This window comes from Gymnogyps californianus, chromosome 1, assembly GCF_018139145.2.
Source record: "Gymnogyps californianus isolate 813 chromosome 1, ASM1813914v2, whole genome shotgun sequence".
Classification (NCBI taxonomy): domain Eukaryota; kingdom Metazoa; phylum Chordata; class Aves; order Accipitriformes; family Cathartidae; genus Gymnogyps; species Gymnogyps californianus.
This window is the reverse complement of record NC_059471.1, coordinates 135,345,643-135,406,788: the sequence shown is the minus strand read 5'-3', so window position 1 is coordinate 135,406,788 and position 61,146 is coordinate 135,345,643. Positions and strand designations below refer to the sequence as shown.

Below are 61,146 nucleotides of genomic sequence, written 5' to 3'. Positions count from 1 at the left end.
CAGAAAGATCTAGCCCTCAGATATCATCACTGGTTTCACATTCCTGTGCAGAAACAAGTAGATCCATCAGATACAGGTAGCATCCTCATCTCTGTGCTGTAAAAGGACAAACTTCAAAATGTTGAGGAGAATCCTCTGACTCCTGCTCTGCTTGAGCCACTCGCAGACAGGTAACGGCGCAGACTCATAGAGAAAAGAAACACTGAGTGATCAATTTACTCAATTGAAAAGCCCAAACCATGCATCACGTTTTGTTTCTGTATGATGTGGTGTAATTTTTTAACCACATTTGCCAAGAAAATGAAGTGGCTGCTTTCTTGTCTGTCTCTGCACATTGGTCTGCTTATCTTCCAGTTGGTGTTCTCTTCCCCTGTTAGCTCTTCAACTTAACAGATATTAGCTGAGGTAGGCAGAGGAACAGTGTTCTCAAAAGTATTTGCTTCTGTATGCTGCAGTTGACAGAGCAGTGAGACTCTATTAGTGTTACCAGTGAGGGAAAGGCAGGAGAATGTGGTTATGGTCAGTTCTGCTGTCCCACTGAGCAGCATGAGAGCGCTGGCTGCCCAGGGAGCACATGCACATTTCTGCATCACTGTGAGGATATGCTGTCCCTTGACCACGAGCTGGGCCAAACGAAAGCCATTAGGGAATGTGGGACATAGAAAGAACTGGGTATTTTACAGCAGAGATAACTGATTTGGGATGTAAGGCTAGAAGGGGCATCATGGTATGGAGAAGTGCTGGGAAATCATGTCATTGTGTTGAAGAGAAGTTGCAGAAACCAGCACTGTTGCAACAGTGGGTATTTACAGGATGTCAGACACAAATCTTTAGGAAGTCAAGCTGTGAGAACACAAAGGCTCAATGAACAAGCTGTTATACCTGTTCTGTCTTTGAAACCTCATTAAGAAGTTGTTGTTTGTAAAAAAATAATGATTATGCATGCTCCTAGCCCTGCTGCCTTTCTGGAATTGAATGCATTTTGCAATAATTGCACTTGACCACCCCTCCTAGGAGGCTGCCTAAGTATAATTGCTATAAGTCAAAGGCACAGTCCTTGCCAGAGCCCAGATCAGACCATGGGGATTCTAACTTTAAGTCTCTAAGTCTTCCTCGTGCTGGATCCTGAAGTTAGTTCTTTTATTCAGGCTCGACAAAGATACCATCTGCAACCACCTTGAAACACCACAATCCCAATTCACCTAACGCAGAGGTGCAGCTGGTCATGAGGTGTTGCCTGAAGGCTGGTTTTGGATCCTTCACTAATGTTTCAATGCCATCTAGTGTCACTACAGGTTGCCTGTATTGAATTTTGAATGCATTGCTAATGGCTCTTCTTTAATGCCCCCCCCCAAAAAAGAGTAATAAGTCCACCAAATACATCTCATAGAACAATGTACGACAGTGGTGAGGTCCCTGTTTATATCCAGAACATTGTATCTCTACCTGGGAACAGAGTGTTTCAGGGTTATAGCTCAACCCAAATAACAAAAAAAGGCACCCTATGTTATATAAGGGTAGAGTTGAGCCATGAGAGTACAGCAGTATGTCTGTACTACGCTGAAAAAGAGAATGAGTTTAGCAATTAATTCACTGAATTAATGCCGCTAAGAAGCTCTCAGAAGAAAGTACAAGAAATCTAAAGCAGAGATTTTGCAGCTTGCTCCCCCTTGCCCTTGTTTTGCATTGTTTTGATTTCACGATGCATGGTGTACACATAACACACTGTGACTCCTGTAACATCTGTGTGAATAAGCAGGGATCATCTACCCTGGGGCAAGATGCTCACCAGGAGTATAAATTATTTGTAATGTTGGCTTTTATCTATTTATCAAACCTTTAATGTTTGTCAGCCTGGACAGATTAAAACCATTTGAATTTTTCAGTCTGCAGAGAGACTTGACAGAGAAACTGAGAGATTGGTCACATTATTTCCAGATATTTCTCTTTAAAGCAGAATTGTCATAGTAAAATCATTGGTAGGCCCAACGAATTGAAGAATTACAGTAATTTGCGATAGGGAAAATCTAGGAAGATTCAAGCTCTTAGAATTAAATTTTTCCCAGTTGTCAGCTCTGTGACCTTGTGCTCTAAGGATATTACTTGCACGCTGTGAGAACCAATCACATGTTTAACAGGGGTATTGAATAGACAAAGCACTAAGAATTATTTCCAACGAAACACCCAGTCTTGTCTTTTACTTGATTGGAGCTTTTTTGTATCAGCACCAGTATTCACATGGCACTGCACTGTATGGGGTGGACATAATGCAGATTATACACAGGGAACTAGATTGCACAATTAAAAAAAAAGACATTACAGTCATTCTTATCATTTAAGCACATTAAAACTGCTATTTCTTCACATTCAAAAGGTTGACCATTGACTAAATTGTTGCTTCTGGTAGGAAGCAACAAGCCATAATAATTGAGAGTTTCTTTAGTGGGATCCTGTGTGTTTGTATGGGGGGTAGATGGGTTCCTGCTTCCTGGGGCACGGCTGGAGTTGCACGGCAGGGGACACTTTTCATTCTCACCATTCCATGCCTATTTCCAGACAACGCACTGCTCAAACAACCTCTTTGCTTCTTCTCATGATCCTTCTGCTAGAAATGAATCTCTGGTTTTGCTGCCTGCCCAGGTCTGTGACCTCCACAAGTAGAGACCCTCCTGATTACTCCTGGTCTACAGTGCAAGGGTTTATCAGCAGACATAAATTTCTGTGGCTATAGGTGTGCATGTGCCCTCCTATTTGTTATGTGAGATAGCAAAAGTCAATTTGTCAGCCTGGGAACTGGCCATCTTTGACCCTCTATCCTTCCCAGCGCTCTTAGCTTTCAAATGACAAGTCTGTCAGCAAAATGAGTATGTATGTAGTGACTCTATTGTTTATATCCATTCCAAAAGACCTGTATCCATAACCCACGATGCCCCTGCCTTCAGCAGTACTTTTGTCACCCCTTTGAAGCTTGGGAAGGGAAAGGGGGCAAAAGAACTACAGTCCTACAATTCCCCCTTCCCTAAATATCCCTCACATGCTCTTTTACTGTCTCTTTCCCTCCTAGCCCACTTTGCAAATTACTTAATACAAAGAGAACGATCACCTCTCTATCCTCAGATTTTTGTTCAGGGCATCCAGGATTTTCAGCCTGTGAAGAAAGAGAGGGCTTTTCACAGCTGCAGTGGGACAACTGCAGGAAAAGCAGTATTTGTGCAACACTGCAATGGAAAAACAAGCCAACAGCAGTGAAACAGCTGAGAAATGATGTTAAGCAAAGGTGAAGTCCTTTCACAAGGCAGCTCATAAAAAAATCTCCCCTATGCTAGCACCTTTCCTTCAGGATTGCATGCTTTACTCAGTAAGGAGCCTGTATCTCCTCTGCTTCTTGCTATGGGCTCCCCATATGATTTGGTAGAAGCAGTCCTGCAGATGTGTGGCAAAAGGTAAGTCAGCTTGGCACCATCTTTGACAAAGTCTACAGTTTTTTGAAACCTAGAGGCTCTGGGATGGATCCAAACATGGAAAAGGAGAGCTGTCAAAGAAGTGCAGCAATGTGTGGTGCTGAATGCAAAGATATTTTTAGCCTAGTTACCAAAGGTTCAAGTTATCACTCTGTTAGAGTTTCTGTCTGGGTATCAGTCTCCAGTCATTTTTAAACCTGTTGGTTAATTTTACTCCAAATAGTGAGCATAATATGATAACATATCATACAACGTCTTGTAAGGGAGTATCACCCATCTCAGTAGGATATAGTACTGTGCACCACATTGCAAAGCATAGCAATCATCTAAACTGCAGCAGCTCATAGTGCGATATAATGCAACATAATGCATTTCCCAAATGAAAGTAGTCCTGCATTGTCTTAAGGCCTTCTAGAGGACACAGTCATTGGGAAGGATGGCGATGGGGAGGGACAAGAAGTATTTGTCATACTTGAAACCTGACCTGCTGAGAATTGGGAAACAAAGTTAGTAAATTCTCTAATGCAGCCTTGCTTCTTCCCTTTTCAGCAGATAAGCTTATACACCACTAATCTACACACTCGCACCGTACCGATATGCCTTGTTCAGAGAACAGGAAACGTTGTAATTATTGCAAGCACCGTAACAAGTTCTATTAAGCAAACCTTGTTCTGGGCATGAGGCACAGAATTGAGCTACCTGCACTTACTCTAGTCTTGAAAACTTTGATTCCCCCACTGACATCCCCTGCTTCTTGCCAATGCTTACAACCCATTCATTTTCACCCAGGGCATTCCCTTTGCCACTGTCCTTTCACTTGCCTTTCATTAACATCCTCCTTTTATGTTCTCTTGGGTAATACACCTAAGACCTTTTAAAGGAGGGTGACGAATCAATGCCAAAATAGCAGATATTCTGTTGACTGTGTATTGACTTGAGATACAGGATTCAGCTTCAAGCCTTGCTCCAAATATCACAACACATGGTCCAGAAGCTGGATATCAACCTACCAAATGTCCTTTCTCATTAGCTCATTTGGGCAGTTGTTTCTTTTTCTCTTTTTTTCAGTCCCTAATTCCAGGTGGAACTGAAAGCCTTCCCTGACAAACTGTTGGCAGTATGGTAAGTCTATGTGAAAACCTGTGGTTTCAGTAAGTCCACATTTTTTGAGAAAAATATTTCATTTGAAAAATAAGTGACTAACTCTACTGCTTTTACTATTGTTCCCTTTACTGTCTAACAGGCAGTGGTCTTCTCACCATTTTGCTCTAAACCAAAATATAGCATATTTCCATAATTTCCAGATTTCCCCCCCCCGCCAAATAAACACAAAAAGTAAAGAAAAAGGTAGATTTTAATCTTAGTCTGAGCATAGCTGCAGAGCAGTAGTGCTTAACACCTTGATAAAATGAAGGATAAAGTCAGAAAATGGCAACTTAAACCATTAAACAGCAATACATAGTTTTCTTCCTCTCACCCACCACAGCAGAAGTGTCAACATTATTAGAGGTAGGCTCCTTCAACTATCCTTACACATGAACACTGGCAGAAGTAGCTGTTTTTAAAATACTGCCTTTCTCCCTCATTAATCCCTCATTTTGAGGAGATGTAAATCTGTTGTCCAGGCTTTTTAGTGTCACTGCAGGCATGAATCTCTTGTCTTAACATATGCATAAATAGCTATTGTAGATGGCCTAGTGACTGAAGATATCCACACAGAGCTGACAGAGATGAGACAGGTATGGCAGGAAACTCGTGCCCTCCTGGAGCAGCAGGTGAGGCCAGGTGAAATATAAGTAGGCAGATCAAATGGCACTAGACACCTATGTGCGGGCAACTGAATTAGGTCTCCTAATTCAGGGCTCCACTGACAGCTTATGAATAGGGATGCACCTGTATATGTTTAGACCTCTATATATCTAGGCATGTTACTCTCAAATGAAATCCTTCCCTAAAAGTCTCATACCTACTCTTCAGCAAGATTTTGAGGTTTTTGACACTAAGTTTGAGTTTGGGCAGATTAGAACTGAATGTATCGAAATGAGTGATTAGCTTCATACTAAAAAAATGAGAAGAAATTTAAAGGGTATAGAAATGCTGCATTTTGGATTCATTCCATGTCACTTAAGTAATTTAAAAAATAGTTGTTTGGTCTAAGTTAGTCTAGGGTCACTCTGCCACTATCATGAAGGCAACCTAAATAAATCCCTTTGACTGGATATCCGATTTTGACAGCTTGTGGTCTTTGAGGTAAAGGTTGCATTTCTTTCCACATTTCCAAAACAAGATTTTGTGACTTCTTTTTTTTTTTTTTGTAAAATTTAGTATTTTGTTTAAAATAGGCCTAAAAGAACAAGCAAAGGTGTTAAATAAGCTCAACAGAAGGTCAAATATTGTGAAATGAAATACTGACATTGCTTCAAATGGTTATAACAGGAATCCTATGCTTCCTACCCTGCACTGCAACAGGGAGTTGTTGAGCTGGGGAGACATGGGTGTTGGAGTTGGGGGGCTGTGCGTCAGGGACGTGTGTGCTGCCAGCAAAGGGTTTCAGCAGTGGAGCCTTCAGGGTCATTTCAAGAGAGTACTGGGCATAGCATTTTCATTCTTCTTCATCTCCTGAGTTTGTTGTACAAAGTTGTAATCCCCAAAGAGAAAACTCAGTGAAACATCACTGCTTTCCTCTTCTCTCTATGTGTCTCTGTCTGCTGCCTGAGGCAGATCTCAGAGGTGCCGTTGCACCCTGTGGTTCTGACTCTCCTCTTTCTTTTCACACTTGGCTCCTGTATGAGCACTTAGTTTTTTAAAGGAAGCAGTTTTTATCTTCCTTCCTCTACTCAGGTTGTCTATAACTTTATAATCTTCTTTGGCATGTTGCTCACTGCCAATCTGTGGTATCTTCCTGTTCCTGGATATCTCTCCCACGCCCCTCAGCAGTGGCATGCAAACACCATATCCTGCTCCATCAAAGAAACCATGCAATTCTAATCTCTGTCACACAGCTAAACCATTCCTCCTTGTAATCTTGGGATAGTCATGTCTTCCAGCAGTGTCTCAATTGCATCCGCTAATCTCATGCTCCCCTCCATGTGAGAAAGGGATTTTCTGCTTAAAAGAGTGGAGAACTAGCAACGGTGAAAATGTCTCACACCAGCAGCTCTGCAAAGCACCCTAATGCAGCCATGCAGATTCCCTTCCCTTTTTCCCTCCCCCTTTCATCATTAACTCTGTCTTTGGTTCTCCCCACAGAGGGGCTGAAGACCTTCAGTTTTGATATCCCTGTGCTGTCCTAGCCTTGAAACACTCACTTTGCATTACCATATCCCTCAGCGCTGCCTAGTTCCCCCAGAACAGTGTCTTGGGCCTCTCTAGAGCAGAAAAAATTTAAAATGTTGGCATTGTATTACATAATTCACAAAAGAAACCACAAATATACTTGCTGTCTACAGCAGGACTGCCAACAACGTAACCTGGGATTGAAGCAATCTGTATGCAACTTGATCTGTTTAAGCCCTGTCCCCAAAGATCAGAGTAGATATCTCTCCTTCTCTGTTACTCATCTGTTCTGCGAGCACTTGTCTCAGCAGATTAATACAAACGGGCTTTTCTAGGCTTTCCTAGCAAGTAAATAGGAATAAACTACGACGTCCTTCAAAATCCACAGACCCAGGCTATGCTTTGTAGTGGATTATGCAACTGGGCAAATTGGAGATGAGATGCACGAGGCACAAGGCACTTCCTGGCAGAACCGGTTGGAAACCAGCTGAGGCTCTTTGTTTTTCATGTCATTACGCTGAAAGGTCTTAGGCAGGGCAACAGATGATGCCCTTTTCTCCTTCCACTCACTCCCACCAAGGTATAGTGCATGAAGCAAAGGCATTTTTCTTATTCTATTATTCACTACAGTCCAGATTGCTACCACAGGAGCCCTTTTTATGTGCCACAGCAGCTTCCTCTGATAAGCCATGGCAGTAAGACTCACCAGCCCATTTCCAACAAACTTGCCAATAATCATCACACCAGACAATAGGGTGGCGTACTCAGTGCTCATTTCAGCATTTGCAACAGAAAGGCAAGTTAGTCAGAAGAGCCCCTTTTCCTTGGTGAGAAGAGCCAGCATTTACCCACCCTGAGGAGTACTGTGTAGGAGATAAACACTTTGCTGCTTTTTTTGGTTGTGTAGTACAAAACAGCTATTAAAAACGTTTTAAGATGTATATGGGATGGCTTAGTATGGTTTCACTGAGGCAGGGTGCCAGGGCATATTATGTAAAGTGTTGATCTTTCCTACATACTAAATTGGATATAGAACAGTCAGTTTCCACTCCTCCTTTCTGGCAACAGGCCCAGCCTCATGCATTTGCATATAAACTGGGCCCCTCGTAGCAGAATAGCTGCCCAAGGTATCAGCAAGACTCAGAAACTGCAGTGGTCCTGTTGATGATGGCAGTTCTCTTCTCAAGAATCAAGGGTATGCTCTTTCTCTTGTTCCTCCCATGCTTTTGTTCTGGTCAGCCTGCATGTCCACTGCTGCGTTTCTCCATCTTCCTGGATCCTTCAAACATGGTCTACCTCCGCTGGGACCATGATGAACAGGAGCTGATGACATTTGAGCTGCAGGTCCATACAACTGGCTGGGTGGCATTTGGATTCAGCCCTCATGGAGAGTTGCCTGGATCTGACATTGTGATAGGAGGTGTCTTCCCAAATGGCAGCATCTACTTCTCTGTAAGTTGAAAAGACTTCCTCTGCATCCCCCTTTGCCAAGGGTCATGCTCCAAGTATATTGGCTTGAAAGCATATGGGCTCAACTGGCTAAAGACAGATGTCCGAGGCCATTTGAGATCCTTAGTTGGCATGGCCTCTGACTGACGGTCCAGAAGAGCCCAGGTCTTCTGCAGGTCCTGTGTCATGCCTGCTAGCCTGCTAGCCCCATGCAGTGTCCTGAGATACCCTATGGTATCCCAGATGGCACTAGATGATGTTGTTTAGGCAAATAAGCTGATCCCATCTGCAAGTCAAAACCACAGCCAGAACCAATTAGATATGGCTGAAGCAATCACTTGCCATGAAGCTAGAAGAGGCTGCTGGGAGTATAACTTCTGATTCATCCAAACAGAGGTCAGTTCAGACTGCAGTCAGATGCAAAACTCCCATGTTTTCTCTCACTGAAGCTCTTCAAAGGTTAATTTATTTCCTCTGCAGTAAGTGGAGACATGTGTTCACCTCCAAAGGTTGCTTCTTCCTGACGGTCTTAAATGTCTCCCTTAGCAATAGGATAGGACATCCTTGGGACTTGCTGTTTTTCCCATTATCTGTAAAGGCAACCACTAAGGACAGATGCCTGATGTTAAAACAGCTGGAGTTTAGAGGAACAAAATGCCACTGAGGGTGCTAAATAAAAAAACAGGGTGTTTTTTTGTTTTGTTTTGATTGTGAAAGAGAAACAGGCAGTTTAATGTTATCCAGATACAGAAAGAAAAAGTTTACACTGATGAAGTGTTTGCCAGTCACAGTGGTTTTATTTTGTTCAGCTGTTTTCAGTTCCCTTTTCATACAAATGTGTTTTGCATGAAATATGTCTTGGTGCTTGTCTAAAATGGGTGAACTTTGGAGGGGGTGAGGTAGCTAGCCTTACTTATGGTCATTAGTTGGTTGCAAAACCATTCCTGTGATACCCAGTTTTGAAATCTTTTTGTGATTGTGACACAGACAGGGAACTTCTGGCTGTGAATGACTACGGGGAAAAAAATTATGATTAATTTAGAAGAAACACTTGTTCTTTATTCTTTAATGATGATCTTTTAAAAATGATTTTTTAAATAGTGATTTGGAGTAAAACCAAAGTATTTAATTTCTCCTAAAAGAACATCCTGAAAGGGAGAATTGAAGTGTTTGGTTTCAAAAATATTAAAAATTCCATTATTTTCAGAAGAGATATTTAACATTTTCGATGTTTTTCTGCATTGGTAGCTGAAACTCTTTGTTTATGTTAGAAAATAATTTTGGTCCCACAAAAGTTTTAGGTTTTTTCAACTCTTTTACGTATCAGAAAATATCTGCCAATTATTTAGGTCTAGAGACATTCCAGTAAGCAAGCACATTAATGACCACAAAAATCCACATTTGCTCAGTAGGCTGTAAAGCATATCCACTGAACCTGTGGAACAGTTTGAAGGAAAAATATGCTAGTTACTGTAAATGGAGTTTAAGTGGGGTTTTCCATTTACATTCTTCCTTCTAACCCTCTATCTCTCACATCCCTGTTTTTTGTTTTCATTTTCCTCTTTACTACAACTGTAACAAAGTCATTATCTGAGTAATGTCCAATGGGTGAAAAACTAGCCAAAAAGGATTGTTTTCACAAAGGTGGGGGTTTTTTTTAGCTGTTTACTGCCTTCCTCTTTCATAAGATATATTTAATTTTAAATATTTTATTTATTTCAAAATAGCTTATTTGCAGACTACTTATCTTTGAATTTGGATCTTTTAATGAAAGAGTGCAACAGGTATTTCAAAACAGTAGGAAAACAAAAGCTGTATTTTCAAACTATGATGTGTCCCTCTGTAAATTGAGCATTTGAGTAAGAGAAAAATTGCTTAGAGTATTCTGAAAGTCCAAATTCATGGATAAATTCAAGAAGATGAAAGAATATTGGAGGAGATACTGGGAAATTTAGCAAAAGCTGTAAGGAGGTTTTGAAATAATCACTTAAAGGAACAGAGATGGGAGGAAAAAATACCAGGAAGGATTTCACATAAAAATATTCTTCCTTGACCAGACTGTGTCTGGTAAAATTTTTCTCTTCTCTTTTATCCCTCCAAAGTTGAGTACTGTAGCAAAACTTTTCAATGTAGCACTTAACAGCTGTACATTAGGGAGACATTTGCTTTATCATGTTTCAGGTTTCTCTTGGAGAGATTTTCATCCCATCTGCAGCCACTGCCTTCTCATTTCTGGTCATTTGAACTCCTTTGCCACAAAAATATTATGTGATCTCAGTCAGTCAGCTTGGAGCTTTACTCCTTTTTATCCTTCTTCCCTTTCTGCAGCTGTGTGTACAGTCCCACCTTTTCACCTCATATTTTCATAGCAGCAGTTGTTGTGGCTCATTCTGTTCCCAGTGAGATTTCTACAGGAACTAGACATTTAGATGCTTTTGAAACTCTGCCTCATGTTTCTGTGCCTTTTTACTGAGTAACGATTGCATTGGATGATCTCAGTCATGCATTATTTGTCTTTTTGACTATGCCTATGCCGCTAAAGCCATTGGTTAGCTTGTACTTTCTAAGAGAGCTTAGCATCCACAACCAGGCCCAGGTTCCAGGTGGTATGGAAAACCTAAGAGTTAAAGTAGAAGCTTTGGTATGCCTACAATTTTTTACTTTTGAACTACCTCTGTTTTTCAACAGGGCGTATTTTACTTCCCACCCTGTGTGGTTGAGCCAGATGTGCTAAAATGCCCCAGTGTGCAGCAGGTCACTCACTCAGGGAGCAGGGAGGATCCTCTAGTTTCCATCCTATCCAGGCCATCCTCTGGGTGATGGGACCCAGGGGCTGCTCTTTCCTTGAGCAGCTGGATATAGCAGGGACTGGGTGTGAGTTCTCTTCAATTGGTTTGTGGAAATCACCAGTGAAAGCAGAGGAGCTTTTTGGAGAATGAAATCCTTTGATAATTACTCAGGCCCTACCAGTGGTACTTGGAAGTATGACTTCTTGGGGTGCAGGAAGCTCTTCTCTTCTGTCTATTGCTTTGACCACTGTTCCTTTTCCAGGATTGTCATGTGGTAGATGAGGCAACCCTTGAGGAAGATGAGAGCCAAGACTACCAACTGCTGTCAGTGACAGAGAATGAGACCTCCACCACCATGCTGTTCAAACGCCACCTCCGGACATGTGACCCAAATGACCTGGATATCACAGTAAGAAAGGGGGTTGCTCAAGCAATGTCCCAAACAAACCTGCTCTGATGTCCCACTGTATTCCCAGATCCCCCAGATCAGATCTGAGAATGACAGGTTTTTCTCACAACAGTACAATAACAGGAATATAAAGAAAAATATGGAACCATACAGCCACATTTATAATGCCCATTTCAAAGGCACTATCTTGATGTCATTGATGTTTTCTTATAATGTTTTCCGTCAAAGAATTGTGAAGATATAAATCTCAACATTTTCATAAGCTTGAACACAGGTCTTCAAAATCCTGTTCATTTCTCTTTCTCCTGTTTGCCACATACTAAAAAACAATCTAGTGTGGGAGATAAAATTTTTATTTGCCTAATATAAGGCAGTATTTTGGTAAGAATTGTGTTTAGCAAATTCAGAACATTTTTATAATCTCAGTCCTTCTCTCCTGGAATAACTTCATATCGGTATTGACTGACATTAAAAGCTTAGCCAACCCAAATCAGTATTTTAAGTCAGAGATTTTTCAAAAATGTGTTTTGCCAAGGTTCACAAGCATACAAATGCACACAGTTTCAGAACTCTGCATATATAGACACTGTTTACCCTGTTTCACCTTTACTTGAGGGACCTCTGGATAAATCAGCATTATCCAAGGCTTAGCCCACTCAGAAATGTTTGTCCAGAATTAGGTGTACATTCACCATTTTTCTGCAGTTCAAATACATGTGCAAATGACCGGTTAGATGTCTTTGTAGTCACAAACCTTAATGACCTTTACTAATTGAAAGAAATATAATCCCATTCTGAATGGGAAGAACCTACAGAATTCCATGGCTGCTTCTGTCCTTACATGATGGGGCAGATCCAGGCGGATCATTGAGCGGATTCGTGCTCAACAGTAGCTGCTAATGGGGAATCAGGGGACTACAGTTTTGTTAGCTTTTTGTGTAAGTCCCTTAGTAATTCTTTGTAAAAATTGCCCAAAGCACATTAACAGTATATACAGATAAAAGAACTGCATCTGCTTGCTCCAGGATATGCAAAGATCTGAAAATCTGATCTTTAGCACCATTGTGCAGCTCCCACAGCTAGAACAGTATCCAGACACTCAGTATCTGAACATTTAAACACAAAGTGATGCAGGTTCTGAAATCTTTATCAAATCCCTCACAGCCTTTTTTTCAGCTTTCTTTCATTTCACATACCAGCACTTTAAATCCATATGTGCTTCAATAATGTGTGTGAAATGACAGTGGGTACTGCTTTCCTTGTGTCTTTTCTAGCCAGCACCCTCTTTTTGGGAAAAAACACATTATGTCTCTGTCTGGACAAGACAAATCTTGTGTGTTACACTTCTTGCTTTCTGTTGTGTGTTCTGACATATTGTCTGAGTGTCTGGGTATGTACCAAATATGCACAGTTATGTTACTTTAGGTGACTTCTAATTGCACATTGTTAGTATGTGGATTGCATTTTAACACGTGTGCAGTGGTATAAGGCATGTGCTGTAGGGTGAATACATGTGTGTGTGGTTGATGGGAAGGAATGAAGGAGATTTTCCAGTGAAACACTCCCATTACAGGTGGACACAGCACGCCTCGTTACTGCATTTGGCACTGATGACACAGTCCAATTCTTTAAAGGCCAAAGATTCTCCAAATCTCTCTTCTTGATGAGGTACAGAGGCCCATGTGACTCCACTGACCCCAAAATATTCTTCACCTATGACCTGAGGCTGGACAATGTAAGTATTGGACAAGAACTTTATTTGGCATGTTAAAAATTTCCCCTTCTTCTGCCTTTCTTTGCAAAGTTGATTATGCCCATGCTGGAGGTTTGGATTCCACATGTCAAAAGATGGACATGCCTGATCTTGGAAACATGCAAATAGAGCTGGCAAGAGTAGGAATGAAGTGGGAATGGAAGGCTTGCTGTGTGGAGGGTAGAGGGCTTATTTGTTAGGAAAATGCTGTAAGATGTTGCCTGTTCCCTTGACTAGAGCTTAGGGAGCCAAACACAGACTGTGGTGCTACTGAATTGTAATATAATTATTAACTCAGGCATATATGTATACAGGTCTATTGTCCCATCCATACAGAGCCATATAAAAATATCTATAATATACTGAAGATATTTACTGCTTCCCATCTTAGTTTCGTGGGAAATACACAATATCACAGAGAAGAGAAATAACGGGTATACATTTAAATGCTCTGTGACAAATCTGGCTAAGAGTTCAGAAAACACAATACTACTGTGTGCGCTGCCTCCAGTATTAACTTATGCAGCATCTCAGTGTCAGATACAAGGATTTACCAGGAGAGCTGCAGCCCCCCATTGGCATCACCTCGTGGTACATGCGCCATCCTTGTCAAATGGAGTTCAAAAGTACCAACTCAGTGTGGTATTGCATTAACACCTTCCTTCTTTAAACAGCATCAGCCCACACAGTCAGCACTCACTCAAGATGCAGCAGAATCTGCTGATCAGCGTGGGCAATATTCCATAGTAAAGAGGGGCACTATTTTTATGTAAAGATTTGTGGGATTAGTGCTATCATGTGTTGTGCTTGTGACTCCAGAAAACCAGCAACTAAAAATGTTGATTGAACTGGATGGATGTTTCCTACGCTCAGTTCATGTCACAATAGGCAAATTAGTAATGCAATTCCCTTTTGGAATAAAACAGAAAAAATCTGAAAGAAAAAGAATTTAAGACCTGGTAGAGCTGACAAATGTGTTTGCCCTTCACCAGAATACAGTTTCATCTTCTTGACCCTTTAATCCTCTCAGTCATTGCAACCAAAAACCAAGCAGTCGCTTGCTAAATGCATTATCCTTCCTGCCCCCTCCAGTTCTGGGTCTCATTCTGCTTGCATTACCTCCCTTTGGCTTCTCCAATTCTGTACGCACATTATTGAGTTGCCAGGGGAACCTTCAGGTGACTTGTGTGCGTTTCTTTTCCAGTTTGCTGTTCCAGTTGAAGAAACCAAGTATGCCTGTACCTTTATCCCACTGCCCATGGTCAAGCAGAAACACCATATCTACAAGGTAAACTTGCAGGCTGCCTTACTGGGGAAAAACAGGACAGGAGAGACTTGCTCCTTCAATCATGTGTACAAGTCTGTCTTTTACAGTATTTTAGTATAAATTTGGGAGCATTCCATCTGTCCTTCACTGCCATTGGGATGAGCCAGCTAATTTGTCTGGCTTGTGTGGAGATAAGCTCTGTCTTGTTTCTAGCTTTGGAAGTACCTTTGTCTTATGTTCATCACACCTGAAGAAACCTTGCTACAAGTCTGATGTCTCAGTGTAGTGAGCTCAGGCCATGTTACCTATTGGTATCTTTGAAAGCAAAGGGATCCTCCAGAATTTTCTGTATTGAAAGGACTTTAGCTTTTGTCCTTGGAAATCGCTAAGAATATTTGTATAAAAGGCAAACCTAACATTTTTGCCATCCTGTTTTCAAGACTGAATATGCAAAAATGAAGAGCAAAGAAAAGAAACGGGAACTTTCCAAAGCAAGCTTAGCTTACTTCTCAAATTAAGATAACTTTGCTTCAAGGTCAAGCAACCCTTCTTAGTTTTGTGGGTTTTGAAGGTTTAAAAACAGATGTTCCACTGCAATGGCATAAGGCAAAATTTCATAAAGAAGACTTTGCATGGACTGGAACAAAGTATTTAACAGGTAATCCTACAGAACAAACTCAGGAGTTTTAGTCAGTTCTTGTCGTAACATCAGGATTTTGAGGCCTGATCTCATCAGTGCTGGTAAAAAGTTCAGTGATTAATGAATAGATACAAGTTACTTGCAGAGTTTATTTTAAACTATTTTGATTATAGTACTTTTGGCACAACGGAGCAGTGAATTATAGTGAACCTGAGATCAAGGTCCCTTATCTTGCTTTGCAGCCAAGAAAATGGTGTATGAGGTAAACTATCTACATTTCTAGTCTGGAACCACACTGCCCAGCATAACAGGTCAAATAGAAACCCCTGTGATTCTGATTAAGGGGAGGCGCTTTAAAGGAAGATGCAAATCCTTTCTGGAAAAATGGACTCTGCTGGGTGCATACCGAAATGAGTAGATAAACCATCATCCAGTTTACCATCCATTTTGACTAAGATATGGTTAACTGCTCTTTCTGGTTCCCTGGGAAAGAAGTATTTGAGGGTTGACAATAACTTTTTCTGATTCTTTCTCTTGGTTACAGTTCGAACCTGTAATAACACCCCACAACATAACCTTGGTTCATCATATTCTTATTTATGCCTGTGGCAACGCTAGTGTGTTACCCAGTGGCATAGATGATTGCTATGGAGCCAATCCAGATTTTTCCCTGTGCTCTCAAGTGCTTGTGGGCTGGGCTGTTGGAGGAAAGGTGAGTTGGCAGGGCCCATTCCCTTCCCCATTTCTTGTTATGAACAGTAGTACCCTTGTTGTCAGCTTGTCCAGTAAGACCCCACAGTCCTGCAGGACCAACCAAACTGGAGAAGTTTCCTCATACTGTCCCCACTCCAGTCTACTTCTGCTGCATCAGGTGATGCTGGTGATTTCTATGTAGTTGTCGATACTCTGTGTATGTGTATATGTTATTACCATATCTGCATTAAACAAGTATTATATGTCACATACTAAGGCTTTCATTCTGACCTTTTGTAATGTTGCCATTAATTTCACAAAATTCTTCTCATGCTAGTCTTGTGTAGCAGAAAGAAGTGTACCTACTTACTGCTTTTTTTTCCTACTGGCTCTGCCTCTTTTTCAGTAGAGTAAAATTAAAAGTTCAGTGAAATTGGTGCTTCTGACTGAGTGGCCTAGTTAGAAGTCAGTGCTGCACAAATTTTAGCATCTATATCTTGTGCATTTCAGAGCAAAAGGTATCTTGTATTTCTATAGTATGCATGTACATGAGGATGGAGAGAGAAAGGAGATAAGTTTTAGACAAAACCCTTATAGGAATTTTATTCAGATTTTATATTATGCAGTGCCAATACTGACATGAAATTTGCTGCAAGAGTGTACACATACTATAACCATTTCCTATTAAATATAGTAAAAAAATAAAAATGAAACCTATCAAAAGGATAAATGAAAAATAAATTTTGAAAATTCTTCCATGTTCCGATTCAGAAGGAAAAGAAATGGAACTGGCAGAATTTCCCACAACATTTTGATTTCTAACAATGTCTAAATAAATATTCAGAGATGCAAGAAAATAAAAACTTTCTTTTTGTAAGTTTTCAATCAAGAAACAACAGAGAAGAGTTAAAAACTAACTACTTCATATAAGTTTACTCCTCCTCTTCCTCTTTCCACAAGTCTTATCAATTTCCAGATGAAGCTGCAGTTTCCATAGGGACACCTTGGGACCCTCAGTACATCCGACTAGAAATCCATTACAGCAATTTTGACTTGTTACCAGGTGGGTAATGCTGGGCAGTTCTCTGACAAAGAACAGCCTCAGGATGGAAGCCTCAGACCTTGCCTACAAGCCTATTAGAAACCAGCTTCTGCATGAAACACTTCCATATGTTGCTCAGTACAACCTTCAGGACAGTAAGAAGAAACTGGACTGGGCTCCCATTCAGGAAGAACTTAAACTAACTTTAGAAATATAAATAGTTATGTCTGCTTAGATTAGACACATCTTACCATCAAAAAAGCTGAGCACATCTTTCTGCTATGATACTAGTGGGAGTGTTAGGGAAAACGTTAGGGAAATGGGGCATCAAGGGAAAAAGGAGCAGAGTGGGAAGGGACAGAGTGGCTGTGGGAGAAATAGGTGTACCAAGGGTCAGGATGAAGTCCTGAGAGCCTGATAATACCACCTCAGTCTTCTATCATGACCTCCAGCACTCAATCCCTATGGCAGGTGGTGAAGAATGCCACCACGGTATTTGCTATCATTTTACAGAGGGGGAAACAAAAGTGTGGAGTGATTTTATGGGAATCATCTGAGACTATAAGCAGGGCTGGATCCAGATGCACTATGAGTGAAGATCTGTGCAACCGTGCACCTTGCATGACTTCAAGGCTGTACATTACAGTGGACCATACCACTGGGGGTAGGGTGGGGGGCTTAGGCCTTCCTGTTAATCTATGCCTGCTCCCAGCCTGTGATTGGGAAAGGGACACTATATGTGTTGTTGCTTCAGGCCCCACTTCTGATGCTTCTGGAGTCATTGCTGAAGGAGTGGTCATTTTTCTTTTACAGGCTTGATCGACAGCTCAGGGGTACGAATCTACTATACTCCAGAGCTACGGAAATATGATGTGGGGGTTCTGCAAACAGGCATCTTCACTTTCCCTGTGCATTTCATTCCTCCTGGAGCAGAATCCTACAGATCTTACGGCCTTTGCAATTCCAGCCAGTTTGATGAAGTGAGTGTGGGGAAAGCCATAAAAAATCCTTCTTCATCTTTCTCGCTTTGGGCTTTCATGTTGCCCTAGACATGTCCAAAAGCCGTTTGGTGCAGGGTACTATCTTAGCCTCCATTTCTGCATGTTGCAAAATGAATATCTTTTCCAATAACACTGCTCAGCAGATACCCAAGATTTGGCCCAAGAGCATTAACAGAGCTGTGTAAGCATGTCAGAACCATGGCTCGAATACCCATTCACCCAGTGAAAGGGAAACACAACCCAAAGGATGTAGTGACTTCCCAAGAGCCCCAAGGGAGTCTGCTCCACCACATCCAAGAGGCCTTTGTCCTACCATAGGTGTGTGGTACTGGTGCAGGAAGGCAGGTACTAGGCTGAGAGGATGTGGTGCTCTCTCTCAGGTCAAGAAGGTACCTCTAGAGCGGAGATCCCTCAAAACACAGCCAAGAGGCTGCTAACAATAATCAGCTCCAGTGGCCTGTGGGATCCAGGGGATTCACAGGTCCCTCCAGGGCTGCTAGATGTGAGGTTGCCACTTTCGCCTTTCCCAGGCCCAGCTGGTGCTGAGGCTGGGGGCAAACTCCAAAGATATAGACACCCTCCACCCAAACACATATGCCCAGAGAGCAGACTCAGCTGGCCACAAACAGATCAACATGGACAGGAGTACAGTACCTTTACAGGCACCACACAGACATGAACAACACCCACATGAGCATGGAGAACACAAATGAACCAATCCTCTTCCTCCTCTCTGGCTAATCAGGCTTAAAGTTCACTAGAGGAACATAACCATATGCTCACTCACTCAGCTCCCATGTGTAATCACATTTATGGGTCTCTCCGATTTCTGGTCCAGACCATAAGTCCTTTCAGCATCCGTGCCCAGATCCAGGGCCCTTTTACGCACTCTCTGGCCTGGACCTTAGATCTTTCCAGCTTGAAGTTCCCTAGTGGATCATCCCACCCCAAAACCACAGGCACACACATATACACAGTATAGAGAGCACACTCACAGAGAAAACAGTTAGGAACAGAGTTTAGTAAGATAGTCTAGATTGCAGCAATCAGGTACCAGGTTTGGTCAGACAAACATACTGACCAGCAGTCTGCTTAAGTACAACTGGACTCTCCTCTTCTTCTCTCCATTTTCCCATGTTTGTTCCTCTCTTTCCGTAAATTTGACCTCTTCCCTAAGCGTCCAATAACAAATTTTGCACATTCCCACAATCCACTTAGAGTATCCCATAGATTTTACACAGTCCCACAATCCCCTGTGAACAACCCATAGGTTTGCTCCCTCTTATGAGACCTGCGGTAATCTTGTTTTTCTTCTTTTCATCAGTTTTCAAAGATTTTCTTTGAACCTTTTAAGGTTTACATTTTGATGGTTCTTTTAATGGCCCATTGATCAGTGTCTTACAATTTCTGCTTTTACTCTATTATCTGCTCTTTCTTAGAGTTCATGTACCTGCATGTTTAACTTATTACCTCTCCCGTATCTTGTCTTTGTTTTTTGCATAGCTGATAGCAAGATATGCTTACAGTACCCAGCATGAGATATCACAGACTCAGACAACTATGCCAGAGTACCTAAAGCCAGAAGAGCAATTTTCAGAAAGGCTCAAGAGAGCAACCTTTCAATAAGTAGTGACCTACATGAGGAAATGGTCTTAAACCTTCTTTTTAAAAAAAGTGTTAAGCTGACATTTACATGAGTTCCATCAAGCTTTTGACTTGATGGGCAGGCCTAAAATGTGGTACTATGCTCTGACTGCCAGGCTCTGACCTACTTCATTTTGAACTGCAGATGAATGGGATGCTGGTTCCAGATCTGCATGTCTTTGCCTACTTGCTTCACACCCACCTGTCTGGCAGAGGAGTGAAAGCTGCTCAATACCGGTAAGAGAAGGAAACTCACAGTATTGCTGCCCATGCCACGGGATCAGTCCCTGCCTCTTGGGCTAGAGTGGATGAGAATGATGTTCCCAGGTCAGGCTCCGTCTGTCTGTCAGTGCAGGAGCCTGCAGTATCTGAATTGTAGTACAAAGAACTAGCTCCTAGGGAAAGAAGGGTCAGCTCAGCAGAGAGTAAGAGACTGGGACTGTGCCTCCTGTTAAATAAAACAGGTCCAGACAATGAGCTCAAGCACTGGACTGCTGCTCATCCACACTAGTCAGCTGCTAGACGGTGCCCTTGCGTAGCTTGGTCCTGCTACCCACACTCACCCTGAGGCTACACAGGCACTGTTCTGGGGATTGCGTGCACCAGTTCCCATGGGCTGCATGGGCAAAACTACACTGGGTTTGGTTTCCTCCACCATCCTCCCACACTAAAAACTTCAGCACCCCTATGCGCTCTCTGAACATGCCACAACCCATGAAGCATGAATTCTCAGTTTCAAGCTATGAAAATAGCCAATCATGGTCTGCAGCATAGCATTTGAACACTTCTTCAGCTGCTTAGAATTTGAAAACAAAACAAAACCCAGAACTAAAAATTAATTGTGCTTTAGGCCAAAGAGGCATCACAGAGGTCTAAGTGCTTGGTAGTATAGGTATAATGCCTATCTCCTCCTTAGGTTTCTAATTTCAGAATAACCCAACATGAGCCAAGTATCATGCTGCAGACAGTTACAGGGAGGCAGACACTTAGCCTGTGCCAGTGAGCCAGAGAACAATCTGCTATCCTATGATATTTAGCACTATGGGTGTAGCCCGAGATGTCACAGCGACACTCTAATTTTAGAGTGCTCACTGTGACACCTTCAAGATCAAGTTCCCTGCCTGTCTACATGGCATTGCTGGTGCATGCTCTGGGGTGTGATGTGAGTTCCATCTGGAACGGCAAGGGGAAACTTTGGCATTGACTGGTCCTTAGATGGCTGTGCTCTCACACCAAATCCCTAGACCCCTGCACTGTCTCACATACTGCCTCACATGCTGATTCACTCTGCAGAAACTCCACACATACTGAGTTGATCATGTAGGTATGCAGGGAACCTGAACTGCACTGTGGGCAAGCTGTGGAAGACAGGAGAGTGCCTGGCCCACCACAACCAATGCAAAGCTGAGTTATGAGCAGGGCAGATGTTGTCTAGTTTGGCTTCTAAGCACACATATGAAATATAATTCAGAAGAATCTAGGTTGTTCCAAAATGGCACATCTGCCCTTGAAGATGGCCTTCCGCAGTTATCCTTAAACATCAGTGGCACTGTTCAATCAAATATGGTTTAAACACCCTGGCCCTGCGCCTCTCTACCCACTCCCCAGCATGCCAAGGAATGGGGACAAGTGACTAGAAGCTCCTTCAAAGGCAACCTCAGAAAAGTGGGACTAACACAATTGTCTGATGGGTATTTTCCCCTCTCTGGCCAGTGGTATCTGCAAAATACTCACCTAGCAGCCTCTGCAGCCTGACTGTGACATGGCAAAAGCAGGGGAAAACTTTTTAAGAACCTTAGGAAACAAACTTGGTCTGCTATAACTAGACTAAATAAATGGGGATTTTGTACTTGAAAGGTGCATTGTGAATATGTCTGCTCCCCAATTATGCCTGTCTGTGTCTCTCAGGAGTAGCACATTAAAGCTGGCAAACGTGCTTGTCTCTCGGAAAAGGAGCAAAGGAGACATCAATAAAACCTATTGGCATCAAAGCCATCCCTCAGTTTCAATGCTAGTGATCTCCAGCCCAAACTGGCCTGACACTTGGATTGCTATGCTAGACAGCAAGAGAAGAGGAGTGAGCCTCCCTCCATCTTACTAGCTAGCACCTTACAAGTGCGTGCTCCAAGTAGCAGGCAGTGATATAATCAGGAGAGTTTTCCTTAGGCTTCAGAAGAAAATGGAAGGTTCTGTCTCTTTGCTAGGAATCACTTGAGGTCAGCCTAGAGAGGACTAAGGCAACAGTTCAATTTACTTAGGATGAGCATATATCTGAGAAAGGACCTTTACAGACATTACCATGCTAGAACCATGTCCTGAAGCCATCTCAAGCACAGGCTCCAGAGCAGAAGGTCAAGTGTTTGAAACACCTTCTGAACAGCGATGATTCAGGCACAGTGAGCAGTTGGAATTACTTTTTTTTTTCTGGGATTTGCCATGTAATACATAGAATAACTATGTTGTTCTTAGTCACTTGTTCAATTAGTGGAGACCCCAAACTCTTTGGAGCTTGACCTTGGCAGAACATAGCAGATTGTGATTGTTGATAGTGATTTAGGGGCAGGCCTGTCTCCTTTTTAGGTGTTAATTCCAGAATACACCAGCATAGGCCAAAAGTCACACATAGCCAGTATGAGTGACTTAGCCAGAGCTATTTTGTTCCAGACAATAGCAATAGTTTGGGGCTCCTGCTCTTTATGCAAGTCGCATGGTATACATAAACCATGTGTCACGTGACAGAGCATCTTCTTTCTTGACTTGAACTTTTGTGAAGCCTGGCCTCCGAGCCAGGTTCCTCCCTCCTGAACCCATTTTTCTATAAGGTATAGCTGGACAGTGGCATGAGCCTACCAGTTCACCTGCTCAGAGCTGCCAGCAGTCACAAAGCGGGCCTACAACAAGCAAGCAGGGTGTGCGACAGCTGCTGGGACAGCCTGGCCACGAGCGCCGCCAGGATTTGTGGGCTGGATGCCTTGATGCACCTTGCAGTGTGCACTGTGGATGTATTTAGCAAGATCTAAGGACCTGTAATGTGGATGGAGAAGCAGCGCTCAAGCACAGCAGAGACCACCTAAGAAGCAATATCACAAAGCACTGTAGAAATAGCAAGGAAGAATTCACATGTGATACTCCTGCATCTGCAAGGGAGGTCCTAAACAGCCTGCCAACTCTATTCTGCTAGGGTCAGAGAGTCTTTTTATTTAGGACAGTTTTTTGTAATGCAAGTGTTGGAGTTCTTACTTCTGGGATCCCAGACTGTCATCTGAAAGGTGAAAGTTTCAAGGCACAACAATTACTGACATGTAAAAAGTCCATATTTGGACTCCAGACCAAAGAGGGTTGGGTGAGAAATTTCAAGTGTATGTTTGGGACTGGCTGTCGCTGAAAATACATTCTGTGAGTTATAGTACAAAAGACATCAGGGATGATTTCTGGAGGGGATTTTTCTCGGCTCTGTTTATTTCATCCAGGAATCTGTGTTTCCACACCCCTCCCTGGCAACATTTTAGCTTTCTCCCCTTGTTTGTCTTCCCCAGGAATGGTGAGCAGCTGAGGATCATCTGTGAGGACAATAAGTATGATTTCAGACTGCAGGAGGTTCGGGACATGAAGGAAATCCTCATAATCAAACCAGTACGATTCTCCCCTGGGATGTAGCTGTGGACAGGCAGGCTGGGGAGGTGGCGAGCACCAGAGATGTCAGAGCACGTCGACATATTCTGTCCTTCATTCCACCTCAGGCTGCGGCCCGTTGTTTTCACACAGTTTCCTGGTTCCCCATATTGCGAGCGGTTGCTTTGCATACTTTGCCGGTACCGCTCTGACAGTGTGACCTACTGTGTTCCCTAGGGGGATGAGATCCTGGTCGAATGCAACTTTCAGACACTGGATCGGTCAGGGATTACTTTTGTAAGTTTGTTTTTCTACCTACAAATCTTCCCTTGCTTTTAAAATTAGTTTATCAATCACCATTAAAATCTTTTGGGCAGACATCTCTCTCTTCCCCAAGCAAATAAGGCCCTGGCAAAAGCTTCTTGTGTCAGATGCAATATCATAGACACACTGAGGCATGCCTTGCACAGTCGCTCCATGGCTGGAGAGTAGCTTTCCAGCAAGACCCTCCTACTATAGGTTTATGAACAGATCCCAAAGCTATCTTGCATCTAATACCATACAAGCTAACTCTTGTCCAAAATGTCAAGTGCAAGTAGCGAAACTTGCAGCTGAGTTGGTTTTCAATCATTGAACACTTGGATTTAGCGGACAGGCAGAAGTCAAATGCAGAAACTGACGTAATATGGCAGCTGGATCTGATGTGGACTTCTCAAAATATGAAGACATTCTTTTTAGTTCTTCTTATTCAGACCAGACATCAGTTTTGCAGAACTTCACATGTAAACAGTTATTGTCATACTCAAGCTTCAGAACTTATTTTAGAGCATATGCCATGCAGAGGAGTTAATGATGTTATTGCACTTAGAAATGTGCATAAGAAACTGAGATTCGACCTAAAGAGGATTACAGAGTTTGTATTCACAGAGAGCAACACTGTTTGATTTTGTTGGGCCCATTCCAAAAGTAGGGATAAACTGAAAAATTCTGATCTGGATGTCACACTCAGTTAATTCCCTGAATGTTTTAGTTGAACTTTCCAGAGTTTCAGATTTTGGGATCTTGTAGATTGAAATAAAAATACAGTAGTTTTCCTGAAGGAAAGAATAAGTAGATTTAAGTTATAAAACCACAGAGCAACCTATTTATCAGACTCTTGTGAGGATACTTTGATTCTCTGTTTCTAACTCTCAGACAAACAAATTAATTATTTTTTTCTCACCAGACACGATCTGCATGAGCTGTGAACAACAGTGTTTTCCTGAGGAGAAACAGTCTCCTCGTTGTGTCTCAGCAGACCTCTGAGTCATCCTTGTGTCTTTGCAGGGTGGACCAAGCACCATGAATGAGATGTGTCTCATGTTCCTCTTCTACTACCCTCGTAACAACATCTCCAGTTGTATGGGCTACCCTGACATTTTGTACATTGCGCATGTACTCAAGCAGGAGGCCTCAGAGTGAGTCCTGAGTCAACATATTTCTGGAAGTAGCAGAGCAAAATGTAGCTACGAAGAATGGCAAATGGAAAAGATAATGAAAATGAAATGTTGCTGATAGGGAAGAAAGAGCCATGTACCTGGATCTGACAAGTTGAACTCCCTTGTTGTACGAATCTATCAACTGTGATACTTTAACAATCTCTTCTCCTTTATCTTTCCCCCCCCTTCCTTTTTTTTCCGCCTCCTTCCTTATCTTCTCATTGTTTGTCTTCACCTCCCCATTGCCCCTTACTCTTTCCCCAGTGCAGTGGAAGGAATGATGGCCATGGACTTTGTTGACTGGGACAATGATACTGTCAAAATTGCAGAGAAAGCAGCCAAGGAGGCAGACCAAGTAGTCATGATTAAAACTATTAATGTAAGTAAGTCCCCCTTCTGAGCAATTTGTGGGTGGGGAAATGGACTTGGCTCTGACATTCCGAGAGTAAAGCACAGCTGAGAGATAAAGCCAACGCATAGCACCTTGGGTAACACCAGCTGTTCATGGCTGTAGGAACTGAAAGGGATTACCTGAATTATGAAGTCCTGTCTCTTAGGCTGCAGTTGCAAGTAACTGTCCAAGACTTATTTAGTCATCACTTAACTTTGAACTAAAAAAGCTAAAAATTCTTCTCCAAAGAGAAAAAACACTCTTGCATCTTGGTAATATAACAGTGCCTAGGGAGTGATGCCATGGCAGGGCATTTTTGACAGAATGAGCAATAAAATAGTGCTGAAGGTCCCTCAGACAACGTGCATACCAAGGGAGTTAGGATGATCCAGAAAATCCACATACATGGAGCATAGCTTCCTGGCTCTTACTTATCTGACTGCATTTCAGTGCATCAGTCTGGTACCTACTTAGAGGTAAATTAAGGAAAAAATCTCTTAAATTGAGAAAGGATCAAAATTCTGTCTTCTTCTCCTCTCTCAGAGAGCTTCTCTGCTGTCAGAGGGGAGACCCATGTCGTGACTTTCTCTCAGATGGCTAGTTATGCATCCAGACGGCAAGAAAACTGACTAAAACACATCCAAATCTTGCAGTGTTATGCTAGAGTCTTGTGGCTCCCAACTTAAAAGCAGATCGTGTAATTTTATTTTTCCCTCTTTCCTTCCATCCCCAGGAACTCCAGAGAAACAAGAGTGGTCTAATCCGAGACATGAGTATTCCAGAGCGGGCTGCCTGTCACAATATTTCTGCACACCTCTCACTGTCACGTCTGAGGGCCACTGCAAACCTTCGTTTGACCGCAGTATGCACTTCTGAGTCATCAACCACCGAAGAAACTGCTTCACTTCCTCTTCTTTCTCTCACGCAGCTGGTGTTTCCTTGGCTTATCTTGGCCTCTGAGTATGGGAAGTGAGGGGCAGAATACCAGAACAGATCATGGGCCCGCTGAAGAAGTCTCTGTAATTACCACCTGGTAGCAGGGTATTCCAGATCTGATGGCCCTGAAAATGAGAGGATACTTACATAATAGAAAATTGTCTCCCTTTGGAAGAAATAGGTTAAATGGGCATTGGCATTTATTTTATTTTCATAAAAAATACTTTCTAGTATAGTTTGTTCTAAATCAGAAAAGCAATGTACTATAATGCAGTAAAGACAGGAATACAGTCATCTCTTCAATAGCTGCTGCTTAATTATTAAATCCAGAGCTTTCATAGGTGGGCTACTGTATGTATTTTCTCACTGGCATTTCAGTAAGCATTGTCTAGTCTCAAGCTATCTACATACTCCTGTACTTAGGTCAGTATAGAAAACTAGGCTCCTTAGTTATTAAATAATATGATTGATTCTAAAACTAGTCCTGCCATATCCATCAATGACCGCATGGCAGGGAATTTACCTGCTGATTGCCAGGTAATGATGAGGCAATGACTTGGTGTTTACTGAAAAATAGACCTTATACACTGTCATATAGCAAACCTATGAATTCCAATTTTACAAAAGCTAAACCATTTGCTGTTCTCTTTTCTTATATTTTTCCCCAATGTATACATAAGAATTAGAAAAGCAAATCTGATGATAGTTATGTTTTTTGTCACCATACTGACTTTTCCAAATTTCAAATTTCATACTGGTACTTTTCAACAAATTCTTTCCCCACATGCCCCAAGGTAGAGTCTCTGCTTATTCTGACAATAATTAATACACCAGGTAAAAACACCCTCAGACTTTAAAAGCAAGCATCACAAAACAGAATGATTAGGAGGGCAACTAACCACGCAGAGTAGATTCCTTCCTCATTGGGCTGATGAACATTTATTAGCTAGTAATTATCTTGGCTAAAACTGAAGCATGGACAGAAAAAAAATAGTATTTGCCTTGAAGGCAAGCTCATGAAGAGAATCCATGAGGTTCCAAGAGAATCATCCAGACACTCAGGGCTGTGTCCCAAAGAAAACATACATTACTGAGATCACTCTGCTGTGTGTAGTAACATGACCTTAATTCTCACTAAACGTTTTCCCCTTCAAATTCCTATGGGAATATATCACATTCCTTCTCACTCACAGTGTAGCCAAGTCACAGCAAGGCTGGTAGTACTGAGACATTCATCCTCCCTTGTATTTAATTAGGGCAAGAGGCTTTAGAATAGAATAGAATAGAATAGAATAGAATAGAATAGAATAGAATAGTTCCAGTTGGAAGGGACTTACAACAATCACTTAGTCCAACTGCCTGAGCACCTCAGGGCTGACCAAAAGTTAAAGCATGCTATTAAGGGCATTGTCCAAATGCTTCTTAAACACTGACAGGCATGGGGCATCAATCACCTCTCTAGGAAGCCTATTCCAGTATCTGACGACCCTCTCGGTAAAGAAATGTTTCCTAACGTCCAGCCTAAGCCTGCCTTGGCACAGCTTTGAACCATTCCCACGCGTCCTATCACTGGATCCCAGGGAGAAGAGATCAGCACCTCCCTCTCCACTTCCCCTCCTCAGGAAGCTGTAGAGAGCAATGAGGTCGCCCCTCAGCCTCCTTCTCTTCAAACTAGACAAACCCAGAGTCCTTGGCTGCTCCTCAGAGGACATGCCTTCCAGCCTTCCACCAGCTTTGTTGCTCTCCTCTGGACGCATTCAAGGACCTTAACACCCTTCTTAAATTGTGGGGCCCTGGGCTGATTCTGGCTGGGATAGAGTTAATTTTCTTCAAAGTAGCTAGTATGGGGCTATGTTTTGGATTTGTGTTGAAAACAGTGTTGATAACACAGGGATGTTTTAGTTATTGCTCACACAGAGTCAAGGCCTTTTCTGCTTCTCACACCACCCCACCAGCGATTAGGCTGGGGGTGTACAAGAAGCTGGGAGGGGACACAGCCGGGACAGCTGACCCCAACTGACCAAAGGGATATTCCATACCATATGACACCATGCTCAGCATATAAAGCTGAAGGAAGAAGAAGGAAGGGGGGGACGTTCGGAGTGATGGCATTTGTCTTCCCAAGTAACTGTTACACGTGATGGAGCCCTGCTTTCCTGGAGATGGCTGAACACCTGCCTGCCGACGGGAAGTGGTGAATGAATTCCTTGTTTTGCTTTGCTTGTGTGTGCGTCTTTTCCTTTATCTATTAAACTGTCTTTATCTCAACCCATGAGTTGTCTCACTTTTACTCTTCCGATTCTCTCCCCCATCCCACTGGGTGGGGGGAGTGAGCGAGCGGCTGTGTGGGGCTTAGTTGCCAGCTGGGGTTAAACCACGACAGGCCCACAACGGCACACAGTGCTCAAGGTGAGGCCGCACCACCACTGAATACAGCGGGATAATCACCTCTTTTGACCAGCTGGTTATACTGTGTTTGATGCACCCCAGGATGCGGTTTGCCCTCTTGGCTGCCAGGGCACACTGCTATCTCATATTGAGCCTGCTGTCAACCAGCAGATCAGGCCAGGTGATTGGACATGTCCTGCCAGATTACATCTGCCATCAGCGCAAAAACTAAATCAGACATTTTCAATTAATAAATGCTGCTTTGAGCTAGGATATTTCCTCTAATAATGATTCACAGCACAAGATCCACATAGCTGCCACCTCCTGCTCTATGAAAGCATTAGTCATACGGGAATTAAAAACCTGTAAAGCCTAGGGCTTGTCTTGTTTAGACTAACCTATTCTAGTTGCTGCCTTTGCATATTAAGCACCCTTTGCCCTTCCCAAAACAGGCTGGACCAAGGCCACTTTATGAATCCCCATTTGCCATCAGAAGTTACCTGCAGAGGGGGAGAACATGTTTCTGAGCTGCACAAAACCCACATTCCTCAGGACACAGCAAGTCAGCTTGGTTCTGGTTTAGAAGAGCTGCAGACACATGACAAAGCCCTGAAGTGTGGCAGGGTCCTGCTTCAGCAGCATTGAGTACATTTCTCTATGGATCAGGGGCAAATGTATCATGCTTTCAGATGTCTGCTTTTGAGAGCGCTGCTGTCTGGACTCTGCAGGGCTGCTCCCTGTGATGTGCTGTGGGTCCACCCCGAGAGCTTCACTCTGCTTCCTGGGGCTGACTTCCAAATGTCCATACTTTTCTTCTCCTTTCCATTTCATGTAATAAAGCTTGTCTTTTCAAAATACAAAGGGGCGGGGGGGGGGGGCGGGGGGGGGGGGGGGAGGCAGGGGGTCAAGATTTGGAAACTCAAAATGCCAGAACCACTTCCCAACAAAGGCGACCACATCAAGGCCATGACCTTACATTTAACATGCTACTATCAGAAGATCAATTAGAAGTAGGCTGCCCTTTGCATTACAAGTTTCTGTATGACAGGAAGAGGAAAGAACTTCCTCCTGAAGGTTAGAGAGGGGAAGGAACTATAAGTCGTCCTCAGTCCAGAGTACCATTTTAAAAACAGCAGTGAGAGAAAAAAAGGAGAAAGGGGAGCAAGAATGTCAGAAAATCTCATTTACGTTGATTTGAACTTGGCTGAATCAACCAGGCCCAGGCTACAGAAGGTCACTGATGCCCAAGGTAGGTCAATCGGTCTGCACTGAGCTTTCTTTGTATTCTTCAGCCTCCCTCCCACATATTTTGAGAGAGTGCTGTGGAGCACCAAAGCCCCGAAGAGGACAAAGGAAGTGTGAGGGCCAGTGCTGTGAAAAATGCGCAGGTGAAGTGTCCATGTAGTTTTTTTACCAAAAAAAAGGGAAATGTTATAAGGTCTACTTTTCATTTGTTAAGGTGCAAGTGTGAGGGAGTTTCTTGTGTGATATTAAGAGTAGTTTCTATCAATTTAGGACATTATTCCACAGCTGAATGTCAACTGGTCCTGAACCAGGCGTGTTCTCACGCAGCAGACTGATTCCTGCAGCAAACCAATCAGGAGATTGAGTGCCTAATGCTTCTGTTTGAAGCAGTCTCACACGTAGCCTGTTTCTGCTTGCTGAGCATAGTAGGCATTGCTTTGGGGTTTTTTCCTCCTGGCTTTGTCCATACAAACTACTTGTTTAATAAATCAAGCATAAAACGTTTCATGGACTGATTTAGTTTGATTTAGTATAAATGACTTTTTGCAAAATTCTAACCTAAAATTTATCTTTCTTTAATGTACGAAGAAATATTGCATAAACTTTTGGACTGGTTTTGCTACATCTGCATAAAATTACATCCTAAAATAACAGACTTCATACACTTTGTCTCTGTGTTCATTTTCTTTTTCCTTCCCTTTATTTTTAACCTTACTTTCTCTTTGACAGGAATAATAGTTTCTATTTCTTGCCATCCTGTGCTTGTCTTTTGCATAAAGTTTGATCCCTTGGCATCAATTTTCAGGTGGCTGGAGTTTCTAATGTTCCAAGAAACCCTGTTTCTGTCACCTCTTTCAACACGGCTAAATTGACAGGCACCCACAATAGATGCCACCTGATTAAAAGTCACATTTTCCTTATAATTTAATCCATGTACTCCTATTTACAGTTTTTATACAGTTTTAATAGCATTTTTATGTTTCTCTGCTTGTGCCTTTCTGGAAAACCCCTATCAACTCTTTTCTTCCACGTGTTCACTTAATTTATGCACAGTATTTCCCAGTGTTTACGCGTATCTTACAGAGAAGAGCTCAAACACTGGCTTCTGGCTTCTTTTCTTTTTCCTCCAGTTTGCTATTTTCTCTTTGATAGTGGATTCCCTGGTTCAAAGGCAGTGTTCACAAAGGAATGAAATTAATTCCATAAGCCAGAAGAATGCACTTAAACTCATAGAAGACATTAACTCTGTATGGTGATAGAAACAAAGGGGCTCAGTGCTGTACATCAGGATGACTTTGAATGTTTTATAAAACTGCAACATCATATTTCTTACTTTCTACCCCCTTATGTGTCCCTGCCCTTCCTTCCTTCCCCACATGCTTTCTTCCATACTCATTTGTATTTATCATCTGCAGATGTTAGAATAGTTTTCACTTCTCTCACTGTCTTATCATTAACTAGTAACCCCTTCAAATTTAGCATGATCCACAGTTTTCAGGTTTGCTTCGACGTTGTAGCCATTCTCACCACTCACATATGGATGTGAATTGAATAAGACAATCAGACAACCTTAGACATTTTTCTCCACTTCTGTTTAGATTTAAAATGCGTGTGCATGTGCCCATGTCTCCTCTGTTATTGTCTGCACTGAAGATAAACCAGATCTGTTTCTGCTTATAGCAAGTCCTCTAAGATGTGAATGCAACGGACAAAAATATTATTCAGGCATAGTTAAAAACAGTCACATAAATCAGTTGCTGTCATGTGTTCAGCATTTCTCATCATTTCAGTCATTTTTGTTCCATTTAAGTTGTTTCTCAACTTTCTGTGTTCTCTATTGTTTTTGTCTGGGTTTAGGTTCTATATATGCAGAAGTGAAAGTGCAGTCCCTAGACACAAATGCTGCAGCTAGCTACACATCACCCGGTAAGTTTTTAGCTGTCTGCTAAACTGATATGAATTTAAACAATAAGAGGAGAGGAGGCCGTTCCTTATTTTCCAAAAATGCATGATATAAAACCGTATGGGAGACAGGAAGATACAGTTGTCTGCTTTACATAGCCAGAGCAGGGGGCAGTTGATGCACTATATGCAACTAAACACTTGTTGGCTTCACTGGTATAGGAACATAAGGATATTTTGGGCCAGTCCAAGAAACCACCTAGCCCAACTGCCTGTCTCCAACAGCGGGCATAAGTGAATGTCCTGGTTTCAGCTAGGACAGAGTTAATTTTCTTCCTAGTAGCTGGTATAGTGCTGTGTTTTGGATTTAGTAGGAAAATAATGTTGATAACACACTGATGTTTTTAGTTGTAGCTAAGTAGTGTTTATACTAAGTCAAGGATTTTTCAGCTTCTCATGCTCAGCCAGCAAGAAGTTGGGAGGGGACACAGCCAGGACAGCTGACCCAAACTGGCCAAAGAGCTATTCCATACCATATGACATCATGCCCAGTATATAAACTGGGGGGCTGGCTGGGAGGGGAGGATTGTGGCTTGGGAACTAACTGGGCATCGGTCAATGAGTGGTGAGCAATTGCATTGTGCACCACTTGCTTTGTATAGTTTAATTCTTTTAGTATTACTATTGTCATATTATTATTATCATTATCATTGTTTTTCACTCCTTTCTGTCCTATTAAACTGTCTTTATCTCAACTCACGAGGTTTTTTTCCTGATTCTCTCCCCCATCCCAGGGGTGGGGGGGAGTGAGTGAGCGAGCGGCTGTGTGGTGCTTAGCTGCCAGCTGGGGTTAAACCACGACAGTGAACAACTAGAGATTAACAAGAAGAGGGTAGGCATATGTGATACCTTCCTGTAATACTTTCACATGCATGCATCTACTCAGGGACTTCCTGAGACAGATGTGTTTCTATTTACACACCCTCAGTGGATTTCTCTTCTACAAACTTGCCCAATCTCTCCTTGGTTCTATACACAGCCCTGATTTCTATAACGTCCTTTGATGAGGGGATCCACAGTTCTTTTTAACATCACACAAAGAACCAGCTGCATTTTATTTACTCTGAACTGGCCTCCTGTTAGTTTCAGCTGATGTTCCCTGAAAGAGACAGTAAGCAGCCAAACCCTATCCAAGGTCTCCATGACACTCAGGATTTTATATAACTCTGACATAGCTTCTTCTTAGTCATCTCTTTTCCATACTGCAGAACTCTAGTCTACACCATCATTTACTGCTTCCCTTCTCTGGACCTTTTGCTATATGCTTTTTGAAATAGGGGTAGTAGAACTGCATGCAGCATTGAAGGTAGAGGCAAATCACGGATTTATGAAACCATGTGGCAGACAAAACATCCCTGATTTTTGTTTGTTTTCCTTCTGAATAATTCCTAACGTGTGAGGTTGTAGAGTCTTCATCCTAGGAGATATTCAAAACCTGACTGTGCATGGTCCTGGACAACCTGCTGTAGCTGATGCCGCTTGAGCAGGGAAGTTGGACTATGTGATCTGAAAAGGCTGCTTCCAACCTAAATGGTTCTGTGACTGTATGGTCAGGACAGCAGACCTGAAGTTCATAGATCTCCTCTAGAACTTTTTTTTTTTTATTTTTAATTCACATTAGATCTTTTACCTTCTAGTCCCTGGATGCAAAGACAGCTTTAAGAGTGGGATTACACAACGACATTAGTAATCCAGCTATATCTCACTCCTAATGTCTCTTGGAATTTGTTAGTATATCCATTTTTTTATTTGGGCCATACGTCTTCCAGTTCATGCGGCTCCTCACGAGGAACTGCCCTGAAACGGAAGATCTACCCAGTTCTTACTCAGTCAACCCTGATACGAGGGATTAATTTACCTTCTCTTCTATGACCTTATCTTCTGAATGCTTCCTGGATAGCCTACCATCCACTGGCCTACAGATCTCCAGCAACGTACCTTCTCTTGATGTGTTTGAAGACACAATGTGTTTGAAACACGTATTCAAAAACATGTTTGAAGTCTTTTCCTTCTCAAGTTCTTTTCTGTCTAATTGGTTTTTCTTATACATAATCTTTGATATCCCAGGGTTTGTGATACTTTCTGTTTTCTTCATTTAACGTCTACAGCTATGGAAAGTTAACAATCTGCTTCTAATCCCTGTGTCAACTTCCTTTTGCCTGTTCCCAGATCATTCTTAGTAGGTGCCTTGTATTGGCCATGGGTTCCCAGGATGCTATCCTTCAATAATGTATGGTCTGCCTGTATGGATTTCATTCTCTCTTAGCAGTCCTTTTTAGCTTCTTTTTAATAAGCGCCCTCTCCTTCCTGAAGTTCCCTTCTTTTACCCATTAACACTTTATTTTTCCTTTATGTAGTCTAGTACTACGATGACTCTTTTCCTTTCAACCACTTCCTCATATACATAGCATATTGGGATGCTGTTGAGTTACCTAACCACAGGTGTCCAGAGCCATCTGGGAAGCATCAGGACATTCAGTCTGGCCTCAGTATGCAAATCTGGAAGGCCACAGATTCTTGGAGGTCCTGTGTAACATCTTCCAGGTCTGTGCAGTTATCTGATACCTGAGGGTATCTATCTCAGATGACAGAAGCCACCCATTTTCAGGTACCTGACATCTCAGTATTTTAGTATAGGGTGGGACATTCCGGCTCTTCCCATCTTATTTTTCAGACTTCTAGTATATGTGTAGAAGCAGGTGTGCCATAGTTGTTGTTTGCTTCTTAACGTTTTATTTAAATGACAGTCAGTTTTGCATTTTCTGCCTGACTGTTTCTACACTCTGATCTTTCCTTTTCCTGAGGACACAGCAGTTTTGAAGTCACACATAATGGTAATGTCACCCTAAACCGCTCTTTAGCCCATGTCTGCTTCCCTTTCCTCATTTTAAGAGTTCCTTACAACCTTCAGCCCCTGCCAGCTTGCTCTTATTAATTTTAGAAGTTCCTTAAAACCTTCTAGATGTCATGTCCAGCAGCTTGACTCCTTTACAGTTACGATGAAATCTGTTCCTCCAGAGTGTTTGGACACTCTGCACCAGATGTGTCCCAAACTCCTGAAGAATCAGAAATCTGGATCCTTACCCCATCTTCTCAGCCAGGTGCTAAAATGCTGCCTTTTCCTTTCTCCCTCCAGTCCTGCATAGGGTACTGGAACCATTTCTGAAATTGCCACCTTAGGATTCCTGTTCACCAACTTCCTTCCTACCAGCTTCCATTTTACCACTAAAACTTCTCTCCACCCTTCCCAGTCTTGTTGGTAACCACATGGACTAGTGTATTGGTAGATAGTTTGCACCTATCAAATAGATTTGTTGATTAGTACAATCAACATGTTTTCAGGGTGCAACCATTTCCTGACCAAACCTCCTCAGGCAGAAAACCTGACAGCACAGAGTTCTTCTTGAGTGCCTTCTTCTTTCAAAGACTGGTTTAAAATCAGTCTAGTTTAATACTATACTAAGTATGACAGCTTCTTAGTATTTCAGTAATTCAAATAGTAATGCACAAGTACGTGTGAAAATGAGGTTACCAGACAGAACAGACCAGATATTGACTGCAGTTAGGACGAAGATTCAGGATGGCTTCCTCATTTTTCTAAAACTGTTTACTTCACAAAGCAGGGGTAATAGCAGCAAAAACCTCCATTTGGTTTTCAGATCCTAGTTGTCACACAGACACCATAAACTTAAAAGATAGCAGAAGGGGTAAGTAAATACTCTAGCAGATATTTGAAGCAGGAAGAGATGGAAAGCTTTCCTTTACCTTTTAATTCAGTGTCTGATGAGTCCAGTCAGCCACTGAACATATTATTTGTCCCCTCTTGGACCTGCTTGTACTCTATAGCACCCAGCCAGTATCCACTGAGTTGGCAGACTAATGAATATCACAAGGATCCCCTTGAAGTAAATCCTGAACAAAAGCCCATAAACAACAGTCAAAAGAGAAAGAGGAGACTGTTCAACTCCTCTGAAAAATTTGCTTTGTTGAGGAGTATAACATGGCAGGACCTTTATCTGGTAGGTTGATTGGGTTTTGCTTTCATAGTATTTTGAGAGGGCAGATAACGATCCCAGTGAGCACTTATCTCTAGTATCAAGTGCAGCAGAATTTAACAAAGTATTTTAGGCAATGGCAGAAGGGTTCAGGTTGAATGTCTGTGACAGCAAAAAAATGTGTCCACAGCATATCTATCACAAGAACAAACATCTGAAGGGACAGCACCAAAGGGCTTTGCCTAACTTGAAAGAGTTGTCTCAGTGTGAGCCTGAAAAGGGCCTCTTTGGATGAAGATGAAGGGTTCCTTTTCCAGTTGTTCCCCTAATCTTTATTTTTTCTGTCTCTCTGTAGGTAAAAGCTGTTGCTCCAGAACATGTGTCACTGTATTGGTTGCTGTGATAATCCTCCTACTGGTCTTAGTGGTGTGTCTGATACTCCTGTGTAAGTCCTGCTAAAAATGTAATAGCTGCAATTAATTTGTGACTCTCACCCACTGACTGACACCTAAGTCATGACATCCAAAACCAGTAGCAACAGAAGGCTAGTTTGAAGGCACAGGACCGTAGCTTTTAGCGAACTGCGGCCGTAAGAGTAAATCCATAAAAGAGTCGAGTGTTTTGAAAGTTTAAAATTCCAAAAGAAAAAAGCCAAAAGCCAATTAAAAAACTGACAATGTTCAAACAGTAAATAATTTATTATACAAATGTTTTGAAGAAACAAGTCGAGATTAGATAATGCCTATTAGTATTATGATTGCTATCTGTGAGAATATTTCAAGGCGATGATCTTGTATCATGTAACCAAGATGTCCATAACACCAAAAATCTTTAAATAAATATGAATAAAAGCTCATTTGAAAGAGATAGCTAAGTCACAAATTAAAGCGATTTGTTTGCACCTTACTTGAATAAAAGCCTAGTACTAGGTTTCTCTGCATATATATCGAGTTCATAACAATCTTTGAACTACATAAAAAGATCTTTTTTTTTTTTTAGAAAGAAAGCATTCTTATCTGCAGTAGAAAAAACCAAATTTTAATAGAGCCATGTGGTACTTTCCTTTGAATATTTTCAAGGAATCATTTTTAAATTTCAGATGTGGTTGCTTGTTTGTTTTCATCCTTTGATAGTTGAGCAAGCTTAAGAGGTTTCCACAATCAATCACACTCAAGTCCCAGAGTTTGCCACCTACTCAGAGATGCACATGGAGAAACTCTTTGTGAAAACATGCCAAAACTTTTGATCCATGGAACTTAAAAAATAGGGTTGGGGGAGGTAACCGTTTTTTCTTTTTCAAGGCAAAGAGTAAAGGACAGAAGTCTGATAGTGCTCCAACCTTTATAAAATGTAAAATACAACAGGAAGGGCAAAATTTAAAAAAAAAAAACAACAAAAAACCAACACAACAAGGTGAAATTACCAGCATTTAATAGAGCTTTAAATCAGCAGTTGAATGAGGAGTCATTAGACTTTGATTCAGGTCTGGCTCCAGTTATACTTTGTTGGGTTCAGTACTGCCTCAGTGAACTGAAAAAATACTCCTAAGAAACTTGAGATCTAGATAAAACTTGAGAAACTAAATCAAATTAGTTTTTAATTTCAATACCATGCAGTTTTCACTTGTACTCCAAAAGAAAACTGTTGCCATTTTAACTGTTTTATTTCAAAGTTTTAATTTTATATGAGTTTTCCATATGGTTTTGTTTTCCCAAATATACCGTTGTTGACAAACAGCTTGTTTAAATGAACTAAACTGTCACTTGATATTTCTCCATCATACAAGAGCTCTGCAGGCCAGAAGGCATTTTCAGTTTCTGTTCATGAAAATGACAACAATTTTACTCAGTGGAGCCTGACCAGAAATTTTTATGATTTTTATAGTAGTGTCATATTCTTTTCTTTTTTCTTAAGAGAAAATTTATCTGCTAGTAAGTAAAAAATTGCCCCTGCAGTTCATGAGCTGGTCTTCCAAGAACAGGCAGGTCTGACTTTGTTTCAAATGCTCCTTCATATGAATTAAATTTTACTCTTTTATGAAACCAGGAGCTGATATGCAGCCTCAAGATATATGCATATAAATGCATATATGTATGAAAACATATGATTTCAAACTGATTTTTCTGTTTTATTTTTCCTTGTTGCTCTAGGATTCAGTAAAAGGCAAAGAAAGCCTTGATGTTCCCAACTAGCATATGACTAAAGCACGATAAAATACAGTGTTAAGTTGCTCCAGTTGGAAAATAACACATTGTTGCTTTCTTAGGTTTTGGTGCCTTTGAACCATTTTCAGTAATGCTGCTGTCTGAATCTCTCAGGCAGATTTCAGAGTTAAAGGTGACAATATTCCAGGAGAAAATCTTGACCCACCGTTTATGTGTGATAAACTGATTTCCATCCAGTAGGAGAATCAGTAGGGTGGTGTTCATTTTTGTAATGCATACCAGTATGCATTCATTTCTAATTTTTCACAGAAATTAATGCTTTAAAATTATGTTAGGTAGTTTTAGTACCAGTATTTGGTACTATTATATACTAAGAACTTCAGGGTATCTTTACAAGCAGTACTTGTAAAGATGAGATGAGATGAGATGAGATGAGATGAGATGAGATGAGATGAGATGAGATGAGATAAGCTTCCACCCACAGGCTCAGGCTGTATGCAAAACCCAGCTTCTTCATCTTCTAAAATGTTCATATCGTGTTTTTGAGAACTTTTCCTGAAGAGTAAATTCTGTTTCCCCCTCTTCCAAACACATGGTTGCTTGTTCAGCTTCTCAGTCTTCAGCTTTAACTTCATTATTTCCACTACGATTATCTGTTTCAATAATCTATAAAATATAATGCATACTTTATCATGTGTATCTCTGTATACAGGTTTGGATGTAATTCTGTATACGAGAGCTTTAAGAACTTTTGTTTTCAAATGTTCAGACATACATCTTTCCTGGGTTGTTTTTTTTTTTTTTATAGTGGTATCTCAGACTCAATTTCTCCTACACCAATATATTGGAAGTTAATCCCTAACATGAACAGGGCAAATCATACAATTTAGTCTCTGCAAAATTAGACTTTTATTGATCAACTTTGATCTTTGCATTGTAAATGTAAAAACAGTATTATACATTGCCAGTATTTGGTTTTAGGTGCTACAGTGAAACTTTCTTCTCCCAACTCCAAAAGCCTAGTTCTTGCTTGCTAGCAGGAAAAAAATGTAAATTAGTAGGACTTCCTAGGCAGTGTGTTTTTGAAGTCTATAGTGGCTTTTACAATTCATACTTCAGCAATTTGTAAAAGAGTAGTTCAGCAACTGTTTTGCACCAGGAGATGCCAGCTTATTATAATCCCAGTAAAAAAAAGGCACTCAGACTCTGTAAGGTATTATTTAAAATGCTATTTATTAGAGCTAATGCTATAAAGAAAGAGAGGACAGTATAGAAAATCCTAGGTCCCTTCAGATGCTGGGAACCCTGAGCAAAATTACAGAACAGAGGAACTTGGTCCAGTGGCTCTGTTTTCTGGGAAAGCCAGTATAATAATTTCCCAAAATAATACTGTTATTTCATACTTATTTTCTTTCGTCACTCACTGTCTGTCTCTAGGCTTATGGAAGGAGCTGATTAATCCTTTGTACTAAAACTGAGATTCATTTATGTCACTGCTCAGTTTGGAGTCTCTGGTGGTCCTTGAAATCCTTCTGGACATTTTTGGCAGTAGGGTTTCTGAAACCTTGATGATCTATAGATAAAACTGAAACAAGATATGTGGGGAGAAGTGATATGTTGTATAAGATAAGTGTATATTTGTTAATTATTTCAATGATGTCGAGTATTCTACTGAATCATTTAACGTAGTAGTTGAGGGGATATTTCAGCCATTAGGGGTATTTGTAGTTGCCAGCCAAAAAAATTCTATATTCTCTTCATGATCATCATAGGGCTAAAAGTTGCTTCATTTTGGCTATGAAGAACTCTCTGAGATGGAGTTGGTAGAAAAAATCCCCACGTGTTAAAGGCTGGTCAGGTTGTTTCTCACAACAGGCAAAAGTGTGCCTAGTGAAAGGTACTCCCTTTCCTGAAAACCTTTGCCTTGCCACTATTGTTTGTTTCTTGAGGAAATAATTAACTTCTGCAGCATTCTCTGAAAACTGAATATCTTATTGGAATAAGATATTCAATCAGGGCACAAATTCTCCTCAGGATTTTTGTCAACAAAAATTTGGCTACAGAAAATGTATTGGAAGAAGAGATGCTACATTTATGATAAAATAACCTATTTTTGCCAGAGGTTTGTACAAGGCAAAAATGAATTCTCTGTAACAGAGGTGCTCATCTCTCAAACTCAATCCTTCTTCTTGTCAGCATAGTTATGACGACATTCTGGGGGGCTGAACCCCTTCCAAGGTATCATTCCTACTGCACTATAGGGTCTTGCATCTGTAAGGATGCATGGGTACTAGGGAAGTGGATCTATCCCAAGGAAAGTAAGAGCTCAGTATTGCCACCTTACTTGTTGATAGTTGCAGTTTGGATGCTTTGGGCTAGTAATCCATCCTTTCACTACCAATTTTCAATGTCCAGAAGAGATTAGGTGTCACCAAATCTAACTGCCACTCGACTTCTTTTCCCTCATCTTATTTTTGAGCTTACTGCTTGTAAACAAAGTTCTTCCTTTAATATTCTGTTTCTTTTACCATTTGCCTCTAGTATGAAGTCTGCAGAGATGTCAGTTCTTTCACGCTCCATGCCGTTCTGGTACAAGTTTCTTAGAACTTTCTTTAATTCATTTTTTTTCCTCATTTTATATATCCTTTTTTAAAAGGAATTTATCAATTTTGGTTTCAAGTATAAGAATTCTACCCCTACAATTTTTAGTTTAATGTTTCTTTACTGTTATTATTCATCCCTTCATTGTTCAACTCCAAATAACCTCAAAAATGCCTCCTTAAACTTTGTTATAGACAATTTAGTAACTCCCACTCAGCTGAACTAATAATACCCATTCATGGCATGGGCAATTGTGTCTTTAAAGCTGAGGTTTCCTAAGCAGAGAAGCTGGGAGAATATAAAGATTTTCTTACTGCCACACAGAGCCAGCTGGAACAACATAATCCTCCTTTAGCCTGTTAACTGTGAGTGATCCCTGAACTCCATACTTTCAACAGGATCTAAACTCTTGAGGGAGTTTTTAAACTGGTAAAACCAAAGCCCTGAGAAGACATGAAAAATACGTAAAAATCACATGAGCTTCTCTAGTAAACTAAGCGTAAGTTTAGTTCATCTGAGGCCTCAGCTACTTTCTTCACCTTCTCAAAACTCTTTTTTTCCTTTTACTCTGTGATAAATTAACGCAGTCTAGCTAGTCATCAGATAATAAAAATAAATTTGTAAGCCTCCCTCCACGGTCCCTTTTTCTGGGAGTCAGAAGCCTCTTGTGGAGCACAAATCCCTCACAACCACTGTGTCAGAAGAAAGAGGAAAATCAACGCTATTTCAGCCTGAGTATGTGCTTTTAAACCTAAAATGAACACTGTTGTCTCATTTTGATCTGGGGGAGCAACACCGCTAGACCAGCTTCCAGCTGGGGCACAGGTATGCTCTGCCTGAATATCTCACCCCAGTTGTTTGGGGTAGGAGCAGACAGTGACCACAGCTCCAAGCTGTGTGGGAGCACGCTTAACGAAGAACAGATTGGCTTGAGCGCTGATCTCTCAAAGACGGCTCTCATTCCTTATTGCTACACTGTACACCACAGTGTTACCGCTACTCTGAAAATGTGCGGAGCATTTTTTGTTAAGTTCCAGAGTTAGGCTCTTTGGAAATCTGCTCCATAGTATGGTACTACAGGTTTGGGTTTTTTCAATGGAGAAGCAAAAAGGCGAGGAGTAGGCATTCTGCATGGGGTGATGGTGGGGGTCAAAGAGGTCCAGAAGAGCTCTGACAGTGTATGGAAAAATGGTCAGCCATTCAAAGCAGAAATTGTATTCTTATTTCCAGACCATCCAACTGCAAGCAGCCCACCTGACTCAAAAACATTCTCCACCACCTATGAAAAGGCACTAGGTAGGTAATCCTCTGTCATTCAAAAGACAGTTTCCAGAAGCCTGTTAGATTGCCTTTTAAGCGGGGGGTGGGGGTGGGGGGTGCCAATGTCTAGATTGTGTTCAGAAGAAAAACAAACAAACAAAAAATCTGACATCTCAGGAATAAACAACCTTATCCTGTACACTTATAGGATGAGCTTTCAAGGCCAGAGACGTTTCACATTTTCATCTTCTTTAAAAGTAGTGCTTGGTCAGCACTGCATTACTGTTTCAGAGGGAAGAACTGATTACTTTCTCATGCTAGTACAGAGGATCCTGTGGCTAGGTGAACAGACATGAATATAACAATCCCTTTGGTATCACAGCACTGTAGTGAGCATGATGGATCAATGTGCGTGTACTGCTTTTCAAATAGCCCTCCATTCTTAGCATTTTAACTAAGTGCAATTCCCTTTTGCTGTTTAGGAGCTGCAGGATAACCAACAAAACTACATCACGCAGTCCTTGTCTCCCTGAATTATATTACCCTTTCCAAGTCCCATTCACTGTTCCTCCCAGTACCCTGCCTGGCAATGGAGAGAAATGTTCTTTCTTTCAGTAGCATCACTATTGCTGTATTTTGCAGCAGGCAAATAAGACATTTGAAAACTGAAAGCTGCTTTTTGCCCTGACCATTTGTCTTTATCTCCTGAGCAAAGATTTAAAAGGCTGGATAATGTTATCTGTGATTCTGCTACTCTGGCTCATGCCTAGTGACTCTTGGTCTGGTATTATCTACAGAGACTGGCAGGGATCCCTGGTGGTCTGGTGAAAATTATAAGCAGGACCGCACAGGTGCTTTTCTGTTTGTAACTTACTCTCTTACCTTTCTTCTGTGATGGGATCCTTTCGTTAGTGTGAACATGGATTTTTCCACACCTGTTCTTCCCTCCTGCAGGCTGCCCCCAACACTGGAAAAAAAATGGGGAAAAATGCTACTTCTTTTCTCAAATGCAGAAAAAAGATGACTGGAATGCCTCCCGTAAAGAATGTACTGACATGAATTCAGACCTGGTGATCATTGACAACAAGGAAGAACTGGTGAGATCTAAATTCATGGGGCTGCTTCTAGGGTTGCTTGACCTGTCTGCCAAAGGGCTGATGGGTTACACTTGTGTCTTCTCATGTTAGATGTCTTTGGGGATCTATAATCTACTGCTAGCCATACACACCAAGCACCTCTGTATGGCACCTTCACAGTAAGATGCATCTTGGTGCTTGAAGTCTTGCATCTGGAAGCTTCTCTCCCCAGGCATGCTCCCATGGGAAGGAGCAAACTCTCTGCCTAGCTGACTTATCTTTTAAAGGGATTTAGCATACAAACTAAGACAAAGCAAGTTGAACAGACACTTATTTGTGAGAGCCATTGCTTTGACGAAAACTGAAAAGGCTTTCCCATCACAATCAGAATAGAAAAGTGTCTCCAGGCATCAAGTCACACCTGGCTAACTACAATGTATAGCTTTAATAGTATCACAAATGTATTATGCTATTTAGTCTATTCCTAAGAAGCCCCAGGAAGAGAGATGAAATTAAATAAAAATGGAAAAATTCAGCCTCTGAAGCTGTGGAAAGAGATGGTGTGGCTGGATGCACACTGTTCTGTTGGCTATTTAGCACTAAGCTTTCTGTGTACCTCTGGTGAAGAAAATGTAATTTTAATGTATTATCACTGTTTGTTTCCTTTCTAGGATTATCTTATTTCACAATCAAAGAATCATTACTATTTACTTGGTCTGAGGTACTCTAACAGTGAGAAGAAGTGGAAGTGGATTAACAAGGTGGAACATAGCACAGACATGTAAGCTTATTCCAGCAAGTCACTGTGATGCAACGTCTGGAAACAGTAAAAAAAAGCACCCAGAGGCAACAACAGGGAGTACAAGCAAGATCAGGGACTGCAATTTGTAGCAGCCTGATCCCTTGAGATTCAAGTGCTTCAGCACATCCTTGTGACAAGTCAAAGGGAGCCTGTAAGTCACATGGGAACACAGGCATGTCACATCAGGATGGCAAGAGAGGACATGGCTGTAGTTCTGGCAGGGAAGGAGGAATCTGACTAGATGGAGTTCATTGGGGAAAGAAAGGCTATACCAGGCAGGTACAAGAGACAGTGTGATGTCAGCACCATTGAATGGAGGCTACCAAAGAAGGGGAAGATCTCTGGTTGGGAAAGCATAGCCCATATACTTTTGTTGAGGTCTGGGGAAGAAAATTAAGGAATGGGAGGGAGACTCCAATAAGGCAGCTTCTAATCCCACTGACAATAATATAGCTTAGCAGCAAGGCCAGCTGCCACAGTCTTTCATGGAAGTGATACTGACTGCATTGCATCCAGCTACGTCAGGAATGCAACTAAATCTGATTTTCTCTCCCTGTTCAGATTTCCTATAGGAGGAGACTTTACTGACTATTTCTGCACTGTCATCGGATATGGCAAAGTAGAAACTGCACCTTGCAGTGGATCCTCAACAACACAAACTATGTGTGAAAAAGCTGCAAATATTTCAGAAAGGCAGGAGAGCTAAAAAGAAGAGGTCTGTAGAGCTTGAGCATGGGATGAGTGAGGAAGTTGGATTTGGTGTCAGTGGCTGAGATGAAGCTATGCTGAACCCTTCCTATGGAAGCCTCTTTGCCAGTTCGCGACGACATTTGTTCAAGGTCAGATTCTGACTAAATCATGCAAATTAAATTTAGAAAAATGTCAGTGACACCATTACCTTTATAGGAAAAAATCTGCAAAAGCCACTTGTGATACTGAACTAAACAAAGGATCTTGAGAGACCAAGAAGATGTTTTCAATGCAGCTTCACTGCGTGAGAATAGCATCCATTTCCCTCGGATGTGGGAGGCAGGTTTGGAGCATGAATAGGCCTGTTTGTTATTCAATTTATTTTTATAATTTTGAAATTGTTAATTACAGGAAAACTAGGTATAATTAATGCCATTTAGCGATGTTTGATATGAGACACAAGTAATGTGTAGGCATCTGTGATCCCAGAGGACCCTTCTGGGTCACAAGCCTCTGCCAGCTGGTGTTAAAGCTGGTGGTAAATACCGTAACTCTGTGGCATCTGATCATTCCCGTTTCCTTTGTTGACTCTAAAGCACCCACTCTTCTTCAAAGGGCCAGTAAAGCATAGATGCAACCTTGATGAAGGGACAGGACCTTTCATTTGCTGTCAGATGAAATTTATTCTGCCACAGGGCTTCTGGAGGATCACTGACTGCTCTGGACAAGGGACCAGCTAACGCTCCCCAAATACCATCTCTGAGACATATTGCCTGTTCCTTATATTTAGAAAAAATACAGACTGCTAGACTCACCTCAGTAACGTAGGCAGTTTTCAAGTAAGTTTTGAAGGAAAAGGTAATATAAATCACAGAGGTCAATGGGAGAAAAAAACCCAACGTGAATATGTTCACAAGGATAGGTCATCCTGGTCAGCTTTCTCTGAGGATATGACTGACTCACCTGAAATTAGGATTTTATTAAAACATTTGACCAGGATTCCACATAGGAAATTATTTACAAGCTTTTTGGAAAAAAAAATCATATATAATACATTCAGTAGTGGCCTTGCTGCAAAATGCAGACATCTGCTAGTAATGTCTAAGGTGACATAAGGTTATATCTGAATAATGCAAGACTGGAAGACAATGTCAAAACAGGTGAAGATCCAAGCCTAATACAGTAAGAACTGCATGACCTGAAGAGGACTGTAGTAAAAGAAACTGAATTAAATGGAACAGCAGAAAGTGCAGACTAATAACAAGAATTAAACTGGGAGTTTAGCAGTTGGAAACGACAAAAGACCTGTGCACCTCAGTCAATGCTAAGTGACAGGGAACCACCAGTGTAGCAAAGCTGTGAAAAAAAAGTAGTGCAGTCCTAGAACGTATTGGATGAATATTTCCAGTAGAGAGGAGGCATATTACTACCATTCTACAGGAAAAAACACCCTCATCTGTAGTAATACAAAGAGTTCAAGCCTCCAATGTTGAACCTGAACATCAGTTGTAACAAGTACAGAGAATAATAACTAGCAGAGCCAGAATATGGAGAGGATGGATCTTACAGGAGATGATTAAGAAAGTTTGCATGGACTAGCTTAGTGAAATGACACATATGGAGGAATGCATTTATTGTCCATAAGTGTATCAGAATTGGTTAGGATGAAGGGAGAATAGTTAAGGTGAAGTACAAATCTGGCATGAAGTGAGGAATAAACTGTCCATCTTAATTTTAAAATGAAAATTTGATTTAGGGTAAGACATGTCAGGATTGCATTGAAAACCAGTCCAGTCTTTAAAATAAAGCTTGTTCAGAAACCATGTATTCGTTTTAGGATATAAGATTTTTTTTTTTTTTTTTTAATTTGCTTTGAAGTCCATGTTCCCTAATTTCCAGACCTAGTTTTTCAGAAAATTTAACTTGAAATCATAAATATGATGATCAGGTGGACTTTTGGCTGTGTCTCCAAGCAGCTGAGACCTGGGGCTCTGGATTTGGCTCTGAAATGTACAACTGCACAAGGAGAATTTTACAGATAATTGTGATCAGAAATGGGGCAATAATACCCAGCACTTGGGCACCAGACTGTGCCAAGCTCCTCCAAAACACAAGCACTTCATCCATTCATAGTAAAACAGTGCCTCTCTATGGAAAGGGCCAGGGTCTAGTTGTAATAGCTCAGAGGAAATGAATTAAAACATTTTATATTCTTCATCTATTTATGTGTATTTCACACCTAAGGGACATAGTAACTTCAGCATCTACCTGAATTCAGAGCCTACCTCAATTCCAGCCATTGTAGTTGTATCTTCTTATGCCCTGTGACAATGCCGTGCAGTTCTCTGCTGCTCGATCTTTTTTTTTCTTCCCTTTCATCCTTAACCTTCGGCAAATTTCTCTGCTGATAAAAAAATAATCAGTGTTTTCTCTCTTTGGAAAAAGATCTGCAAGTGGACAAGGGAAGGATTATTAACATAGTATCTATTCTAGGAAGTTAAATGGGTATCCTTTTAACCTTTTATCCTTTTAATGGGAAGTAAATCAGTATCCTTTTCTGACTCAGATGACATCTGATCTGACACAACTCACTTCTCTGCAGTGAAGCTCTCCTTCCAAAGCAGTTTGGCTGCATGAAAATGACATAACCAGAGTAACGCTTGGCACATGCTAGTCACCAGATCATACTCAGCTTTTTGTGGGAGAATGCAAGTGTTTCAGGCTAAGTCTGAGCAAAAGAAAGTGTAACAACAGCTCAACAGCACTGAGTTTTAAAGCAGCCTGCAAACAAGACAATACCCAGGAAGGTTTTGCTGCTATTCTTGTCTCTGTCCTTCTTATATTCTGCTTTGTCCAATCCATTTTACAGTGCAATGCTTTCCTCAAACACAGCTCGAAGTGCTAGTATTGAGGTCACAGCCACAGATCAGGGCCTAGTTTAGCAGGTGCAAATATATGATTAAAAGATGCTTTCTCTGCAACCCAAACACAAGACAAGAAACAACTGATGGAGGGAACGAAGAAATGGATGTGATTCTGTGATTGCACCATTGGCCAAGGAATGGCACACCTGTCACCTGGACCATCAATGCCTCCGTTTACCCTCCACCCTCTGTGTGTGTGTGTTATCATTTGCATTCTAACCACATATCTGGTTATATCAAGGGAAGGAGATTGTTGGATGGTGCAAATTTCTACTTTGGAAGAGAGAAGCACTCTTTTCCTTCGTTATAGGAAATAACAGATATGATCAGTTTTCAACCAATGAGTCCAAAGGCTTCATCATGGACACTCTCACTAGTATTATCTTCTAGATGTGTAAGGTATGAAGAGACATTAGAGATGCACTAGCTAAGAAACCAATGGACATGTTGATAGATAAATTAACAGATGGCTAATATTGGCACAATAATTTGATAATAGATCCTCTTCTAGCATATGAATGGAAGATACCTTGACGTGTTACTTTCTCACAGCTTGCTTAGATGAACAGAATATCGTTGAGGGGCAAGGAGGAGGAGTAAAGAAAAAACCTCATTAGAATAAGCTTATGAGTTGGAAATAATCCTGTCCCTGGCAAATGACCAGAGGAAATGAGAAATATCTCATAGAAATCAGTTACTCAGAAATTGACTGTATTTCTGCATGTTACGGAGAAGGCTGTGGACCTTGAGAAGCGTGTGTGTGTGTGAAAAGGATGGCAAAGTTGCTAGTCTCAGGAAAACTTAACATCCTTTATGCAACATAGCACATGACTAGTAGAAGCAATATCATTCATTTTCAATGACATTCTCAAAAACAGCCCAGACACAAGACAATAAGGATGAAGATTCTGACTTTCATTTTTTTCTCTCTTTCTTATTGAAATTGGAAGTCTAAAAGCAACAATTTCAACTATGCTGTAATTCAACTAGATGCTGTGAATGATCTGTCTTGTGCTGTCCCACCCTGTTAGATTACAAAAGTATACTCAACTTCCATATTGGACAGGAGCCTGGGATAGGAGACAATGCCAGACCTGAAAACTAGCCACAGGGACAGGTACCTATAGACAAGTACATTCCTACAGATTAATAAGAACATGGATAGCATCACTATTTAATGGTTTAGCAAGTTCCTTGGAAATGGATCTGACTTTGGCAGATGAAACTGCACTGATTTTGCAGTGAAATGTAGAGATTCCAAATATCTATCATTACCTATCACAGACAATGAAGATTTGTGTCATTAAGCTCAATGACATGAGAAGTGCAATGCATGACTGTTTCTCTAACAGTTTCTTCCTGTCTCAGTGTATTCTAGACAAAGCTCTTATGAAATTCATCCTGAAACAAACCACTTTGTATGAGGATGTAAGTTGAGATGTTGTTGATGGAGAGCATCAGAAATGAGAAAATGTAGATGAAGCTTCAAGAGCAGCAGCTGAAGCTGTATCCAATGCTATTTAAAAAAAATCTGCTCTAAAACTGTCCTCAGATATATCCATCACCACTCCACCTATTTTCAGTGGCAGAGTAGAGATTTTTGATAAGCCAAATAGCTTTACCATACAGATATCACACTCAGGATTCTTACTGCATTTCGTCTTGAGAGAGAGATCTCTTACAGCATTTCATTACTTTAGCTGATGCATAACAGTTCAGGATTCCTGCTTGAAATATACAATTTGCTTTTGACCATAAAATAAGGGTAATATCATATAAGATCAGTGTACCATTTTTCTTTTAGATCATTTGATTTGTACTGTATCTTTCATTGTATCTTAGTGCATTAAGTTTAATTCCTTTTATTTACACCACAAATACCTATAACATACCTTGAAATCCTCATTATCATTTCCTTCTGTTGCATTGCAAAATTCAAGTTATGCAACTGAGAGGTAAACATAGTGTCTGTGGGACAATTCTACATAAATTATGTTAACAAAAAAGAAATCAGCATCAAGAAATATATATGGAAAAGATGATGAGTGGGAATCTGGAGTATCTAAAAGACATTTTTAAACAGCATCAACAAATGCCGTGTCTGTCTTTTATCCATTGGACTTGCTGATGTAGCAGTATATTTTCCAGTACTGCCCTCTGAAAATACTGAAGTGAGATGATGTCACTGAAAAAAATACCAACTTCAATAGCAGACAGCTCCTACAGGACAGTCCCAGTGAAATTCCAGAGCAGCAAGAAAGGGAGAGAATAAGAAAAGCAAAAGTGAGAAAACTCATGGCTTCAGATGAAGCCAGTTTTACAGGTGAAGGTAAGAGGTAAAAAGCAAGTGATGCAAAAGCAGTCACTCACCACCTCTCACAAGCAAACTGATGCCCAGTCAGTGTCTGAGCAATGGCTACCTTGAAAGCCAACCCCCACACACCTCCTTCTTTTATTGCTGAGTAAGATGTTACATGGTATGAAAAAAACCTTTGGTCAGTTTGGGTCAGCTATGCTGGCTGTGTCTCCTTCCACCTTCTTGCCCACTCGTGATAGACGGAGGCAGGGGGCAGAGTAGGAAAAAGAGAAAGCCTTGATGCTGTGCAAGCACTGTTCAGCAACAGACAAATATTAGTGTGTTATCAACACTGTTTTAGCCACAAATCCAAAACACTGCACCATACAGGCTGCTATGAAGAAAGTTAACTCCATCCCAGCCATGCCGAGTACAATTTCCACCCCTTGTTCCATACCATTTGCATCATGCTCATAACCCCTCATCAACACCCACCCCATCCTTTGACATATACACAGATGTCATTCCCTTAAGTCTACAGGCCAACCCCATCAAATGTTGATTCCAATATCCATTCAAATATCCATTAAAGTCTGTTCAGTTAATTTAGTCCGTGACTGGGGCTCCATCTGTTACGGTGGTCACTCAGGACAGGAGAGGTGGCAAGTTGTCATGGATTGTTGGGTGCTAAAACCAGTCTGGGCAGGGTTATCGCTGCACTTCCCTGGTTTCTTGTGAGGCTCTTATCATCTGTTGGTTCAGGTGGTTCCTGCTATAGTACTTCCTATAACATACAACTCAAATCATGACTTATTTTCCCCCGAGATTAAATCTCCTTGACGTACACACCAGTTTTCCCCATCCTCCCACATTACCCCCCAAATGCATCCACGTCCTTGAGTGAAAGCAATCCCACAAATGGATTGCAATCCCACCTGTTCCCAAGGGAGGAGCAACCCGCACTGTCTTTCTCAGGCAGTTCCCTTACATGTACTACGGTAACCTTACCTCCTGCTACAGTGTGTAGGGCCTTTGTCTGGGAATGGCGAGGTCAGTCAGCAGAATCTCTGGTGTTAACCAGCCAAGTGGCTTCTGCTAAATTTACATCCCAGTGTTTCCATGTCCCAGCACTCATCACTCTCAGCATAGTCTTTAGCAGTTCATTGTACTGCTCAATCTTTCCAGAGGCTGGTGGGTGACAGGTGATGTGATACACCCAATGAATGTCATGTTCCTTGGCCTCAGTGACTATGGGATTGTTTTGGAAATGGGTCCTGTTGCCTGACTCAATTCTTTCTGGGGTGCCACGTTGCTAAACATCTTGCTTTTCAAGGCCCAGGATGCTGTTTTGGACAGAGGCATGGGTTACAGTGTATGTTGCCAACCACCTGAAAGTCATCTCCACCACGCTAAGCACATAACGCTTGTCTTAGCAGGTTCATGGCAGCAATTCCAGTTGAAAACATGCTTGTTAGTGCAGACAGGCTGCTTCAGCAGCCAGCTATTACCGAGGAAGCAAAGGACAACAGAATTTCATAGCAAGCACCTGAACCTCTCCAGTTCCTCATTGCCTGTCCTATTCTTCTCATCTGTGAAGTTAAAAGTCCCTAGGAAGAGTGTATCTTTGGAACTGAACACAAGCCTGGTCACTGTTACCTAGAAGAGTGTTAATAATATCTATAAAAACATTTGGATATTAGCAGACGTTTGCAGGGCATTTACCCGTCCTATCCAAGAGAAGACAGTGATTGCCCACAGCGTCACGGTGAACTTGGGAAGAGCTATTGCTCTGCCGTAGGCAAGTGATGCACAGTGCTCATCATATTCCCCCTGGGACTGTCCCAACCACATGCCACTAGGATGTCATCAGGCCACCTCAGCTGTGCCCACAGTGGACGACCCCTCAAATTCATTTTATGAACTCCAACCGCTGACGCTAGCACACATCCTTGGCCTGATTTGTGCATGGTGTCTGTGCACCCACAGCCACTGCTTCCTTGCAGCGTGGGTTTCTGGGTGGGACCTCACCTCATCTCAGGGGTTAGAGAAGAGGTACCTCTGGGCTACTCACAGCTGTGTGTGAATCATTGCCTCCTACCTCCTGTGGAGGGATAGTCCCACACAAATGGATTCAGCCATCACAGTTATTCTCTTTGCTTCAAAAGACACTTTCTAGCCTAGCATATAAATTTGTGGTGGGTTGACCCTGGCTGGATGCCAGGTGCCCACCAAAGCCATTCTGTCACTCCCCTCCTCAGCTGGACAGGGGAGAGAAAATATAATGAAAGGCTCATAGGTCGAGATAAGGACGGGGAGATCACTCCCCAATTACCGTCATGGGCAAAACAGACTCGACTTGGGGAAAAAAAATTAATTTAATTTATTATCAGTCAAATCAGAGTAGGGTAATGAGAAATAAAACCAAACCTTAAAAACACCTTCCCCCCACCCCTCCCTTTTTCCCAGGCTTAACCTTACTCTTGAATTCTCTACCTCCTCCCCCACAGCGGTGCAGAAGGGCGGGAATGGGGGTTGCGGTCAGTTCATCACACGTTGTTTCTGCCGCTCCTTCTTCTGCAGGGGGAGGACTCCTCACACTCTTCCCCTGCTCCAGTGTGGGGTCCTTCCCACGGGAGACAGTCCTCCATGAACTTCTCCAACATGAGTCCTTCCCACGGGCTGCAGTTCTTCATGAACTGCTCCAGCATGGGTCCTTTCCACAGGGTGCAGTCCTTCAGGAACAGACTGCTCCAGCCTGGGTCCCCCGCGAGGTCACAAGTCCTGCCAGCAAACCTGCTTCAGTGTGGGCTCCTCTCTCCACGGGTCCACAGGTCCTGCCAGCAGCCTGCTCCAGCATGGGCTTCCCACACGGTCACAGCCTCCTTCGGGCATCCACCTGCTCCGGCGTGGGGTCCTCCACAGGCTGCAGGTGGATATCTGCTCCACCGTGGACCTCCATGGGCCACAGGGGGACGACCTGCCTCACCATGGTCTTCACCACAGGCTGCAGGGGAATCTCTGCTCCAGCACCTGGAGCACCTCCTCCCTCTCCTTCTTCACTGACCTTGGTGTCTGCAGAGTTGTTTCTCTCACATATTCTCACTCCTCTCTCTGGCTGCAATTGCTGTTGTGCAGTAACTTCTTCCCCTTCTTAAATATGTTATCACAGAGGTGCTACCACTGTCGCTGATGGGCTCGGCCTTGGCCAGCAGCGGGTCCATCTTGGAGCTGGCTGGCATTGGCTCTAATGGACACAGGAGAAGCTTCTAGCAGCTTCTCACAGAAGCCACCCCTGTAACCCCCCCGCTACCAAAACCTTGCCACGCAAACCCAATACAAAATTCCAACCATTTCTTGGTTTTCATCCTGCCACAGAAATAAGCAGGCAGTTTCTTTCCACATCCCTCTGCCCCCACACAGTCTCATCTAACAGGGAAAGAGGAAGCCCCAGCGGTGAAACTAAATTATGCAAGATAGAATGAAAATCTCCTCAGCCAAAATTAACACCCCTTTGCAACAAATGCTTCCCTCTGCAATTGCATTGCCCCCTCTTCTGGTGGCATTTCTTTGGCAACAGACCTTAACAGCTAAATGTCCACAACACTTGCCTGCGCAAAGTTCAGTGGAGGACGACCAAGGTCACGCAGTAAATGAGACATACCTTGACAGTATGGCTGGCTTTTTGAAACTCTTCCTCACTGAAAAGGGGCTGTCATGTCAAGGTGACAAAGAAACAAGAAGATTATCATGCCAACATAAGATCTGTAATAGGAGATGAACAGAACTTTAACATGGAAACTGGATGTAAAGTTACACTTTTGATCACGATCATGATCACAGAACGTAAGTGCCAACTAATTCAATCTACTTGTTTGCATTGTAGATACTTAAGAAGATTGGGAGGGTAAGGAGTCACACTGCTGTGGCTTTTAAATGAGGTGTCCTCTAAAATGATTTCAATAAAAAGGATGGAGTCAGAATATAATAATGAATTGATTTCTTCATACATTCCCATAACTCCTTAAATGAATGGTATAGTGACTCAGTAATGTAGAAGTTTACAGACAAAAAGAACGTGTATATATATATGTGTATATATATATATACACTGGCATTTAGTACTACGGCAGTGCTCAGCTCCTCTTCTCTGCAGTACACCAAAGATGTAGATATGGAAGACATTTTACCCCATGCATTGGATATGTTTTCTAAACCCAACTGCATCATATTTATTTGTGCCTAGTCAGGACGGCACAGGGTGCTCTGAGCCTTCCATTTTACGTTTGTATACACAGTATCAGGTATTACAGGAGCTAAACAATAAATACTGAAAAAACCATATAGGTATGTCAGTAGACTAGATAAGAAAAAAGGAGTCTTGTACCAGCTCTGTGAGCATAATAATCAGTCAAGGAGACACCATATTCCCATTCAAATTTCTTTTGCCTACTCATCTAGGATGTTTCAAATATCTTACAAGCAATCTACAAATAAGCTCTTCTCCACATGGCACATCTGCATGCTACAGAATGGTGCCAGCATCTCAGCAAATCTCTCAGCAGCCACTATAGCGGCCACCATTTGTGGCCACCAATTTTGTGTGCCCTGCATGAAAATAAACAGTTTTCAGGGCTGCTCACATGTCTTTCTAAAGCTGGTCTTTAGAAGACAGATACATCAAAGTTAAGACTTCTAAAATTAATGGTCATTTTTATTCACTATCATTCGCTACAAAAAATCACTAAAATCTAGAGGAATTCAGGACTTAAGGAGAAAAATAAAATCATATTGAGTAGAAACATAGGTAAAAACCAAGTATACTTATCCAAAGAACTCCTGTGCAGACAGATCATAAATTCCTGCTCTTCTCCAATAGGCCCCAGCAGAGGACAGCCTAAGAAAATTACCCATGAGATTTATTAGAGCTTTTGTGATTTTTTCAGCTACTTTGGAGGTTCTACTTTTGTTCTCTTCCACAGCATAGTTTCTTCTATTTTTTCCTCTTCCATCAGAAAATTTCTGAGGCTGGACAGTGCCTTCTTCATCTTTCTCCTAGAGCTTGCACTAAATGGGAGTTCTTTGCAGTTCATGGGCTTAATTTTGTAGTATCTTTTCCTCAACAGTTTCATGCCATGAGACCCTGAAGAACTCATGAGTTTTAAGTACTTATGAAATTGGATAGGTTTTCATTACATATAAACACTCTGTGCAAATACATAAGGGTGTTTTACTTTTTCATGAGAAATTCAGGCATTCCCCTCCCAGTCTTCTTGGAAGTCTATGTGATATCAGATGCACGGAAACAAACCTAAATTAACTGAAGTTGAAAGTGATTTTAATTCTGACTGTTCAAGTCATTTGATCTTTGCCATTTTTATTCACATGTATTTAACAGAAAAAATGGAGAAGAAGTCTGTTCAGTTCTGCACCTTGCCAACCTGGTTCTTTGGCGACACAACAGGCCCCCTGCTCTTCAATGCCATGACCAACATGGGGAACTTTGGTGGGATCTCCTTAGACCAGATTTTACTCTTCTAGCATTTCTAGTTCAAAAAATAAACAGACAAAAAATCCCCCCTTCCCCCCCAAAATCAAAACAAGAGTAGCAGCGCAAGCCATTTTTTTTTCCATCAGAAAATCTATGGGAAATCAAACTTTATTTACTTCCACAGTCTAAAATAGCTGACTAGGTGAGGTAAAGAGTTCTTAAGTGAGTATGCATCGGCAATACCAGAGCAAGCATCCCACAGAGTCACTGACCACGTACCCTAACATGGAAACTCCAGGGCAGCTCCAAAAGGCAGAGAAACTGCCATCTGTGCAGGGACTTTTGTTGTGTAAAGATTCACCTTTAAAGCTTTGGAATAGACCAGTCTGCACTTTTCCTTTATTATCTGCATCCCAAAGGGCTTTTTGAATCACTAAAACTAACCTTTACTAGTGCAAATGTATGACAATGACCCCAGATGGAGAGAAAAGACAAATACAAGGGAATTGCGAACAAGGCATTCCCACCCACAGCACCTTCCTTTCCTCCAGTCTATTGTCAGTCCAGTAATGCTTGCCATACTTTTCTGGGTTCCAACAACAAGTTCTGAATGGCCAGAAAATAACAGAAAACTGTCAAGATGAAGCTGCACAGCTCTTCTCTGCCCCAACTCAAACGTCTTTCTAGTTGCTGCATATCCTGCAGAACCCCTGCCTCACATGCTGGGAGCATCTCCTTTCCCTCTGCCCAGCTGAGCATGTTCAGATGCTCTCGGAGAAGGCACAGTCTTTCCTCCCTTCAGAATTTGCTGGTGCCCAGGGCATAAATAGACAAAACCAGCTGTGAATAGAGATACCAAAGAGCTACCCAGCCTGTCATGCCCTCCATAGCTTCTCTGTTAAAATTGCTAACAAGCACCTGTTGCTGTCAGATGCACTCGTGGTCCCTGCCATATTGCTGGGACCAAACAGTGTGAGCTCCCAAGGAGCTGAGTGACACATTTTTTGTTAAAATAATACTAATTTATTTTGACTTCAGTTATTCTGATTCTCAGCATTAAATTACGTGGACGTTGCTTTCTCATCCCTTTTCTCCAAGCACAGGAGCTAGGCACTTCCTTTTAAGAAAACACAGTTGGATTCTTACACATTCAGGTGTTTCCAGGAGCTGGAAAGTTAAGGAAAATGCCAATGATCATGAAAGTTATGATAAATTTACCAGAACTACAACAATTTGCAATGGAGCAATAACTAGAGTTCCTATTAGATCCCATAAGCTGTCATCAGATTGCAGGAATATTTTAACCATGTTGGCTTTGGTTGTACTGGGGCTGTTGCTCCAGTGCTGACCACTCAACCACTGGTCTTCTTCATTTAACTTTTTCAGCTCTTTATCAGTCTTCAGTGTTGCTCAGTTGCCTGAGCTGCTTAGAGCTTCACTGCAGTGTGACACTACAGTGTGCTCCGGTGGGAAAGACCTGCGATGATTTAGCAGAGCTCTCGCAGTGTCCCAGGACTGGTGCAAGTTGGAAAGACAGGACTGCTTACTTACCCACAACTTGTTACTCTTAAGAAGCCCCAAATGGCACAGAAGAATGAAGCACAAGGTACATGATTTTAACAGTTGGGAAAGAGCTGTATGGATAGGTATGACTCAGTGTGTTACTTACATATGTGTATAAAAACTAAAAGTTACGTGCAGATCACAGTGGACACCATGTAAGACGGAGAGGACACCTGCATTGCCCGAGTTAGTCCAGTCATGAGGGCTATCAAAATCTAAGGTCTGAACGTTTTTGGCGGCCAGTTCTGACTACACCTTGAGAGTACAGTGATAACTATACAGTGATAGTGTCTTCCCAAAGATGGATGAGCCAATGAAACCAGAATTCTTCTCACTACTTGGTAATAGTCACTTCTGACAAAAACTAGTTTGAATAAGACTCAGGAAGAATAAAAAATTAGGAGGAGGGACAGAAGGAAGAGCTAGGAAACTGAAGATCCATTTTTTGACAAATAGTGTCACGGCACAGTGAGGGTCAGCTTCTCCCTAAGGGGAGACGAGCCAGGAGCCACACATGACAACGTGGCTGGTGGAGGCAGTGGCCTCACCAGCAAGGAAGGGCTCAGTCCCACACAGCCCAGGCAAGGCAAGTGGGGCAGGACTGGTGGTGGCCACCAGGTTCAGCCCAGACTCCAGACCGCCAGAGAAAGCCAGAGCTGCCAGGTGCATGTAAGGCCAAGCCAAGATGTGAAGCCAGGAAGTCAGGGTCAGGATCAGGTCTGGAGACAGTAACCAGGGTCAGACACAGCCCAGTGACTGCCAGGCAGGTCCATAGCAATGAGGCAGGTCCAAGGCTAAGCCGAGAAGTCAGTTCAAGGGCCAGGCTCTGGATCAACAGGGTATATGGCCAGGCACAGGCATGGCTGTGACCCAGCTGTAACTGTAGCTTGGGCAGGACTTAATGGGAGACCCTCATCCTAAAACAGCTCCTGGGGAAGGGGTGGTGTGGTGGTTCAGCCCTTGCTGCAGCCTCTAGCTTTCTTTACAACAGCCTTCTTCAAGGTCACCAGCTGTGCTCTTTCCAAGCTGGCCCTGAGCCCTGGCAGCCAAACCCGGGGAGGCTGGAGAAGGCACTCAGGGCTCTTGCACACAGATGTTAACCACAGTGACTAGAGGGGTTTACAGCAGACATACGCGTCAGAAAAAAAGACACAAAATTCACAAACATAAGCACAAGTGAGACAGAGAGCTGGGCTAGAATTTGAGTGTCATATTGGATTTCTGTTCCTTGCCTGAAGACAAACTAGGGTGTAAATATGTAAAACTATAGACACATTGTGATAGGAGACACTAAATAAGTCTGTTTGGTTTTGGTTTTTTATTGCAAACAAGGAAGGACATTTTGCAAAAGCGAAAGCAAGACACTGAAACAATCAAAATCATTCCATTACCTTTCAATTAAAATATGGTGGGGTTTTTATCTATTTGGGCTACACATGATTTGCTCAATATGTTCAGTTTACAAAACTGCAGAAGGAGGTTGCTCCTCTTTTTAATCAGTAGACTAGGAGATAAGAAGCCCATCTGTGGCCACACTAAGGCAAAGAAGACGTAATCAAATGGGAGATATGAAACTGACTAGCTTCTCCCTGTGTACTCTCCATGTTCACTTGTATTCACTTCCAGGTCAAATACAAGCCAGCAGATAGTACCTAAGACAATAGTGGGATGAGTAACAGACACGGATCAGTGACTGTGATGGAAAGCTGCTCCCTGGCCAGTCAGACTGCTGGAGATATGGTGCCAAAGCAGACAGGCAGGGTTAATGAACATATGGTGAAGCCGCTCTTTCTGACAAACCCATTTCTCCTCATCCCAAGTGCCAGCAGATGGGCACAAGTGGTGAGCTCTTCCTCTCTTGGATTCTCCTTCCTTTCTTCAGATGTTGTGGAATATATACCTAAGAAACTACTGTTGTGCATGGCGAGGTCTTTCTGAACATTCCTTCACCACTGCTGTTATACCACTTGCACATGAACAATGCTACTTCTAAGACATACATAAACAATAACACAAAGCTAAATGTAACATCCTCAGTAAAATTCTAAGTGAGTCTTACTGGCAACTATAGGGCTTTCATCATACAACAAATAGGCTTTCTTCAGTAGTAATACAGCAATTCAGCTACGAATCACCCATTTCTTTCTGCTTTGCAGGTGATCAACTATATCAAAATCACAGAATCACAAAAGCCCAGAGGAGTTTAGATTGGAAGGCACCTCTGGAAATCGTCCAGTCCAACCCCCTGCTCAAAGCCGGGTCAGCTACAGCAGTTTGCTCAGGGCAGTGTCCAGGCGGGTTTTGAGTAGCTCCATGGATGGAGACTCCACAACGCCTCTGGGCAGTCTGTTCCAATGTTCGATCAACTTCACCGTAAAAGTTTTTTTTCTTATGCTTAAGTGGAATTTCCTGTATTTAAATTTGTGCCCATTGCCTCTTGTCCTTTCACTGCATATCACTGAGAAGAGTCTGGCTCCATTTCCCTTATTCCCTCCCATCAGGTATTTATACACACTGACAAGATCCCCCTGAACCTTCTCTTCTCTTCTCTACACAATCTTACCCTTTCAGACAGCATGGTGGTGGGGTTTGATCAGTTTTGACCAAAGTTTACCTTTCTGATTATCAGTTTCATTAGAAAAAAGAAACTATGTCCATTTATCCATAAAGCAATCTGCAAATATTTTATGCAATAGAAAAACAAGAAACAAATCATGATTTGCTATGATACCGTGACATATGCTGGCAGCTGAAAACACAAAACTGGAGAGTGTAAACAGAGGCATTTCCTCACTCTTTTGAATATGCAAAGCCAGCAGAGCTGTAGGATACAAAGCTGATGCTGCTACTGGTTACTATAAACAGCAGTGTGTTTGTCCTCTTTTAATCAAATTTATCAGTTCACCATGCGAGTGATGAGCCTGTAGCTTAGGACAGGAACGCTTAAGAGCCCAGCTTTGCTTTCCTGGATCCAAGTTGAATTTGCAAGTTGGATGGAAAGTATCACCCTTTTTATTTATAAATAAATCTTTCAGCTGAAGTGCACTTAAGACTTAAAAGATGAATGATCCCCTAAGCAGCAATACAAATGAAAGAGACAAGTAGAACAAACAATGAATAACACTATCGTGTTTTGTTATAAGCCTTTATTTTAAAAACTCGTAGATGGATACAATGGACCAAATGTTGCCATTGTTTATATCCTATACAATCCCTCCTTAAGTTTATTGTGCTGAGCAGAATTTGGCTTTACTTTTGTTCTAAACTATTTTGGTCATTCTTGATTGAAGGTAGGCCACTGAGCAAATCAAAGTTATATTCGATTTTTTGAGCTGTAAAACATGTTCTGTGTAAAAGTATCTGTACAAAAATATTCTGCGTATTTTCAAAACCTCAGAAAGGCTTGAGCCTGGCAGCTGACGCAGTTACACAATCAACTGGTAAACCTGAAAGCTTCCATATCTTGGTATGATTAGTACAAAGAACCTTAAAGTATTTGCATTTCTTGTGTATGAAACTCAAGTCATCAAAGACAGAATAGCTACAAAATTGACTAAACAGCTATTACTGAAAAAGGTTGCCTATAAAATGCACAAGCCAAAAAAGTACAATCAGAGTTGAAAAGTAAATAGTGCAGTGTAAGTACAAGGTACTGGTACCTGATCCATCATCTGTCCACAAAAGTGCCTCATATACCTGATACCTCCGTTAGGTCTCCAGTTAAGATGTACCTGGACAGATGTCTCAGTATTATTTCTGGGCTGGGCAGGCCAGTAGCAGGAGTGGCAACAACGTGATTGAACTTCTGGGACCCAGCAATTTTGGTCTGGGAAGTCGCACAACCTATGGTGCCCAGTGGTAGCAGTATGTCAGTGCAACTCTCCCAGGTTTCTTTCCCTGCCACAGTAAGTCAGGCCCCTTGCATAACATCCCTTCCCTTTTCTTGTAACTGTATATACCCAACAACTACCATCTGAAAATAACCGATGACCCACTGCAGTTTAGAGGGTCACTGAGGTGCAGAAGAGAGAAGGAACATCTTGATGTAGCCAGAAATCAGCCTTGTAAAACATTCCATGGGACTAAAAATGTTGCCCCTGAAAAGGACAAGTCAGGGATTCATCCTTCTGACAGACCACTGTTGTTCCCCAGCTGCTCTCACTGGAGCTCTCCAGGCCAGAAAGAAAGGGGCACACCGCCGATGGCATCCATCTAAAGACACTGATGACCAGAAGGTATGAATTTCCAGACCACACTGGTCTCCAGTGGTTCCACTGCTGCTCAGCTCTGCCCACTGCTGCCCTTTTCACTAGCACTGTTCCGGGTTTTTTTCCTACCCCACACTCGTATACCTCAAGGCAATTCCTTATGGACATTGTCAAGACTAGACTTGGAGGTCACCACTTGTCCCATCTGGTTTGTACAACCTACAATGAAGATTAATTAAAGGGGATGTAGTAAAGAATATGCTGTGCTCAAGAGACGGTAAATCACCTAGCCTTCTCTTTTTAACTCCCCTGCAAATAAGCCTGGAATGGAGGGTGAATAAAGTTCTCTAGTGGACGTTTTCCCCTATATTAGCCTTTAACGAGCCCTCTGCTATGTGCTTGAATGTCTGCACTTCCAACCACTTTGTATTTTACACTTTTTTCCCCTAATCTTTATCTTGTGGGTGACTCCTCAGGGCTGTGCATAAATGTAGCTGCCTCAGTAGATGAAGAAAGGACTTTTTTCCCTTTGATATTTACACCGTAAACATTTGGGCTGCAGATACTTTAGTCTTGAAATTCTTTGAGGGTCCAGTGAAAATATAAGAGAATCCCTTTTTCTTCCTGCTACCCAACGCTCTT

General features: G+C 41.9%; 2 protein-coding genes across 2 annotated transcripts; both read left to right on the top strand.

Moving 5' to 3' along the window:
* The first annotated feature begins 3,897 nt into the window (after positions 1–3,897).
* Positions 3,898–25,878, top strand: LOC127016863 (putative DBH-like monooxygenase protein 2). Its single transcript, XM_050897658.1, has 15 exons — positions 3,898–3,967; positions 5,142–5,236; positions 7,977–8,189; positions 11,238–11,384; positions 12,958–13,119; positions 14,342–14,425; positions 15,589–15,756; positions 16,698–16,800; positions 17,593–17,759; positions 19,570–19,661; positions 22,961–23,057; positions 23,274–23,333; positions 24,363–24,493; positions 24,779–24,893; positions 25,639–25,878. Exons 1-15 carry the CDS (start codon positions 3,898–3,900, stop codon positions 25,876–25,878), a joined length of 1,944 nt encoding a protein of 647 aa, XP_050753615.1.
* A 3,518-nt stretch (positions 25,879–29,396) lies between these two features.
* Positions 29,397–44,041, top strand: LOC127016778 (C-type lectin domain family 5 member A-like). Its single transcript, XM_050897539.1, has 8 exons — positions 29,397–29,478; positions 31,332–31,400; positions 35,787–35,876; positions 41,428–41,493; positions 42,228–42,308; positions 42,412–42,554; positions 43,205–43,314; positions 43,897–44,041. The coding sequence occupies exons 1-8, from the start codon at positions 29,397–29,399 to the stop codon at positions 44,039–44,041; spliced, it is 786 nt and encodes a 261-aa protein (XP_050753496.1).
* Positions 44,042–61,146: the final 17,105 nt, after the last annotated feature.

Excerpts from the sequence above, each read along its gene's own strand:
- LOC127016863 (XM_050897658.1), top strand. The coding sequence starts at position 3,898 with ATGGCGATGGGGAGGGACAAGAAGTATTTGTCATACTTGAAACCTGAC. Across the intron at positions 23,058-23,273 it reads AAATCCTCATAATCAAACCA|GGGGATGAGATCCTGGTCGA; the intron begins GTACGATTCTCC and ends TGTGTTCCCTAG. Across the intron at positions 24,894-25,638 it reads TCATGATTAAAACTATTAAT|GAACTCCAGAGAAACAAGAG; the intron begins GTAAGTAAGTCC and ends TTCCATCCCCAG.
- LOC127016778 (XM_050897539.1), top strand. The coding sequence starts at position 29,397 with ATGTCAGAAAATCTCATTTACGTTGATTTGAACTTGGCTGAATCAACC. Across the intron at positions 29,479-31,331 it reads GAAGGTCACTGATGCCCAAG|GTTCTATATATGCAGAAGTG; the intron begins GTAGGTCAATCG and ends GTCTGGGTTTAG. Across the intron at positions 41,494-42,227 it reads CACCTATGAAAAGGCACTAG|TGACTCTTGGTCTGGTATTA; the intron begins GTAGGTAATCCT and ends GCTCATGCCTAG.